We start from the raw sequence: 72089 nt of genomic DNA, 5'->3' as shown, positions 1-72089 counted from the left end.
CCTTTGCTGTGCAAAAGCTTTTAAGTTTAATTAGTCCCATTTGTTTCTTTTTGCTTTTATTTGCATTACTCTAGGAGACGGATCCAAAAAGCTATTGCTGCCATTTATGTCAAAGAGTGTCCAGCCTATGATGTCCTCTAGGAGTTTTATAGTATCTGGTCTTACATGTAGGTCTTTAATCCATTTTGAGTTTATTTTTGTGTATGGTGTTAGAGAATGTTCTAATTTCATTCTCTTACATGTAGGTGTCTAGTTTTCCCAGCACCATTTATTGAAGAGACAGTCTTTTCTGCATTGTATATTCCTGCCTCCTTTGTCATAGATTAGTTAACCATAGGTGCATGGGCCTATTTGTGGGCTTTCTGTACTGTTCCATTAGTCTATAAGTATTTTTGTGCCAATACCATACTGGTTTTGTTTTGTTTTGTTTTTGTTTGTTTTTGTTTTTGCGGTACGTGGGCCTCTCACTGTGGTGGCCTCTCCCGCTGCAGAGCAGAGGCTCCGGACGCAGAGGCTCAGCGGCCATGGCTCACGGGCCCAGCCACTCCGCGGCATGTTGGATCCTCCCGGACTGGGGCATGAACCCGTGTCCCCTGCATCGGTAGGCGTACTCTCAACCACTGCGCCACCAGGGAAGCCCCCATACTGTTTTGATAACTGTAGTTTTGTAGTATAGTCTGAAGTCAGAGAGCCTGATTCCTCCAGCTCCATTTTTCTTTCTCAAGATTGCTTTGGCTACTCAGGGTATTTTGTGTTTCCATACAAATTTTAGAGTTTATTGTTCTAGTTCTGTGAAAAATGACATTGGTAATTTGATAGGGATAGCACTGAATCTGTAGATTGCCTTAGGTAGTATAGTCATTTTGACAATATTGATTCTTCTAGTCCAAGAACATGGTATATCTTTCCATCTGTTTGTGTCATCTTTGATATCTTTCATCAGCATCTTATAGATTTTGGAGTACATGTCTTTTGTCTCCTTAGGTAGATTTATTCCTAAGTATTTTATTCTTTTTGATGCAATGATAAATGGGATTCTTTCTTTAATTTCTCTTTCTGATCTTTCATTGTTAGTGTATAGAAATGAAACAGATTTCTGTGTATTAATTTTGTATCCTGCAATTTTACCAAATTCATTGATGAGCCCTAGTATTTTTCTGGTAGCATCTTTAGAATTTTCTATGCATAGTATTATGTCATCTGCAAACTGACAGTTTTACTTCTTGTCCAATCTGGATTCATTTTATTTCTTTTTCTTCTCTGATTGCTTTGGCTAGAACTTCCAAAACTATGTTGAATAAAACTTATGAGAGTGGACATCCTTATCATTATCCTGATCTTAGAGGAAATGCTTTCAATTTTTCACTATTGAGTATGATGTTAACTGTGGGTTTATCCTACATGGCCATTACTATGTTGAGGTAGGTTCCTTCCATGCCCATTTTCTGAAGAGTGTTTGTCATAAACATGTTGAATTTTATCAAAAGCTTCCTCTGCATCTGTTGAGATGATCATATGTTTTTTATTCTACAGTTTATTAATGTGATGTATCATGCTGATTGATTTGCAGCTATTGAAAAATCCTCACATCCCTGGGATAAACCCACTTCATCATGGTGCATGATCCTTTTAATGTATTGTTGGGTTTGGTTTGGTAGTATTTTGTTGAGGACTTTTGTGTCTATGTTCATCAGTGATATTGGCCTGTAATTTTCTTTTTTTGTGGTGTTTTTGTCTGTTTTTGATTTCAGTGTGATGATGGCCTCATAGAATGAGCTTGGAAGTGTCCCTTCCTCTGCAGTTTTTCAGAATAGTTTCAGTAGGATAGGTGTTAATTCTTCTCTAAGTGTTTGGTAGAAATTTGCCTGTGAAGCCATCTGGTCCTGAACTTTGGTTTATTAGGAATTTTTAAATCACAGTTTCACTTTAAGTACTTGTAGTTGGTTTGTTCATATTTTCTATTTCCCCTTATTCAGTCTTGGGAGACTGTACCTTTCCAAGTTTGTCCATTTCTTCTACATTGCCCAATTTATTGGCATATAAGTTGCCTGTAGTAGTCTCTTATGGTCCTTTGTATTTCTGTGGTGTCAGCTGTAACTTCTCCTTTTTTATTTCTAATTTTATTTATCTGGGCCCTCTCCCTTTTTTTCTTGATGAGTCTTCCTAAGTGATTATCAATTTTGTTTATATTTTCAAAGAACCAGCTTTAAGATTCATCTTTTATATTGCTTTCTTTTTTTAAATTGAATACCTGAACTTTTATTATATTTATTTACTTTTTAAATATTTATTTTTATTTGGTTGTGCCAGGTCTTAGTTGTGGCAGGTGGGCTCCTTAGTTGTGGCTCACAGGCTCCTTTGTTGTGGGATGTGAACTCTTAGCTGTGGCATGGATGTGGGATCTAGTTCCCTGACCAGGGATTTAACCTGGGCCCCCTGCATTGGGATCATGAAGTCTTAACCGCTGTGCCACCAGGGAAGTCCCTCTATTGCTTTCTTAGTCTCTATTTCTTTTATTTCTGCTCTGATCTTTATGATTTCTTTCCTTCTACTAACTTTGGGTTTTGTTTGCTCTTCTTTATCTAGTTGCTTTAGGTGTAAGGTTTAGTTGTTTATTTGAGATTTTTCTTATTTCCTGAGATAAGATTGTATTGCTGTAAACTTCTTCTTAGAAATGCTTTTGCCTCATCCCATACGTTTTGGATCATCATGCTTTTGTTTTCATTTGTCTCCAGGTATTTTTTGATTTCCCCTTTGATTTCTCCAGTGATCCATTGGTCGCTTAGTAACATATTGTTTAGTCTCCATATGTTGTATTCTTTACAGTTTTTTCCCTGTAAATGATATCTGTCACATAGCATTGTGGTCAGCAAAGATGCCTGATATGATTTCAATTTTTAAAAATTTACTGAGGCTTGATTTGTGGCCCAAGATGCAATCTGTCCTGGAGAGTGTTCCATGTACACTTGAGGAGAGAGTATATTCTGCTGTTTTTTGATGGAATGTTCTATAAATATCAATTAAGTACATGTGGTCTAACGTGTCACTTAGGCCTGTGATTCCTTATTGATTCTTTGTCTGGATGACTTGTCCATTGATGAAAGTGAGTGATACGTTTCCCCCACTATTATTGTGTTACTGTCAATTTCTCCTTTTATGGCTGTTAGCATTTGCCTTATATATTGAGGTGCTCCTATGTTGGTTGCATATATATTTACAATTTTTGTATCTTCTTCTTGGATTGATCCCTTGATCATTATGTAGTGTCCTTCCTTGTCTCTTGTAACAGTCTTTATTTTAAAGTCTATTTTGTCTGATGTGAGTATTTCTACTCCAGCTTTCTTTTGATTTCCATTTGCATGGAATACCTTTTTCCCATCCCGTCACTTTCAGCCTGTATGTGTCTCTATATCTGAAGTGGGTCATATATATGGGTCTCATTTTTTTTGTCCATTCAGCCCAGTCTGTCTTTTGGTCAGAGCATTTAATCCATTTACATTTAAGGGAATTATTGATAAGTCTGTTCTTATTGCCATTTTGTTAATTGTTCTGAATTTGTTTTTATACATGTTTTTTCTTCCTTTCCTCTTTTGTTCTCTTCTCTTGTGAATTGATAAGTGTTTTTAGTTATTTATTTTAGTGTTGTGTTTGTATTCCATTTTTTGCATTTTCATATGTCTATCATAGATTTTTGGTTTGAGGTTACCATGAGGTTTTGATGTAGCAGTCTCTACAAATACATGATTGTTTTAAGTTGCTGATCTCTTAATTTCAAATGAATTTTAAATACCCTGCATTTGTACTCTCCTACTCTCACGATTACTGGTTTTGATATCATATTTGTCTGTGGATGATTTCCTACCTTTAATGTGTTTTTGCCTTTACCATTGAGCTTTCCCATTTCATAATTTTCCTACTTCTAGTTTTGGCCTTTTCTTTTCTGCCTAGAGAAGTTCCTTTAGCATTTGTTGTAAAGCTGATTGGGTGGTGCTGAATTCTCTTAGCTTTTGCTTGTCTGTAAAGATTTTGATTTCTCTGTCAACTCTGAATGAGAGCCTTCATGGGGTAGAGTATTCTTGGTTATAGGTTTTTTCCTTTCATCAATTTAAGCATATCATGCCACTCCCTTCTGGCCTGCAGAGTTTTTGCTGAAAAATCAGCTGATAACCTTATGGGAATTCCCTTGTATGTTATTTGTGGCTTTTCCCTTGTTGCTTTTAATATTTTCTCTTTGTCTTTAATTTTTGTCAATTTGATTGTGTCTTGGTATATTTCTCCTTTGTTTTTTCCTATATGGGACTTTCTGGGCTTCCTGGACTTGGGTGACTGTTTCTTTTCCCATATTAGGGAATTTTTCAGATATTATCTCTTCAAATATTTTCTTAGACCCTTTCTCTCTGTCTTCTCCTTCTGGGACCTCAATAATGCAAATGTTGACACATTTAATGCTGTCCCAGAGGCCTCTTAGACTGTCTTCATTTCTTTTCATTCTTTTTTCTTTATTCTTTTCCATGGCAGTGATTTCCCCCATTCTGTCTTCCAACTCACTTATCCATTCTTCCTCTTCATTTATTCTATTGATTCCTTCTAGTTTATTTTTCATTTCAGTTGTTATGTTCTTCAACTCTGTTTGTTCTTTATATTTTCTAATTCTTTGTTAAAAATTTCTTATAATTTCTCACACACTGTGTCCATTCTTTTTCTGAGATCTTGGGTCATCTTTATGATTATTCTTCTGAAGCCTTTCTCTGGTAGATTGCCTGTCTCCACTTCACTTAATTGTTCTCCTGGGATTTTAGCTTGTTCCTTCATCTAGAACATATTCCTCCGCTGTCTCATTTTGTCTAAATTTCTGTGTTTGCAGACTTAGTTCTGTAGGCTGCTGTACTGTGGTATTCTTGCTTCTGGTGTCTGCCCTCTGATGGGTGAGGCTGGTCTAGAAGCTTGTGCAGGCTTCCTGATGGGAGGGACGGTGCCTGCCCACTGGTGTTGGAGGTGGGTCTTGGCCCTCTGGTGGACAGGGCTCTGTCAAGGAGTGTGTCTAGAGGTGCCTGTGGGCTCAGGATGTCATTATGCAGCCTGTCTGCTTATGGGCGGGACTGTGTTCCTGCTCTGTTTGTTGTTTGATCTGAGCCATCTCTGTACTGGAGTCTACAGGCTGTTGGGTGCAGTCAGGCCTTGGTGCTGATGACCCAAGAAAGATGTTTTCCTCCTCAAGAGTTCATATAGCTGAACACTCCCCCAAATCTCCACCACCAGTGTCCACATCCCCAAGGAGAGGCACAGCTACACCCCACCTCCCCAGGAGACCCTCAAAGACAGGTAGGTCCAGCCCAGGCTCCTATGAAGTCATTGCCTTTGCCTTGAGTCCCTGTACACATGAGACCTTGTGTGTGCCCTCCAGAGTGGAGTCTTCACTTCCCCCAGTCCTGTGGAGCTCTTGCAGTCAAGCCCTGCTTGCCATCAAAGCCAAATGCTCTGGTGGGGGGGCGGTTCTCTCCCCAATGTCAGACCCCAAGGCTGGGAACCCTGACATGGGGCTCAGAACTCTCACTCCTGTGGGAGACCTTCTGTGATACAATTATTCTCCAGTTTGTGGATTGCCCAGTCAGGGGATATGAGATTTGATTATATCATGAGTGCATCCTTCCTACCATCTTGTTGTTTCTTCTTTATATCCTTGGATGTAGAATATCATTTTGGAGGGTTTCCAGTCTTTTTTATCGATGGCCGTTCAGCAGTTAGTTGTGTTTTTTGTGTGCTAGTGAAGGGAGGTAAGACCAAGGTCCTTCTACTCCACCATCTCTTTCACCCACCAGACAATTACTGTTCTTGATGTTCATCAGCCAGTGGGAAGCATGGTCATTCCACTTCTGCTTCTTGTCTGACCCTCTTAAGACATAGCTTGCTCCTCTTCTTTAGGTCTCTCAAAGATATCTGCATACCAAATTCAGAAATTCAATTTGCATATTCCCCTGAAAATTAAGTACCCTGTCACAGATCATTATTTCGTTGATGGTATTTTATTTTTTGATGTGACTTTCAAAGGGATTTTTTTTTACTTTATCTTTCTGATATTTCATTGTTAGTGTAAAGAAATGCAACTGGATGTCACCATCCCTTAAAGAGACCACCCAGCTGCAAATGGACACCTTTTCCCATGGAGGTGGCTTGTCCTTAATGGAATTGACAGCTACTGTGGCTATAGGTTTGCCTTCCCTGCCACCCTGCCTGCATTGCCAGTACCAGCCCCATATTCTAAGGACTTAGAATGCCTGATTTATTAATTGTATATATATAATTTAAAATACACATAATCTTCAACTCTGCAATTCTATTAGTAGAAATAGATCCCACAACAACAAATACAGTACAAACATAAGGAGTTATGTGTCAAAATAGTCATGATGGCTTTGTTTTTAGTAGCAAAACAACTAAATTAGGAAAAATTTTATAAGTGTTAATCTATAAAATGAAATTCTGAATAGTTGATAAAAATAATAATGCAGATATAAATGGAATAATATGGAATTATTATAATTATATATCTCTTAGATATAGTGTTAAATGGAAGAAGTTGCTAGGTATGTATAATAGTACTATTGGTATAAAGAAAATGTATGTCCATGTCTAAATTATTACTTATATTTATATACACACATTCTTGTATATGAATGAAAGTAATTGAAACATGACAACAGTTATTCTTTGTAATAGAGAGATTGCTGGTAGAAAATTCAACTCACTCCTCTAAGAGTTAATAATATTTTTATAGAGATAATGTTAATTAGTTAAATACTAATACTGCTTTAATTTGATCTTCAGTAAATATGGTTACATTTATTATATATACTGAAATACAGTTGACCCTTGAACAACGTGGGGGTTAGGGCAGTCTAACCCTCTGTGCAGTCAAAAATTTGCCTTAACTTACATTCAGTCCTCCATATATGCCATCCTATATTTGCGGATTCAGTCAACTGAGGACTGTGCAGTATGTATTTAATGAAATATGTATTTAATATGAAATTGTAATAAGTAATCTGTAATATGTATTTAATGAAAGAAATTCATGTATAAGTGGACCTGTGCTGTTGCAACCCATGTTGTTCAGGGGTCAACAGTATTTACTGTTTCTACCATGTTCAAATCTTGGTTAAAAAGTGAATTTGGTTGTTATTTGAGAGAGAAATATGAGAATACAGGTATACCTATTGAATTAATAGTCTCTTGACTGGCTTCTAGGTAGAAGTAGTTGACTCCTGGTACATGACCCTAGTTATACAGAGACACGGACTGGGAAAAAGGATTTGGAAATTAGAGCTCCATTTTTGGAGAAACGGAATTATGAAACAGTGAGTTAATTTAATATAAATGTATTAATTCTCTCCTATGTGCTTAGTACTGTGACGGATGTTGTAGAAAGAACAATGAACACAGCACTGGGCCTGCCCCATGAAGGTCTGCTTACCTTCTTAGGCTAGATCCCAACAACGTTCCTTCCATTACAATTAAACTGGAGGTTCAGGCTACTAAGAAAAAAAGAAAAGTCAAAATGTCTTAAAGTCCTCTTTCAGTTACAGTGCTAAGCAGGGTTCAAATATTATCAACAACACACTGTGCCCAAGGCTGGTTTATCCAGAACCCCAATATGTGGGGCTCATTAGCTTTGAGGAGACAAGGAGATGTTTGCCACATCCCAAAGCTAGACTGTGGAGGAAACAGGCAACTGTTTTTTCATTACCAACTCTGAGACAAAATTTTCAACTCTTTTTAACATGAAATCACAACTCAATTTCATCATTCAAGGGATGTTGAATGCTGACATTTAGCTCACTTTTTAAAAAAATTTACTTTTTTATTGAAGTACAGTTGATTTACAATGTTATGTAAGTTTCTGGTATATATATATATATATATATATATATATATGTATATTCTTTTTCATATTCTTTTCCGTTATGGTTTATTACAGAATATTGAATATAGTTCCCTACCCCAATTGCCAAGTTTTTCTTTAATTTTTAAAAGAAGAACAGAAAGCAAAGATATGATCTCCATAAAAAGGTTTAAGCAAGAGATTTGGTGAATAACTTTTCTCCTTTTTTGGAGTGTCAATAACACGACATATACGAATCCTTGTATCAGATGTTGCTGACTGCCTATGCATTTATTTAACCCTTCTTTTTGGCTAACTAAACCCCATTTTCAGATAGCCACCCTTAAGAGAAGGACACTTACATTCTTAACTTAGGGATAAATAATCATTTCCATTAGTCTGATGCATGGTTATCAAACATTTTGTTCTCAGTTTTTGTTGATGTGGGTTAATCAACATTTACCGTATTATAAATTAAAACCTGTGAAATTTTAAAATTATTTTTAATTAATTTACTTGAAAATAACCATGTGTATGCCACATCAATATAAATATAACATTTTAACAAAAAATAACTATCTCAAATGAAATTTTTGAGGAATGAAATTGTTTTATACTTTTGCAAATCTCTTAATATTTGTCTTTAATAGACATCTTCATAACTACTTCTGCACTCAATCTATTGTAGTATGTGGTTTTAATTCATGCATATGAAGAAAATCCAGTCTCATAGAGATGTGTAGTTGGAAATAGGAGAGGTATTTTAATCATCTGTGTAGAAAATTGTGGCATTTCTTCTTTGATATTATACCAATATGCATCAAGTGGTATTTTCTTAGAGATTAGTTGTATTGTGGAATCTGAATACTTATCAATGAATATTTCATACCCTATTGCATTAAAATCCATTGGTCTTCTTGCAGTTTGAATAATTCCGTAAAATCAAGTTTTAGCCATTGGAAAATATTTTGATTCACTGAGTCCATAGAACTTGAAAAATATTAGCATACTTTATTATGATAGTTTAAAATTTTACATTCATTAATATAATTTTTAAATATCACCACCAATATCATCAGGAATGTCTTTAAGTATGGGAAATTGTCAAGCTCATGCAGGCAGACACAAATTTTCCAAAATTCTAATTTTCACTTGAAAGTTCAAATTTTATCTTTAGCAACACATACTGTCAGTTTTCTTTGGAGTGACAGGTTAACTTTGTTTTTTGAAAATGTCCATCAAATATCCAAATCTGAATTCCCATGTCTTTTCTGCCATTGTTTCAAGTAAAAATGGGGTTCCAACGAAAATGTACTAGTTCAGCTTATGACGGAATCAACAAGACCTTTTCCTTGAGACAACCATCGTACTTCATTACACAGCAGAAGTGTTTTATGCCTGTTTCCCACTTACATAGAATGTTAAAAAGTTATATACTGAATGGTTAAAGTCGAATAAAATAGTTTTTTTCTGTTTCACCAAGGACAGTCTTGAGTGAAACTGGTTTTGTTTTTTGTTTGTTTTTTTTATCAGCAAGTGCATGGCAGTGAAGAATATGATAACCACTAGTATAGTTTGGAAGCACTGCCTTGATTTGTGCTAAGGTGCTGGTAGTTTTACACACCATTACTTTAGTATGCTAGTAAAAATGGGTTTGACCTAACCTCCGTGAAAAATTCTCTGAGGCTACACTGACCCATGGATTGATTCATTTGGTTGAGGAGTAGCATGTTACCAGTTAAAATCAGTAAGATATGAGGGAGAATATGCTAAAGGGTCTTTAGACTAGTTTCCTACCTCATAAGTAGGCATAATGAAAAACAGCATGTTTTATCCACAAGATATTTTCTTCTCTGGATACTTAAGTGTATGAATTTGAGTCAGAACTAAACCAACCTGAAACCATGTTGGTTGTTAAAGCCAAAGAAAAAGCTGACACTGAAAGAATGGGAAAAACAAAAACAAAAAATAATAATAATAAGGAAAGAATCTGGTTCCTTGATGATGTCATTGAGCTACCATGAATTAACTAATCATAAAGCTGGCTAAACACCAAGTATTGTTATGTGAGACAGTAGGTAGCCTTACTATTGAGATACATAAGAGTTGAGATTTTCTGTTAGTAAGAGGCATCCTGATGATAAGTGCCATTTTCCTTTTACCTAAGAAATGGAAAAACAGTCACTACATGGTTATAAGGGAAATTCTCCCTGGATCACTTATTATACAAGGAGGAAACCTAATCCCACAGGAAAATCTCTATGATTAAAAGTGGGAAATTATGTCAGATTGCTACAAAAACAAGTGTATTTGAAATTGGGATACTCCTCAAATTCCTTAGATTACCTATTACTAGAGTTAAGGTTATTTCTAGGTCATGGGATGGAATTAAATCTCTAGGAAGAAGCTAACAGTTTTCAATTTGTAAAATTATTAGGTATAAAGGTAGGGGAATTAAAAAAATCCACAAAGATCAATTAATGTTACCCACACATTTAGATGTTTAGTAACTTGAAGTGTTCATTTACCAGTTTTTACCTGTATCATAAGAGACTGAGATTACCATAGAACATGCAGGTTGGAAAATAAAATGTCCTGTAAACAAATTAGACAACATTTGTCATAAATTTTCTCTGTGTAATAACATTGATTTCTATTCAAGTAATACTCATTGCACTCACTGTTGCCTGGAGGTAAAGCACCTTAATGAAACTTGTCAAGTGAATTGATGACCAAAATAAGACAAAGGAAAAGTACCTATACTGTGACAGTCCTTTGGTTTGCACAGGGGAAAGTTACCCAAATGCTAACATTTTAGTAAGTGTTGAAATTGTTTTAAATAAGCACATTAAGCACCACTTAAAATAGCAGGAAAAAATACATGTTTTCTCCCTTAAACCATGTATTCAGTGTAAAAATAACATGTTTATGATAAAGAAAATTTAGTAAGTGAAAGAAAGATGGAAAATGTTCATTCATAATCAAACTACCCAATCACAGTTTTCATATATTCTCAGTTTAATATATTTTTTAAAAAATTATCTTTTTACAGTTAAAATCACACCACTATATATATATATATAATTTATATTTTATACCTTCTATATTATACTATTATTCAACTCAGTAAAATGATCACAAAGTAAAACACTGAATGAATTTACACAGGTGACTTAGCTACTTACCTCTTGTTGAATATTCAAATTGTTTCTTAGTATTAACTGTGACATATAATACTGAGGTGAAATCCTTTGGGATAGCTTTTATATCTAATAAACATACAGGGCTACCACTTTATTATGGTTTTCCAAAGCATAATTAACAGATCAAATAATATTAAAAATAACATAGTTATTTATGTATAATCTAAATGCATTTTCAGTATACTGTACCTATTTACACAGTATATTTACAGTGTGAGAATGACTATTAATTCCTTCTCATGATATTATAATTTTAATATTTGATGATAGAAGTTGAAGAGTTAACAGTATGATATTACCAGGTTCTTTAATATTTATACCCATCTAGGCATTTGTGTCTAATATAGAAAATTCCTTGGGCTGTTCAAGAATCTATAAGATTACAAGGTGTATTTTATTATTTCTACTTTCATTTTTGTCCAATATTTAAAATTTTGACAAACATGAAAACTGAAATAATAAAATGATAAGGTCTAACAGGACCTGGTTAGCTAAGGGATTTGAATCACACAAGTATAGTCAATGACTGAACTATGAAATACCCTAGAAGGAATCAGCAGTAGTTTAGATGATACAGAGGAATGGATAAGTAAACTGAAAGACAGAGTAGTGGAAATCACTCATGCTGAACAAAAAAAGGAAAAAAGAATTTAAAAAGATGAGAACAGTTTGAGACCTCTGAGGCAACATCAAGCTTACTTACATTCACATTATAGGGGTCCCAGAAGAAGACAAGAGACTGAAAAGGGGCAGAGAATATATTTGTAGACAAAATAACAGAAAACTTCCCTAACCTAGGAAAGGAAACAAACATCCATATCCAGGAAGCACAGAGAGTCCCAGACAAGATCAAAACAAGGATCACATCAAGACATATTATATTTAAAGTGGCAAAAATTAAAGAGAGAATATGAAAAGCAGCAAGGGAAAAGCAACAAGTTACATACAAGGGAACGCCCATGAGACTGTCAGTGACTTTTCAGCTAAAACTGCATGATATAAGAGAGTGGCACAATATATGTAAAGTGATGAAAGGGAAAAACCTAAAACCAAGAATACTCTATTTGGCAAGGCTTTCATTGAGATTTGAAGAAGAGAGCAAAAGTTTTTACAGACAAACAAAAGCTAAAGGAGTTCAGCACCACCAAACCAACTTTACAAGAAATGTTAAAGGGACTTCTCTAAGTGGAAAGCAAAAGACCACAACAAGAAATATAAAAATTATGAAATGAAAAATCTCGTTGGTAAAGGCAAATATCCAGTAAAGGAAGAAGATCAACCACTTACAAAGCTGGTAGGAAGGTTAAAAGACAAAAGCAGTAAAATCATCTATATGCACAATAAGTAGTTAAGGGATACACAAAACAAAAGGATGTAAAATAAAATATGATGTGAAAAACGGTAAACATGGGGAGAAGGTAGTGAAAACAGGGTTGTTAAAATGCATTCAACCTTAAGAGATCAGCAACTTAAATAATGTGTATTTACATATATATATAGCTATATGTAGATATATATAGCTATATATGTACATGTAGAGAGAGTTATATTTAAGTGATATGGTAAACACCAAAAATCTACAATACACACACACAAAAGAGAAAGGAGTCCAAACATAACACTAAAGGTAGGCATCAAATCACAAGAGCAAAAGAAGAAGAAAGGAACAAAAAAGAACTACAAAAACAACCAGAAAACAAATGAAATGGCAATAAGTACATATCTATAAATAATTACTTTAAGTATAAATGAACTAAATGCTCCAATCAAAAGATACAGAATAGCTGAATCGAAAGAAAGCAAGACCCACATACATATTGTCTACAGAAGACTCACTTCAGATCTAGAGACACAGACTGAAAGTGAGGGGATGGAAAAAGGTATTCCACACAAAGGGAAATAGAAACAAAGCTGAGGAAGCAATACTTATATCAGACAAAATAGACTTTAAAATGAAGACTGTAACAAGAGACAAAGAAGAACATTACATAATTATCAAGGGATCAATCCAGGAAGATATAAGAATTATAAATATTAATCTATGCATCCAACATAAGAGTATCTCAATACATAAAGCAAATATTAACAGGAACAAATTGATAGTAACACAATAATAGTAAGGAGCTTTAACATCCCACTTATATCAAAGGACAGACCATCCAGACAGAAGATCAATAAGGAAATACTACTGCCTAAGTGGCACAGTAGACTAGATGAATTTAATAGACCTATATTATATAGACTATTTCATCCAAGAGCAACAGAATACATTCTTTTCAAGTGTTCATGGAACATTCTCCATGATAGATTACATACTAGGCCACAAAACAGGTCTCAGTAAATTTAACACTAAAATCAAGCATTTTTTCTGAACACTATGCTATGAGACTAGAAATCGATTACAAGAAAAAAAAACACTGCAAAACACACAGGTGGAGGCTAAACAGTGTGCTATTAAACAATTAATGGGTTACTGAAGAAATCAAAGAGGAAATCAAAATATACCTGGAGACAAACGAAAATGAAAACACAATGATCCAAAATTTATGTGAAGCAGCAAAAGCAGTTCTAAGAGTGAAGTTTATGACCATACAAGCCTAGCTCAGGAAACAAGAAAAATCTCAAACAACCTAACCTTACACCTAAACGAACTAGAAAAAGAAAAACAAAACCCAAAGTTAGTAGAAGAAAAGAAATCATAAAGATGAGAGCAGAAATAAATGAAACAGAGACATACAAAACAATAGAAAAGATCAATGAAGATAAGAGCTGGCTCTTTGAAAAAATAAACAAAATTGGTAAACCTTTATCCATAATCATCATGAAAAAAAAGAGAGGGCCCAATCAATAAAATCAGAAATGAAAAAGAAAAGTTAAAATCCACACCAGATATACAAAGATCCTAAGAGATTACTACAGTTATACACCAATAAATTGGACAACCTAGAAGAAACAGACAAATTCATGGAAATGTACTATCTCCTAAGACTGAATCGGGAAGAACAGAAAGTACAAGTAGAAAAATTACTCATAATGAAATGGAATCAGTAATAAATTCTCAAAAAGAAAAGAAGTCCAGGACCAGATGGCATCACAGGTGATTTCTACAAAACATTTACAGAGAGTTAACACGTGTCCTTCTTGGAAGGAATTCTTCTGAACTCATTCTACAAGGCCAGAATTTCTCTAATACTGAAACCAGAGAAAGCTATCACAAAAAAAGAAAATTACAGGCCAATATCACTGATGAACATAGATGCAAAAATCCTCAACAAAATATTAGCATACTGAATTCAACAATACACTGGAAAGATCGTACACCATGACCAAGTGGGATTTATCCCAGGGATACAAGGATGGTTCTATATCTGCAAATCAATGTTATACACCACATTAGCAAATTGAAGAATAAAAATCATATGTTCATTTCAATAGATGCAAAAAAAGCTTTTGACAAAATTTAACATCTATTTATGATAAAAACTCTCTACAGTGTGGTTATAGAGGGAACATACCTCAATATAATAAAGGCCATATATGACAAGCTCAGAGATGACTCATACCCAACAGTGAAAATCTGAAAGCATTTCTTCTAAGTTCAGGAATAAGAAAAAATATGCCCACTCTCACCACTTTTATTCAACATAGTATTGGACGTCCTAACCACAGCAAACAGACAAGAAAAGAAATAAAAGTAATCCAAAACTGGAAAGGAAAAAGTAAAACTGTCACTGTTTGCAGATGACATGATCCTGTACATAGAAAATGTTAAAGATGTGACCAAAAAACTACTAGAACTTATAAATGAATTCAGTAAAGTTGCAGGATACAAAATTAATATGCAGAAATCTGTTTTATTTCTATACACTAACAACAAACTATCAGAAAAATTAAGAAAACAATCCTATTTACAATTTCATCAAAAAGAGTAAAATACCTGGGAATAAATCTAACTAAGGAGGTAAAAGATCTGTACTCAGAGAACTGTAAGATACTGATGAAAGAAATTAAAGATGACACAAACAAATGGGAAGATATACCATGGAGTGGAAGAATTAATATTGTTAAAATGTCCATACTACCTAAGGCAATCTACAGATTCAGTGAAATCCCTATCAAAATATCAAAGGCATTTTTCACAGAACTAAGACAGATAACTCTAAAATTTGTATGGGAACACAAAAAACCCTGAATAGCCAAAACAACCTTAAGAAAGAAGAATAAGGAGAAGAACAAACCTGGTGGTATCACACTCCCTGATTTCAAACAATACTACAAAACTACAGTGACCAAAACAATATGGTACTGGCACAAAAACAGACACATAGATAAATGGAACAGAATAGAGAACACAGAAATAAACCCACACTTACATGGGCAATTAATCTATGATGAAGCAGGCAAGAATACACAATGGGGACAAGACAGCCTCTTCAGTTGGGAAAACTGGACTACTTTATCATACCATATACAAAAATAAACTCAAAATGGATTAAAGATTTAAATGTAACACCTGAAACCATAAAAGTTCTAGAAGAAAACATAGGCAGTACACTGTTTTATATCAGTCTTAGCAATAATTTTTGTATACGTCTCCTCAGGCAATGAAAACAAAAACAAATGTGACTACATCAAACTAAAAATCTTTTACACAGTGAAGGAAACTATTAACAAAACAAAAATGCTGCCTGCTGAATGGGAGAAGATACTTGTAAAATATATAGCCAACAGTGGTTAATATCCAAAATATTTTTTTAAAAAAAACAACTCATACAAGTTGACATAAAAAAAAAATTTAAAAATTGGCAGAGGACCTGAATGTACATTTTCCCTAAGAAGACATACAGATGGTCAACAGGCACAAGAAAAGATTTTCAACAACACTAATTGTCAGGGAAATGCACGTCAAAGCCACAACGAGATATCACCTCACCCCTGTCAGAATGGCTCTTATCAAAAAGACAAGAAATAACTAGTGTTGACAAGGATGTGGAGGAAAGGGAACCCTGGTGCACTGTTGATGGGAATGTAAATTGGTGCAGCCACTATTGTAGATAGTATGGAGACACCTCAAAATATTAAAAATATAGCTGTCATACAATTCAGCTCCTGGGTGTTTCAATTCAACTCCTGGGTATTTATCAGAAGAAAATGAAAACACTAGTTCAAAAAGATATATGCACCCCTATGTTCATTGCAGCATTATTTACAATAGCCAATATATGGAAGTAACCTAAGTGCCCACTGATAGATGAATGGATAAAGAAGATGTGCAATATATATACATATAAATACACACACATACACAGACACACAGAATATTAGCCATAAAAAAGAATGAAATCTTGCCATTTGGGGCAACATAGATGGACCTAGAGGATATTATGCTAAGTGAAACAAGTCAGACAGAGAAAAACAAATACTGTATGATTTCACTTACATGTGGAATCTAAAAAACAACAAATGAACAAACATAACAAAACAGAAACAGAGTCATAGATACAGAGAACAAGCAGGTTGTTGCCAGAGGGCTGGGGGTGAAGAGAAGAGAGAAATAGATGAGGGAGATTAAGAGGTACAAACATTCAGTTACAAAATAAATGTCACAGTATGAAATGTACAGTGGAGAATATAGTTAAATAATTATGTAATATCTTTGGTGACAGATGACAACTAGACTTACCATGGTGATCATTTTGAAATGTATGGAAATATTGAATCATTGTGTTAGTGTAACAGAAACTAACATAGTGCTGTAGGCAATTATATTTTACAAACAAACAAACACAGTTATAGAAAAATAGATTAGATTTGTTTTCTCCAGAGGCAAGGGGGTGGGGGAGGGGAATTGGATGAAGGTGGTCGAAAGATATACAAACTTTTAGTTATAAGTACTAGGGATGTAAGGTACATGATAAATATAATGAACATTTCTGTATGTTACATATGACAGTAGATAAGAGAGTAAATCCTAAGAGTTCTCATCACAAGGAAAAAATATTTTTTTCTATTTCTTTAATGTCATCTCTGTATGAGATAATGGATGTTCACTGAATTTATTTCAATGATCATTTCATGGTGTATGTAAGTCAAATCATGATGCTATACACCTTAAACTTGTACAGTGCTGTATGGCAATTATATCTCAATAAAAATGGAAGAAAAAAATAAGATGTTACCTGGACCTATGGATTTTCAGAAACCCAGTGTCTGCAGCTCAGGAATTGAACTATATATTATGTATCTTTTAAAAAGTAAGGAACTTGGAAAACTGATGTGGAGTATTTGAAAAATAAGTCCCATCAACCACCTTTTTTATTACTTTAATAATAATAATACTTACAATATTGTTTTACTTTTAAGATGTACAACATAGTGATTCCTTATTTTTATACACTACAAAATGATCACCATGATAAGTGTAGTCACCATACAAAGTTATTACAATATTATGGACTATATTCCCTATGCTGTATATTCCTGTGACTTATTTATAACTAAAAGTTTGTACCTCTTAATTACTGTTTCACTTATTTCACTCATCCCCCCCCATCCTCCTCCCCTCTGTCAGCCACCAGTTTGTTCTCTATGAGTCTGTTTCTGTTTTGTTATGTTTGTTCATTTGTTTGGTCTTTTAGATTCCACATATAAGTGAAACCACATCAACCACACTTTTCACAAATGCATAATGGCTTCTGCATATGTTGCAAATTATTCCCAGTCTTCTGTGTTTAGGAGCTTATAATGGAAGAGCCCACAGGTACACAAAAGGACAGACATGTCTTAGGCAAAATACGATGGTCATCTTGTCAGGTGTATAATTCTATTTAACAGTGTTGACTAATGACATCAGACAGCGACTGTTAATTATATCAAGTGATTTTAAGTAGATTGCTTTGAATAATTTGTTTCTTTAAATGATTAACAACAAGATTCAAAGCTCCTTCTGATGGATTTTGCACTTGGTACCTGGAAACTAAAAGAAAGCATAGTCTGTTGATAGACAATGGAACTCTGTATAAGGATCTGTGGGCTACTCTTTTATGCATTTCTGTGAATTTCCCCTTGTGTTTTGAATGGGTGTCAAAATAACTATTTGCATGCTACAACATGGCCACTATGGATTCCATCTTAAATTAAGAAAAATGGTCCACTTAAAAAAAAATAGAAGACATATGAAAAGCAAAACAATTTTAGAAAAAAACATAAAAAATATTTTTTCATGAATTCAACGTGGGGAAGGATTTCATACACAAGCCATAAAAGTGCCAGCCATTAAATAATAAACATGATTGATAAATTATACTATATTTTGTTAAGAATACTGCACATCAAAATACAAGTAAAAAAAAATAAGCTACAACTGGGGGGAAGATCTTTTTCACACATGTAACCCTCAGAGAGTTATATAACTCTCTATAAAAGGGTTTTATATATTGCAGTTTTTATATATTTTATATTTATATAAAAATATATAAAAACTAAAAATCAATTATAAAATGAGCCAGTAGAAAAATGATCAAAACACAATAATAATCGGTATATAAAAGAGAAAATAGGAACAAATAAACATAAGAAATATTTTTTTTATTTCATTAGTATTAGGAAAATGCCAATTATAGCCAGAGTGACATAGCATTTTATACAATCTAGGATGACAAAAATTAACAAGAGCTTCTGAAGCATGTGAATGAAAGAAAACTTGTAGTGATGTTGGCATATAATTGATACAGCTACACTGGAAATCATTTGGGAATTATCTTGTGAAGCTGAATATGGTCATCTGTTAGAGCAATTTCACTTCTAGGACTATTATACAGATACATTCTTGCATAGGTGTACCAGGGATACAAGCAAAAATGTTCACAACTAATAGTAACTTTGTTATAAAAGATAGGAAATGACTCATTGTTTTTGACAGTAGAATGCACACAGTGGGATGTAGAACAATGAAAACTCAATGAACCATTACCTGCAATAATTTAGATGCAATTAAAAAAATATGTCAAGTGAATTTTTTTTCTGAAGGTATCATTAAATAAAACCCTCAACTTAAGCACTATGTTTTTAATGATTAATATATTTTTTAAAAAAATAAAAACTATAAAAATGATTTTCTAAAATGACAAAAATGGTGGTAATTGAGATATATACAAAGGTACTGGGTAGAGTCATTACTGGTAATATTTAATTCTTTGGCTGGGATTTGAGGTTATGGATTTATATTTAATAACTGATGATTATGTTAATTCAATTCTTGTATTTTACAAGTATATTTGAAATTAAGGTCAGTAAACATTAATATATTTAAAAACATTCCATATTTGGATCTAGGACTGATTTGTTTTACCAATAGATATATGAAAAGACTTACACAGTAAATAACTGCTTCTTGAACAAAGATCATAGTCTTCCCTTTATCTGGATTAATTATTTCCTGTGAGAAACTATATTTCATTCTTTAATTATTGGTCAGGACATCTGAAGATTTAATATATGATATTTGTGGTAGTTTTCTATCACATAAATTCATTTTATTTAACCATTTATATTTGGCCCTTTTCACCATATAATTTAAAATATTCCTAGCAGAAAAATATTCCTAAGCAGATTAAGCCTCATTTTAACACTGATTTCAAAGAAATGATAAAAAGCCATCTCACTGCTTTTCTAAGTAAGTAAGTAGTATCATCTGTCATTATTGGGTTCTAAAGGCATGAACCTAATACAGAAATACAGGGGGATGCATTATTTTGTAATGAAATGATGTAAACTTTGCATTTTATTTTTCCCATGATTTTAAATAGTTTGCTGATACAATCCATACTTGCTCAGGTCTATATTTTTGCCTGCCATCCAGCTTATATTTCTAGAATAGTGTTGAGCAAGTGAAAGATTAAAGCATTATCAATATAAATATTTTGCTTTAATCATACTTTAATATTAAAATATTATCACATAATTTTTTATGTAACGAATCATTACATAGTTTCTTATTAAGATACAAATTATACTCTCAAGGAAAGATGTTTCTTCCACTTTTCAAGTATTTCATAGTGAGAGTTTATACTTTTCAAAATGGAAAATATTTTAGCATAGCAAGCAACTAGGAAAAGAATTATTGTAATAAGTTATTATACATAAAACTGGATATCTAAGTCAAAAAAGTCTCCTGTCTGAAAAATTTGGTTAAAACTGGATAACAATGGTGAGGTATAATTTTTATAAATTACATAAATTTTTATAGGATATTATTTTAGTAATTATATTTTTATAAGAGAAAAAATAAACAAGATTTCCAAACTATACATTTTCACTAGTCTCATAACTAAAATAGCCTTTACAATTGGTTAATATAATTTGACATTTCTGCTTTGCATAAAATAGATTTAAACATTAGGATGTATCCAGGTGATAGCAAACTGCCCATTCTCATATTCTTTGTCTTCTGTTTTATGATTTGAACTTAAGCTACTTAAATATTTTTTGAGATGAATATTGCATACAATAAAATGATCCTTCTAGGCTGAACCAACTAGATTAGTTACAGCTCAGGGGAGAAGTTGCAAAATAATATTTCTATTGTTTCCTTGTGCTTTCCTGTTTGCTGTTTTTATTTTTATATCAGTGAAAGCACATTCCACACAAGAGCTTTATAAAAATAAAAATCATGCCTCCTGCAAAAGTACACTCTGTGTACTTTAGCACCAAGCAAAATATTCTACCAATAAAATCTGATGTTTGTGTCTAGCTGTTAAAAGAACTTGATATTCAGAGAGTTCATTAGAAGATACATGAGTCAAACTGAGTGAACCCAGAACTTCATCTAAACTAAATCTATTTCATCTTCACATGTTAATATTTATTGAATTAATATGTCAAACTTAAATGAATTTAATCAATGTTGGTATGCTACTCCAATATTTGTTATATTTTAAATACCTACATATTCACTACCTTATTAGGGTATAATTACCTGAATATATTAATTAAAAATACAATTCAATTGCTGTTATGTTAAACTTACAGTTACATACTTTGTTTTACATATCTCAAGTCTAAAACTCATAAAAAAGAATCCAAATATCAATTAACTTAGTAAGTTGTAACTTTATTTGAAATAGTATTAACCCAGGAGAGTTTCTTCCTAAAGATATCATCTGTAGTTACTACCTGTATACTATTTGCCATTCTATTTCATTAATAATTTTTTCACAACACCCTTGTCTGTCAGGCATAGTTATCTGCAATGTACCAATTAAAACTGTTGGTCAAAGAGACTGAGAAATTTATCTGTGGATTTAAGTAAAATAAAATTCCAAAGTAAAAGGATCTGCTTTTTAACAAGTTTTGTGGACTTTTTAATATGACTTTTGTTTGACTTATAAATTTAACAATCACTTACAAGAAATGAATTAAATATGTAATATTATTTTGAAAGTTTAATGCTTGCTACATTTTTTTGTGATACAATAACATGCCACTCATTTGGCAAATACAGTGGTGGAAGGTTGCTCTCTGTGTTAGTCTGCTAGGTCTGCCATAACAGAGTACCATAGACTGGGTGGCTTACACAACCAACATTTATTTCCTTATAGTTCTGGAGGCTAGCAGTCCAAGATCAAGGTGTCAACAGGATTGGTTTCATCTGAAGGCTTCTTTATGGGCCTTGTAGATGGCCATCTTCTCCATATGGCTTTACATGATTTTTCCCCTAAGCAAATCTGTATCCTAATCTTTTATAAGAACACCAGTCCTACTGGATTAGGGCCCATCCTAATGACCTCATTTAGCCTTAATTACCTCTTTTTCTTAAAAAAAATTCTTATTTTTTTTAAATTGAGGTATAGTTGATGTACAATATTATTTGTTACAGGTGTACAATATAGTGATTCACAATTTTTAAAGGTTATACTCATTTTATAGTTATTATAAAATGTTAACTATATTCCCTGTGTTGTACAATATATCCTTGTAGCTTACTTTATACAAAATAGTTTTTCTAAAATATGTTAACTCCAAATGTAGTCACATTGTGAGATACTGAGGGTTAGGACTTCAACACATGAATTTTGTGGGTATACAATTCTTAACAATATTAAGGGCTCTGGCTTTTGCTTTCTACATTGTATTTGCTCTACTGTGTGGATTATGTATAATGAAAACACATTACATTGCAATCTGAAAAAGTATTTTTAAAGGAATTGAGATACATTGAGTGGCCAAATAATGTCACCACGTTCATGTTAAAATATGTAAACTTTATGTACAAACAAAACCACTTAAATCCTTCTCTCACAGGAAGTTTGTTCACCTTTAAACACACATTTAAACATGTTTGGTTACGTGTTTTTCTAGCTTACTGCAAATTGCAAAACCAGCAAATTGTAAAGACAAAGAAGTATACCAATTAGAGGCTGGAAAATTGATAGCAATTTTAATTTGTGGAACTCTAAGAGGAGGGAGATGTTAACACACACTCACAAGCACATATGCATGTAGAAGTTTTCGGTTATTTAATATAAAGGCAAACATTTAGACACCTCAAATTTTTCTATAATATTACTATTTTTAGAAGGTATTAACATAATAATAATGGTAAACATCAGTCAATAAGAAAAATGTGAAAAAATGATCCATTGGTAAAGAACACAGATAATAAGACTACATTTATTGAAAGAACGTTAGGTTTAATGTGCATATAGATTCTTTTTATGTTTATAAATATATAAAACATTTTGTCTACAAGAAGTCTACTAATTTAATCATAATGTGTTATTTTTTTCAAGTTGCTAGATTGGTTTGCTAATATTTGGGAAGTTTTAGCATCTGTGTACATAAGTGAGATTGATGTGTATGTCTCCCTTTCCACAGTCCTTTTATGGTTCCATAATCTCACAGCCACTATATCATAGAATGGTTTGGAGAATGTTTCCTCATTTTGTAGGCTCTGTAAGACTGGAGTGATTTCTTTCTTGAAAGATTAGAACTTGCCTTTAAAATTCTGAGCCTGGAATTTTCTTTGTGTGAAAAATAATATTAAAGTTTCTTTAGGAGAATAATTATTCTTCTCATATCAGTTTTTCTAAATTATATTATTCTAGGAATTTTACCATTTCATCTTTTAAATTTCATGGCATGATTTTTGAAAAATAATTTCCTTTCATTTACTGAATTTTTAGTCCACTTAAGATACTAGAAGTTTAGAACACCTTAATGTACAGGATCTTATGATTTCCATGCTATTGTTTAGTGTTTTATTTCTGTCATATTTTAATATGAATGTACTCATTAGCTACTATGAATGACTAATCACCCTAAAACCTAGTGGCTAAAAACAAACATTTATTTAGCTCACAGTTCATGGTTTTGAAATTGATTCTGGTCTCAGCTGGATATCCCCAAGTGTGCACAATCAGTGGACTCAGCTAGGTGTCTCTGTACCTGGGGTTGGCTGGCTATTGGCAGAGGGGTGTAGGTTCTCGTTTACGTGGGCTCTCGTCTTCCAGCAAGCCAGACTTGACCTGTTCACATGGAGTTGGTAGAATTCTAAGAGAGAGAACAAAAGCACACACAATCTTTTGTGGCCTAGGCTTGGAACTGGCCCATCACTTCTGCTATATTCTATTGACTAAAGCCACCACAAAAGATTTGATTCACGGAGTTAGAGAATACTCTCCATCTTTTAATAGGAGTAACTTGAAAATCACATTGCAAAGGGCAAAGATACAGAGAGGGGTAAAGAATTCAACATTTTAGTCTAGCATTATTTTTAGTATTGAAAACATTTGTTTATATTTATCTGCATTTTTTAAAAGAATTCCTCTTCTTTCTTCCATCTCAAATCATACTTTAAGATAATTATCTTTATTATTTTATTTTTAAAATTTATTTATTTATTTTTGGCTGTGTTGGGTCTTCATTGCTGCGTGGGCTTTCTCTGGTTGCGGTGAGCGGGGTTACTCTTTGTTGTGGTGTGCAGGGTGGTGCGTGGGTGTCTCATTGCGGTGGCCTCTCTTGTTGCGGAGCACAGGCTCTAGGCACGCAGTCTTCAGTAGTGTGGCACGTGGGCTTCAGTAGTTGTGGCTCGCGGGCTCTAGAGCACAGGCTCAGTAGTTGTGGCGCACAGGCTTAGTTGCTCTGCGGCATGTGGGATCTTCCCAGACCAGGGATCGAACCCCTGTCCCCTGCATTGGCAGGTGGATTCTTAACCACTGTGCCACCAGGGAAGCCCCTAGGATAATTATCTTTAGTTCTCAAATACAGCAATTAGAATTTCCTTTAGTGAAATTTTCGTTTTGTTTTGTGAACTTTGAAGGTTTTATCTGAAATTTTGCAGCCATTTTGAAAAGAGAGATTTTTCTGGGAACTCCATTCCATGTTGTCATCTCGCCATTTCTAAGAAAAATTTCAGTGTTACCTGGATTTCATTATTGAGATGTCTAATTGTCATTCTTTTGTAAGTCTTTTCTCTGGGGCTTCTTTAAAATCTTTTAGTTGCTTTTGTACTTCGTAGCTTCAGTGGAATATACGGAAATGTATTTCTTTTTAATTTATCCTGTTTGTACTTTATGTATCTGTGGATTTTCAATTTCATTAGTCCTAGGCAATTTCCAGCCCTTGCTTCTTCATTCTAGTCACCTATTTCTATGTACTGAATTGACATCTCATTGCCAATTAGATATATGTTATACTTTCTCATTTCATTCTCTGAATCTTTTAATTTCTTCATATTTTTCATTTCCTTGCTCAATATATTGCATTCTAGATAACCCCTTAAATTTATCTTCAGATTTCTTCTTTTTCTCTAATCAGCTCTTTAAACCATCCATTCAGTTTTTAATTTCAACACTTTTATATTTTATTCCTGAAAGTCCTTTCTCATATTTTCCTGAACGTTTTTGGCAGTCTCTTGCTCTGATATCAATGTTTATTTAGTTTTTTACTTTTTAAAAGCATTTTATACTACGTTATATACATTATGTAGAAAAATGTGTAGTTCTTTCAGTTGACTGTCACTCATGATTTTACTAGCTGTTTAGTAGTTATTGTAAGCTTATATTTTTTGAAATTCTATCCCTGGAAATCTTGAGGAGCTTTTAACTTTCTCCATAGAGGATTTGTATGTTAGATTCCATCGGAAGCCAGGAGTCATTATAGTCTAAGAGCCATGTTGTCCTACCTTCAGGACCTTGGCATGATGTGGGATTCTCAGGTCAGTTTCTTAACTCACAAGTTCCAGGGCTTAGAACCCTGATCACTGCAGAGCTAATATTGGCACTTACCTTTGGAGACACCCCATCTTATTGATCCCTGCTCAATTGCTTGCTTACTGCTCCCTCCCTTGTCTCAACTGTTATATTTGTGTATCTGCATATGTATAAGAGTTTGACCCTAGAGATTTAGATTATTTTCTAGTAAACTCAATAATGCAATAAGTTATATTTTTTTATTTCACCAAAGATACAGTTATACTTTACCAGAAGGGCTCTTCAAGTATCTGCTCTACCATCCTGTCATGCAAATTATCATCCAGAATTCTTACATGCAAAGAATAATTTAAATAACATGTAATTATCAGTAAATTTAATTTATATAAGATAAATATATGATATATATGAAAAAAGTAATGTTTAATAATTTGGTATTATTATTTCCAATAATTATATCTGTGTTCTGAATGGGATACCGAATTTTTGGACATTACTGGGGGTGTGATTAAATCAACAGTGTATGTAATAGTCTTGAGATCAATGTGGGGAAGCAGTGGAGCATAATAAAATGCACAAAAGTCAGACAGATGACTTAGAAACCAAATCCTTTGAGCTAATTAGTTGAATTCTCTAAACTTCAAATAACTCCTTATGTAATGGTGATAATAATATTTTAAGTACTGTTTAAAAGATTGAAATGCTAAACCAAATCTGAAATATGGCACATCTCAAATATTCAGTACATAACATAGTGATTTGATAAAAGCTTACTTACTGAACACCTATGTGCTAGGCATTACTTTGCTGTTTCTTTGGAGGCAGAGTATGACTTTGGAGGATTACAGATTCTTTCAGTTTTTGAAATCTTATTGTACAGACAGTATAAAACCAAATAAAATTAATTCAAGGAAAATAAATTAGTGAATACTCAGTTTTTAAAACTGTACCAAAGATGAGGTATGCTGATAATAAAGTAGGAGAATGAGGTAAAGAAAAGAAAGATTCAAGACGACCTTTTGTTAGGTAAGATGTGAAGACAGCATTCAGATTCTGATTTAAAAAGAAAACAAGGGCTTCCCTGGTGGCGCAGTGGTTGAGAGTCCGCCTGCTGATGCAGGGGACACGGGTTCGTGCCCCGGTCCGGGAAGATCCCACATGCCGCAGAGTGGCTGGGCCCGTGAGCCATGGCCGCTGAGCCTGCGCGTCTGGAGCCTGTGCTCCACGGCGGGAGAGGCCATGACAGTGAGAGGCCCGTGTACTGCAAAAAAAAAAAAATTAATTAATTAAAAAAAAAAAAAAGAAAAGACATCAATGTTGCCTTTCACTGCTCTAGACACACAACAATATTTTTTATGATTCTATATTCAAAGATTGAAAGATTGACACATGAATTTTAAAATTCAACTGTTTGCTAATTAATCATATATTTGCTATTAAAAGAATTGTGAAAGTGTATTATCCTTAGAAACTCTGTAAATTATATTCTTCATGGAAGAGATAATAGCAATAGTAATTTACTAAATATTCTGTTTGTCTCATAAATATAGCTGTGGATGAAATATGTTAATTTAGTAAATCACAAGTATGTCATCATAGGAATTTTCTAAATTTGTGATCCCAACAAACGTCGTTTTAATTTCATTAAAAAATGATATAAGCAGATGAGCTCTGTTCAACTTTATTTATTTATTGCCAAAAATTGCTTTGGGCAAAATTTTCCAGTGCAAAGTAAGAAATGAGATGGAAAGCATTAATGAGCCAAAACAAAACTTAAAAATAAAAGAAAGCCTGTGGGGTTTCTTTCATTTCTTTTATAAACTATAAATATATTCCATCAGGTGAACTGTAGCAGAATTATAAGGCAGAAAAATGAGATGCTCCCTGGAGCCTTGTGGGGGGGTATTAATTTGAATTTTAATTGGAGTAAGAAGAATTTCAATTTCTACATTGCACATATTGTCCCCTGCCTTTCAGTTTGAGGGTTTTGCATTACCTCAGGAGAGAGGAATGTAGTTCGATTTCATGTGCTCTCCTAAGTCTATTAGCTTCGTACTACCTCAGGTTTTTTTCTCCGTTTTTAAAAGATGCATAAAAAATATTTTATGTAAGCATCCAGGGACTTCCCTGGTGGTCCAGTTGTTAAGATTCTGTGCTCCCCATGCAGGAGGCCTGGGTTTGATCCCTGCTTGGGGAAATAGATCCCGCATGCTGCAACTAAAGATCCCACATGCAGCAAAGAAGATCCTGCATGCTGCAACTAAGACCCAGCACAGTCAAAATAAATAAATAAATATTAAAATTTAAAAAGGAAGTATCTGATAACTAATGAGCATACTCCCTTGAAAGTCACTGGTAAGTGCATGCATGCTGGTGGCAGTGCTGGTGGTGATGGGATGGTAGTACAGAGGACTAGAACAAAACAATCTCTTGGAAAGAAGGGAATTCTCTTATGTAGTTACCTTGGCATTATCTCTTGTACTTGATTGATATCTTTTGTGGTGATTTTGGCCTACATGACACTTTTTCAGAGCACCAGTGCCAAAAGTCATTAAAATAAATTGATTTTTCTATCTGTACTGTCATTCAGTGGGAACAAAGATGTGCTAAGAAAAGCAAGAGGTCAGGGGCAAATATACATAAGGAGGGAGGGAAAGGAATTTTATAATGTATCAAGAGAGGAATAGCAGTATTTCACTTTTTAATCAGCATTCTTGAGATATAATTTACATATTATAAATTCACCAGTTTAAGTGTACAATTTAATGTTTATTAGTGTATTTCTCAGAGTTGTGCAACCATCATCATATCCTAATTTTCATCTTCAAAAGAAATCTCATATTCCCTAGAAATCACTTTTTGCGGTACGCGGGCCTCCCACTGTTGTGGCCTCTCCCGTTGCGGAGCACAGGCTCCGGACGCGCAGGCTCAGCGGCCATGGCTCACGCGCCCAGCCGCTCCGCGACATGTGGGATCTTCCCTGACCGGGGCACGAACCCGCGTCCCCTGCATCGGCAGGCGGACTCTCAACCACTGCGCTACGAGGGAAGCCCTAGAAATCATTTCTTATTCCTCTTCCCCCTAGCACTAACCCCTGATCCACTTTTTGTCTCTAGGATTTGCTTATTCTAGAGTTCTTTTATAAATTGAATCATTCAATAATATGTGATCTTTTGTGACTGGCTTCTTATCATAATGATTTTGAGGACCATCCATGTTACATATAGCATGTATCACTATTTCATCTTATTGCTGAGTATTATTCCATTGTATGGATATACCACATTTTGTTTATTCATTCATCAGTTGATGAATATTTAGGTTGCTTCCATTTTCTGGCTGTTACTAATAAAACTGCTATGAATATTTACATACTAATCTGTGTGTATAAATATGTTTTCATTTCACTTGCGTAGATAACCAGGAGTGGAATTTCTAGGTCTATGTTTAACATTTCTTAGAAATTGCCAAACCGTTTACCAATTCAGTTGAGTCATTTTATATTCCTATCAGAAATGTATGAAAATTCACGGGGCTTCCCTGGTGGCACAGTGGTTGAGAATCTGCCTGCTAATGCAGGGGACACAGGTTCAAGCCCTGGTCTGGGAAGATCCCCCATGCCGCGGAGCAACTAGGCCCGTGAGCCACAACTACTGAGCCTGCGCGTCTGGAGCCTGTGTTCCGCAACAAGAGACGCAGCGACAGTGAGAGGCCCATGCACAGCGATGAAGAGTGGCCCCCGCTCTGCGCAACTAGAGAAAGACCTCACACAGAAACAAAGACCCAACACAGCCAAAAATTAATTAATTAATTAATTTTAAAAAATAAATGTATGAAAATTCAAATATCTCCACATGCTTCTTTTTTTTTTATAATAGCCATCCTAGTGAGTATGAAATGTTATCTCATTGTGGTTCTGATTTGCATTTTACTAATACCTAATAATTTTGAGCATGTTTCATGTACTTATTGAGCATATTCATGTACTTATTGACTTACATAAGTCAAATGACTTATTCATGTAATTTGCATGTCTTCTTTGGAGAAATATTTATTCAAAACCTTTGCCTATTTTTAATTGGGTTGTCTTTTTGTCATTGAATTTCTTATCATTTAATATCATTGAGTTCTTTATATATTCTGGATATAAATCTTTTATGAAGTATTTTCTCCCATTCCATGGGTTATCTTTTCATTTTCTTGATGGTGTTATTTGAAGTTTAAAAGATTCTAATTTTATGAAGTGTAGTTTATAATTATTTTTGTTTTATCACTGTACTTTTGATGTCTTACCTAAGAAATGATTGCCTAACCCAAGGTCATGAAGATTTAATCCTTTTTTTCCTAAGAGTTTTATAGTTTTGGCTCTGATGTTTAGCTCTGTGATTCATTTTGAGCTAAATTTTGTGTATGGTATGAAGTATGAGTCCAACTTTATTCTTTTGGATATGGATATTTAGTTGTCCCACACCTTATTTTGCAAAGAGACTTCATTGCAACTTGAATCTGCTAAAATACCAATTGTTTACTTTTGAAGCCTCTGTGAGCCTTACTGCTCTTATGAAGAAACAAACACATGCATCTTATAAACGTCTACATTTTTTTGCTATATGAAATACCTGGGATATTTACTATAGGAAAGTGGGCTTTATTCTTACTCCCTACACAAAAATATAATTCTTTGCAGTACTGTAGAATAACTTTATAGTATGGTGTTAAAATAACTAAAATATTTTGTAACATGTAAGTATTTGATAAAAGAAGAACCTAACTTGATCCACAGTCTAGTTTTGAACTATCAGCAGGAGGGTGAATGATTTTCTGTTTTTCCCTTCTTCTAACAGAGAACAGAAGAGGGAATCCTATCTAAAAGAAGTTATGTTAGAAAGAAAATTTCAAGGCTTCTGAATGTATTTTGTAAAGAACAGAGACTGAGTAGATGATTCTCTTGTTTAAGAGCAAACTTTAATGATTTTTCCTGCTTATAAGGATGTAAATGTTAGTGCCTTTTCTGGGAAGCTAAACTGCTCAACGAAAATGTTATAAAAGATTATCCACACTGTGAGCAGGTGTAACCTTTCCAGATTATGTTCTTTTGCCTTTAGAAAGAAATTCATTTTTCTTATTATGGTTTTATATTCTTTTATTTCAGAAAATCTGTGTGTGTATGTGTGTGTGTCTTATGCTAAGGTTACATAGTAGAGACCAAAACATGGTAGAAATAGGGAGGATCTTATTTTATCTTCATAATGTACCAAAGGTCCATACTCAGTTGATTTGCTGAAGCACCTTCATGGTGATACTCTTCTAGAGAGAATAGCTTTAACTCTGATTAACATATTGTTGAATATTCACATACTATGCATATACAGGTTGGGAGGAAGTTGCTTTAAGAAAAGGTTGTTAATTGGTATGAGTGAAGTTTCACTAACAAGGAAAGTGGAGGATTGAAAAGGGGGTGCAGAACTCCAAGGAGGAAAAAAGAAAGGAAAACAGAACTCATCAGAGGAAGCCAGTCTAGGAACTGGAGAGGGGCTGCAAAGGGTTTAACATTATTCCAAAATTTTCCTTGGCCTTTGTTGACTGGCTATTTATAATGTAGTTGCAAGGATACTTTTTCATCACTGCATTTTGAGATATTCTCAAATTTCTAATTAAAAAAAATTTATGGTGTTAAGAAATATTCAGAAACTATTATAAGCAAGGCATTAAACTCAGCTCCAGGCTGTGTGGAACCAGCAATATCATTTTGGGTAGAAGTCATGCTTTATTTGGGGAGCAGGTGACTGTGTGGACTTAGTGGTGTATTTGATATGTAACTGAGACCCTCCCAATCTCTTCCCCTCACATGTACTTGAAGACGCTCATTCTGGAAAGGGAGGGATGTACACTTTGTTTGTTCATATAATGAAACATTAAGGGTGTAGGCTTCTTGACATCAAGTAATTACTAGGTAGTCTGTTTTTAAATATCAGATTACCTCAATCAAATTTTCCTGTTTCCAATGTCACATCGTTTAAATTGTTCTCCCTAGGGAGGGGAGAGCAACAAAGTGATCTCTCTCCAAAAGCATTTTTAATAATCTCATTTCCTAACTTAAAAATTCTTCAATAACTAATAGTGACTTGCAGGATAAAATCCGAACTATTTTGTAGGATATCCAGGGCTTTCCAGCATCCCACCCCTTCCTTCTTTCTCATTTCCACATCTTCTCCTTCAGGAAAAGCTTCCTTTAGTTCATTTCCTACCGGTCTTGATAGGTCTGGTGTATCCTCTCTTAGGATATCGTATTTCACCATAGCAGCATCTGCATTTTATTGCCTTTACTTGTTTTTCTCCTTCACTAGTCTGTGAACTCCACAAGAGCAGGAATTATATCTTCCATCTCTATATTCTCTATGGTTGGTTCCTTGGCTAACATGCAGTAATTGACAAGGAATATTTTTGAATGAATTGGCTTTGTGGTCCTGATATCTTTCCCTCTTATACCTTCTTCAGTGTTAAGCTGTGCCCTTAGCCATCCAGGTCCAGGTGATATTGTCAGTCTGCTTTTTAGCTAGGTAGGGGCATATGAAGACATTCCAAACAATGGGAAGTGGGTGGAAATGTTGGATACAATTATAGTGTGAGATTAAATTTCTGAAAATGAAAACTCTTCATTTTCTCTTTCTCCTTGCTGCAGGCTAGAAAGCAGATATGCTGATGAGCCAGATTTAACTTTCATGAAGGGGCATCATTCTAGAAAAGGTAGAACATGTAGAAGGAAACTTGGAAAACTTTATGGAGTAATTCCCCGTATTCTTCTTGGACTGCTAACATACCTTTGGACATGAGGAAGAAATCTTTTTACTTCAGCTTAGCCTGTACTCTGGCATATCTGGGAGTGCACTGGAGACTTTGTCTATCTGTGTTGCTTCTTTTGTGGGACTGAGCAGAGGTTCATTCTATTTGCAGATATTACTCATCTGCAAGAACCACCCTGCATCCTTCTCATCAAGGCAACTTCCCCAGGACTGATCTTTAAAACAGTCATGTACTTAATTTTGGAGATAGGTAGAAAAATATTTACTCTCAGGAGTTTTTGCCATAGTTCTTGCTTATCTAACATTAAATAGAAAAAAAACGTCCTTCAGCTAGCAACTCTGCAAGTGACTAGGACTGAATTGTCCTCTAGCACTTCTAAGTTACACCATATACCCAAGATTTTATGGGATCTTTACTCATTTTTTTTTTTTTTATTTTAAACAAACTGTCCTCACAGAGTGATTACAGTGAAGATCTAGTATAACTAACCTCCACCTAACAGGCTTGTTGAATTAATGGACATTCTGTTTTCTTTGCAAGCATGATGACTAAGGTTTATTGTATGCTGAATTTTTAATGATGCTGATGTACCACCATTTGGGCTGCAATCTTAACAAGAGTCACTTATACCTGTTTCTAAACCTGCCTATGCCAGTTAGAAGCTGCATAATACACTGGTGTAAAGCACCTACTCTGGACTAGACAATTCGTGTTCAAGTCCTGGCCTGCTATGTGCCAGCTGTATGGTCTCGGGAAAGTTACTTCTGTTATGTAGTACTTCCTCATTTATTAAATGGGGATAATAATAGTAACTATGTCATCGGGGTCGTGTGAGGACTGTTTGTGTAAATATATATAAAGAGAATTATGAAAAATTGGCAATAAGTAAAAACACTTAAGTGTTAACTAATTGTACTCATGTAATTGACTATTGTATAAACTGATGAAATTTAATTATGCAAAGAAGTTGTTACATCTATAGAAATTAAGTCAAATCCTTTGGAATCATTCCAAAGAGATAAATATCACACACACACACACACACACACACATATATATCAGAGTCTAGTCAGGGAATTGTAACAGTTTGGGGAAAAAATTCATGATATTCCATAGGTGTTCTTTATTCAAACTGCTTTGCAACTAATATTAGATAAACTAAGAGGAATTAGAATAAGTGTTTTTTGTACAAGAAAGGCAATGCAAAGTCCCACTCTAGGGAGTCATAACCAAAGAAAAGGCCTTGATCCCACTGCAAAGAATCAATGAATGAATGCTCATTAATATGTTTTAGGTTATAGTAAAATTTTTAGGTATGTATATAGTTCTTTTTAAAAATTTTATCCTATTAACCAAATAGTTATCAGTCAACTGAGTAGTAGTGTTTCTGTGTTGCTCTTCTCTTAAAAGGACCCAGTCTTGTTCTCGTTATTCAACCAGTTCCTATTACCTTACCCCAGGTCATTTTTGTTGCTTTACCTAGATATAAAAGGGAAGAGTCCTCTCCCAAAATTTTGTTTAAAAAGTCACATTTTTTTCCTTTTTCATTAGATAGGTTGTAATTTGAAGATGGTTGTTCCAGAGATTAAATAATAAGATAATTAATAAGACAACAACAACAATGGAGTAGATAAAATCTGAATTTATTCAGGCATATAAATGGCCTACTGACCACCCCAAATCTCTTCTACTTAAATATTAAAATTCAAAATTAATCTCTACTGTTATAAGAAGGACAGAAAATATATTTTCAGAAAATTCAAACCAGATTTTAGTCTTTATGGCAATTGTAAGAATTCATACTAATTATATTAAACCAATTTTGTCCATTTCTTTAATGTATTAATATTTGAAAAGGAATTCTTTTAAATTTAATATCAGAAAACTATGTTAAAGTATGTGGGACTTGAGATTTAAAAATATTAAAAAGTTCCTTCTAATTTTAAATATTAGTTAGTACAACTAAGTGTAAAATAAACCCTCCCATCTCTAAGGCATTCTTTCTCTTGCTCATTCTGTTAGTACAATTTCTAGCTCCATGCCTGGTACATATTAGACGTTTATTAAATACTTGTATATATAAATGAATGATTGAATCAATCAATAAATAAATGGATATGTGGCCACTGCTCTTACAGAGGTTACCATTTAGGAAAAAACACATATAAATACAGATAAGAAGACTATTAAAAAAACAATTTTAGGTCATAAATGCTAAGTAAGTAAAAAATGCTAGGGAATATTCAGTCATCATTGAAATATTTTGGAATAAATAACTAAGGGAGACTAGAGCTTTCCTCTCTGGTATACTATAAAACTGAATTTAATGCATGTGCACCTGTTTTCATTTTTTAAAAATTTCACATCAGATCAGATATCTAAATATTCAGATATCTAAATAATTAAAACATACTTACCTAATAGGTTAAAGGAAGTTTAGGTTTAAAGTTTTTAGTGTTTCAGATTGCCTATCTACCTTTCATTGAAGTTATTTGATTATGCAAATTCATAAGCTTTATCAAAAGAATTTCCTTTAGAATCAAATTTTGCAGTGGTCTTTTGGTCTTCTATTTGTTTTGGATGATTTTCAGAGTAACTACTGGAAAACTGGTTTTAGACTCTATAATGCTGATGCACACATCAGCAATATTCATTTCCCATGTGTTTCATATGATAAAGGCAACCAAACAGGCAATTAGTTTCTAATAAGGATAGGTTTGTTTGACATCTGCTCTTGCCTTTTTTTTTTGCTTGTCTAGAGTCACTTAGAAACTATAGTTAGAAACTCTCTAAGCATAGAATAGATGCACTTTTAATAAGCCAGTACTTCATGCTTCACTAAATAGAACAAACTGTCTTTTATTATAGTTTACAGTTTTTTGAACTTTGGTGAAAGGCAGTAGATTGTATACTTTGGTTTTTACTTTAGTTCTTTTCTTATAGATAATAATGCTGTTTTTAAAAGGTTATAGTTACAATGCAATTTGTAAAATGACAGACCTCGTAGTTCTTAGTTTTCAAAGAAAAATGTTCATTTATACTATTTATAAGATCAAAACTGACTTTCAAATTTAAATTTTACATTACATGTTTTTCTAAGTTTTGATATGTAAGTTATTCATAGAAGGTGACAGTTATAGAGCTATAACATCATATCAGAATTTACTTAGAAATCTTGTGCTTGATGATAATTCCAGGCATGGGACTAGTGAACTGCAGAAGCATTACCTTTTTTGAATCATTGGTGAGTATGTGAGAGTGTGATGGTCAAAATTTATCCAATATTTGACAAAACCAAAATATCAAAGACAAAACAATTGTGCTAAATATTTCTGTAAGGATAAAGGGAAGTTTTTGACGATGGCCTTTTTAAAATTATTTTAAGATTTTGAGAGTAGTTGTATATTTTAAAGCAAGCTTTTCAGCCAGAACTAAAGAAAACAGATGTTAAGCATGCACAAGCATAATGATTGTGCTTTTCCACCTTTACTCTGCTAGGCTTTAAAGTCTTAATACAGTGAGTTTGAAAGTGGTGGCCAGAAGGTTTTTTTATTACGTTTCTTACTGGGGCTCTACAGGGTTTATTGCCACTACCTGAAACAGTGTATTTTCTGGTGATAAGAGGAAGTTTTAAAAACTTACTTATTTTTCTTCAGAATAGGTAAAGAAGAGCAATTCTCAAGGTCTACTGATAATTTTAATACCAAGCATTTGAATATGTCTCTATCACAGATTCTAATCTCATAATATACTCAAATAAAAAGGCTATTGTCTGATTCATGTAATAAATGCTCTACTTGCAATGATAGCTGGGTTGTGTCAAGACACTTTGATGAGATTCCCAAGGCTGTTGAGCTCAAAGAATTAATTTTAGAATCTCTACCTAAGACATATCAAAGGCAATTCAGGAAAGAATAATTGATAGAGAAACTGCATGATGAGTTCAAGACCTTTATTATTTATCAGTACCAGTTATTTTCCCAAAGAGGATATTTTGGAACAACTGTAATGTATGTTATATAAGAATATGGTATTACCTTGTTTTGGAGAATCTTCAAGTAACCATCATGTCCAAATGATAATGCTCATAATTAGCTTCTATTCCTCCTTTCTCATTATCTATAACCAAATAATCCTATTACTTTTACTTCATATTTTTTCTTTATTTAAACTCCCTCTCTTAATTTCCAGTGTCTTTGTTTCTACCTCAATTCAAGCCTACTGCATAGTCTTGCAGAGGTTATTTTTCCAATAGCTTCCTATCATTTCCTTTTTTCAAATATGTCAGTCTATTCCATGCTTTGTTACCAGAGTAATCAAAAAATAAGTTATCATGTGACTGTCATAGTCAAAAATTTTGAGAGTTCTACAGTAATGTTTCATATCATGGTTTTGGAGAAAAATATAATAAATTTAATGGTAATTTTGTGGGTATTTAAACTCCCTAAGCTGGAGACTTCTGGTTTCAACTCCAACATGTAAAGAGCTTATTACAACAAGAAAATAGCTGAATTAGACAAAAGTTAACACTTTTCTTGGACTCATCACAAAACTGAGATCACAGGGCAAACCACTAGCAGGAAATATGGAGAGACAGGCAAATCCAGAAGGTCGTGGCTGAGATATGCTTTCCTGGATGGAGCAGAAATCCCTGGAAAAATAAACTGATAGTGACACTTAAAAGGTAATTGAGACAAATGGCCAGAGGCTGAGTGTGGACTAGCAGGAGAGTAAGAAACACTTAGGGACCACAGCCTTAGGAGAGTCTATAATTTTGTGTGTTTTAATTCCAAGAACCCTACAAGGTTCTCATTGTGAAGATCTGATTAAGGTTCCCTAATGACTCTGGGAGGGAGAGGGGAAGAGTAACCTAGGGAACTATGCCTAGAGCAGTCTCTATAACAAAGGCTTGCTGTCAGGGCTACCAGACACCTGTTCCACCTGAGGGAAAGGTATTTTCCTGATTCCATCCCTCTCTAGTTTTCCTGTCTTACCAAGGTGGGGAGAAGTTATGCAACACTTGTGAAGGACACGGCCCGTGGATACAGGTCCCCTGAAAAGACTGATTTTAATTATAAGACCATAGGAAGCTTTCCTTCTTCCACATCTTACCACTGCATCAGCAGGGCTCCAGTATAATAACTTTGGATTACAGATGAAAAAACCGACAAATACAGACTATCTAAAGAGGAGTTCTTACAGGAACCTAAAGGCAACAGGAGAAACAAAAACAAGGAAACTAGAGGAATTTCAAGCCAATGGCACCTACAGTAACATCAAACAGAGCCCAACTCCTAGCCAGATTAACAGAAATCCTCAAACTAAAGGGCTATTTACCTCAGTTCCTATTATCCAATACTTCATGTCCATCATTCAACAAAAAATTACAAGTCATGCTAAGAGGAAAGAAAACACATGGTCTGAAGAGACAAAGCAATCCTCAGAACCAGAATCAGATATGACACAGATATTAGAATTATTAGATGGTAAAAAATTTTTAATAACTATGATTAATATGTTATAAGTTTCCATGGAAAATGTAGACAACAAAAATAGATAAGTAATGTGAACAGAGAAATGGAAACTCTAAGCATGAAGTTTTAAATGCTAGAAATAAAAAATACAGTAATTGAAATTAAGAATACCTTTGATGAGTTTATCAGCAGACTGGACACAAATGAGGAAAGAATCAATGAGCCTGAAGATAGATCCATAAGAAGTCACCAAACTGAAATGCAAAGAGAAAAAAAAGAAAAACTCCCCCGAACATTCAAGAGCTGTGAGTCAATTTAAAAGAACATCTTGAAAAAAGCCAGAGGAAAAAAGATCATTTTACCTATGGAGAAACAAATTTAACAGCAAATTTCTCAACAGAAACTATGTGAGCAAGAAGAGAGAGGAGTAAAATATTTAAAATGTTGAAAGGAAAAAACTCAGCAATCCAGGAGTCTAATTTAGTGACATTATTCTTCAAAATTGCAGGAGATTAAAGACTTTCTGAGACAAAAACAACAGGGTGTTTATTGCCACTGAACCTGCCCTGCAAGAAATGTTAAAGTTGGGGCTTCCCTGGTGGCGCAGTGGTTGAGAGTCTGCCTGCTGATGCAGGGGACGTGAGTTTGTGCCCCGGTCTGGGAAGATCGCACATGCCACGGAGCGGCTAGGCCCGTGAGCCATGGCCGCTGAGCCTGTGCGTCCGGAGCCTGTGCTCTGCAACGGGAGAGGCCACAACAGTGAGAGGCCCGCGTACCCCAAAAAAAAAAAAAGAAAAAGAAATGTTAAAGTTGTTCACAGAAAATAAAGATGACCCACGTCAGTAAAATGTATATTTTCTAAATATATTAGAAAATATATTAGATTGTCAGAGTGGAAAAAAAACACAACAAATATGTTATCTACAGGAAACTCACTTTAAATATAAAGACGCAGGTTAGAAGTAAAGGGATGGGGGTGCGATATACTAAAGTGAAAGGGAGCTGGAGAAGCTATGTTCTTTTCAGACGAAACAGGCTTCAGAACAGGAAATGTATTAGGGATAAAGAAGGGCATTTCATAATGATAACAGAGTTAATTCTCCAAGAAGACATAACCACCCTTAATAGTGTGCACCAAAACTTCCCAAGCCTGTTCCTGCATATGTAAAGCAGGAAACACCCATTAAAGAATTTTGTAATATTAGAAAATATGTAAAGTGACTACTCAGTGGTCAATGTATCTTATTGTTTCTTAGTGTAGTATACTTGCCATCGACAGTCTGCCCCCACTTTCATTTCCACTCTCAATTACTGCTACTCTTCCCTAAGCTTCCTTCCTGCAGCCACGCGGATTGCCAGTGGTTTCATGAATAAACCCACATTCTTGCTTAGGTATTCGCTTTTCACCTGTGCAGGTGTCCTTCAGCATTCACAGGGGATTGGTTTCTGGAGCCACACTGTATACCGAAATCCATGCATGCTCAAGTCCTTTATATAAAATGGCCATAGTGCAATGAATACAGTTGACCCTCCATATCTGCTGGTTTGGCATACGTGGATATTGAGGTCCAACTGTATATTTAATGAAAAAAAGTCATGCATAGTGGACCTGTTCAGTTCAAACCCATGCTGTTCAAGGGTCAACTAATTTCTTCTGAATGGAGTGATCTTCCCTGACACCAGACTCAACCTGTTCACCTTACAAAATCTTCACAAACTTGCAAGAAATTGATATGGTATTAATTGCTATGTTCTCACTATTTTCATAAAAATTGTAGTTAACTTTAATAGAATTTATTTCATTGAATTATGTTTCATTCCCCTCATATCTTTTCCTCCCTTCGTAATGGGAGTTCCTGATATAAAAGGACTGCATGGTATTTTTTACCCTTTGCACTTAGCAAAACAACTTGCACAGGACAGTGCTTAATAAGGAAAGGACACTAGATTACTCATCATTCCTAGAACAAACGATGAATATACATTTTTCATATCTTTGCATGGATTATTTTTCTCTAATTTGGGTCTTTGTTTCCTCACTATGGCTGATAAACTCTTATTCATAATTCATGATTCTGCTCAACTATAACTCTCTTCTGATTTCTTTTACATGTTTTGTAATTGTAGATTCCATGTTTAGGTTTTTGATCCATCTCAAATCAGTTTTTGTGCCTGATGTGTGAAGGGGTGAATACTTACTTTGTCCCCTATTCTTTATTCCATTGCTTAAATACACCACTTGCTGAAAAGGTTTTTCTTTCTCCGGTGAATTACTTTGTTGCCTGTCAAAAAGTTTTTGATTGTAATTATGTAGAGCTATTTCTGGAATCTCTTTTGTTCAATTGATCTCTTTGTCTGTTTTATTATGCCCACACCATAGACTTGATTACAGTAGCTTTATGGTAAATCTTGAAGTCAAGAAGTATAAATCCTCAAATTTTCTGTTTCAATAATGTTTGACTCTTCTATATAGATCCTTTGCATTTCCATATATATTTTAGTACTAGTTTGTCAGTAATCACAGGAAAGCCTGTTAGGATATTGATTGAAATTGTATTCTGTCTTTGATTAATTTGGAGAAAATTGATATCTTTACAATATTTATTTGGGCTCTCTCAAATTTCTCTCAAATTTTTGTAGTTTTCAGAGTAGAGGTCTTGCTCGGCTTTCATTACATATATCCCTAGGTGTTTTATTTCTTATGATATTGTGAATGGAATTGATTTTTAAATTTTATTTTCCAATTGTTTGTTGCCACTTTGTAGAATATAATTGATTTTTATATTGATCCTGAATCCCAAGACGTTGCTGAATTCACCTATTGCATCTAGGATGTTTTACTGTCTATGAAAAAAGAAGTTACTTTTTTCTTTCTCCCTCCTTCTCTCTCACTCCCTTTTTCCTTAGATGTACTAAGACTGCCACTCCAAAATACAGTGTTGAGTAAAAATGGTGAAAAATTCAGAGCCTTTCCTTCTCCCCAATCTTAGTGGTGGTGAGGCATGTTTAATATTTCATCAATAAATCTGATGTTAGCTGGAAGTTTTCCACAGATTTTTTTCTTTTTCAGATTGAGGGCATTTTCTTCTATTTCTAGATACTGAGAAGTTTTTTAATCATTAATGAGTGTTAGATTTTATCTAATACTTTTTTTTTTTGGCCTGTTAAGATAACCATATGACTTATCTCCTTTATTCTTTTTAATGAATTACAGTCATTGATTTTTGAACGTTACTATAACCTTGAATTCCTGCATAAACTCTACTTAGCCACTATATATTTTCTAATTACACATATTTTAGATTGCCTGAAATCTTCCCACAGGTAACTATCATTCTGATCAGTTGTTTTTACATATTTCTTCCTCTCTAATTCCTTTGGCATAAACTTTATCAACCTGTCTTCCTTCTGCAATGAATTTAATTCTAGTGTTTGAATGTTAGGCCCATTTTGTATTGCAGATTCTAGAATTCTATACTTTAGTAGTTTTCTTTTCTCTGCTGAGATCTGTTAATCCATACTTTACATCTGTCCTGTAAATCTTTGTACTTATGAAGGATAGTTATTTTATTTTTTAATTTGTTTTATTGAAGTGTAGTTGATTTATAATGTGTTAATTTCTACTGTACAGCGAAGTGATTCAGTTTATATATGTATACATAGTTTTTCATATTCTTTTCCATTATGGTTTATCACAGAATATTGAATATAGTTCCCTGTGCTACACAGTAGGACCTTGTTGTTTACCCATTCTATATATAATAGTTTGCATCTGCTAATCCCAAACTCCATGCCCATCCCTCCCCCACCCTCCCTCCTCTTTGGCAGCCACAATTCTATGTCTGTGAGTCTGTTTCTGTTTCATAGATAAGTTCATTTGTGTCATATTTTCTGACTTACTTCACTTAGTATGATAGTTTCTAGGTCCATCCATGCTGCTGCAAATGGCATTATTTCATTCTTTTTTATGGCTGAGTAGTATGTCATTCTATATATGCACCACATCTTCTTTAAGGTATAGTGATTTTATTTCTTTTATTTTTTAAATGAGCAGTATAAATAGTAACTTACTTATATTTTCCAGAAATTTCATACATATAAAATGTTTCTATAAACCCATTTATGCTCGTTTCAGCAGGATTACTGATGGTACTGTTGAAATAGAATGTGACAAAATAATAGTTAGGTCTGGGTAACTGCATACAAACCAAGTATTTCTCTGTTCCTTTATATTTTTTGCTCCTCTCTAGAACAGATTTGTGTTTGCTAATTTTGTAATCAGGAGAGATAAATTTAAAAGACACAAGGAAAAAAAGGAGTTTTTTTTTTTTAATCCCTAGTACTTATTTAAGGGGATAGTTATTTTAAAGTTCATGTTTACTATTACAATATCTACGTTATCTGTAAATTGGATTCTTTTAAGCTTTTTTCTTGATTGTAGGGTCCAGCTTTTTTCTTCATATCATTCTTTTGTTGCATGCCAGCCACTTCATGTAGAAGAGCCAGGGATATTGGGATACACTATTGTTTTGTTTTCTCAGAGAATGCAAGCTTTTCTGTGTCTGGTAGCTAAACTGAGAAAGTGATCATTCAAATTTTACCAATTGTTGAATAACTTATATTAACTGAGTTATAGCTTTATGATTAAGCTCATTTCTATTTAGCCCAACCCCAAACATCCAATCTGTGGCTGCTGCCACTGACATTAATGTGGAGAAGCTGCTTTCTTTGTTTTATCAGAATTCAAATGAGGAATCAGGAGAGAGTTAGATAGAAGTATCCCCTTTGTATTTACTGGCTCCAGCTACTATTAGAATGGCTGATAGAGCTTTTCAAATAAGTTACTTCTGAAACTGTAAGTTATTTCTGTTTTTCACTCTTGACTGCACTGCCTTTATCTCAGCGAAATTGGGAAAGAGTGAGATCAGGAAGATTATTATACCAATAAAATTTTTCTTGTATTTGGGGTTTCTCAGGCTCCAGTCATTTCTGCTTGCTCAACAGTTACCAGTATCTTGCCAGACTTCTTCCCCCATGGGTAGAGTCACTGGATCTCTGGTAGGTCTGTCTAAACCCAGACCTAGTGTTTTCCCAGAAGCTGTTGAAGGAAGCTGCTGATGGAGACCTCTATGGAGATCAGTTTATCAAGACTTGCTTGCATCTACCACTCTTTGATAATCCTACAGATGAGTATGGTTTTCATGTTTTCTAAATTTTTCTTGGTGTTACCACAGAGATAAAGTTCTTCTTCACCCCTTTATATCCAGAAACAGAATTCTGCAGTATGTACGTCTGGGTTATCCTGATGTTGATTTTTCAGCTGTGACCTCTGTAGAGTCACCAGATCCTCAGTATAAAGGAATAAATGTTCCTCTAGACCCACCTTACTCAACAATACCTTGTGGAAAATACACTGGAGCAACTTTTTTAAATATATTTTTTAATAGCCTTATATTACATAGTGTGGATCTATCATAATTTACTTAGCCATTCTCTTAAGTGAAGTGAAATCACTTTGTTTCTATGTATTTACAACTACAAACAATTCTGTGATAAATATTCTTCTGTGTATATTTTTAGATACACAGTTCTATGGTATAGAATACTAAGAGCACGATTGATAATTATGTATGAAGTGATTTTAATAGATGTTGCTAGATTTATTTTTTACTGGTAATGATGTATATTTTCACTCATAAAGTGGAGTGTCTTACATCCAAGCCAACAATTATCATTCTTATATAACTTTCATTATTTTGGTGGGTGTAAAATGGCTGCTCATAACTATTTTATTGTGTACTTTCCTGACTACTAGAAAATTTTGAGCATTTTTAAATTTATCTGTTATCATTTGGTGTATTTTTTCTTTGAATTACCAATTCATAGCATTTTATACTTTTTCTGCAGTTGTCAATTATTAGGAGTTCTTTGTATATTATAGGTAAGAGTTCTTAATTTATTATCTAAATTGCAAATCAGTTTGTACATTTGTACACCTGAGTTTGTGGCCTGTAAAACTAAAAAATCCCCAAACCCACTACATATATAAATAGGTAGGACATATGAGTGTGTCTAGGACTGTCTCAATTTGCTCCTGTCTTCCCAATGTACTGGCTGGTTAATGTCCCCTTTCACTCTCAAAAGTTTCCTCATATAGTAAGTTATATGGTTACCACATATGTGAGGAATATTTGAAGGAACTAGAAATGTTCAGACTAGAGGAAAGGAAATTCTTGCTTACATATATTACCTGTGTATGTGTGTGTGTGTGTGTGTGTGTGTGTGTGTGTGTGTATGCACATGTGTGCAGTCTTTTCCCATTATAGACACTAAGATTAAAAATAAACCACTGTGTGGGAAACACAGGATGATAGATTTTAGTTTACTCTAAGGGAAAAAATATACAGATTTCTCAAAGTTGGATTAGGCCACTTTGGGAAATGTTGAGCTCATCATTGCAGGCCATAAATTTTACACTGAATAACTATTTAGTGAAACTAATATTATGAGATTAAGTTCTCCAGAAATCTGCTATGTCTCCCAAGTCTATATATTATGATTCCACATAACTGTTATAATGGAAGTAACTTTGAAAATGGTTAAAATGTATATGGATATTCCATAGACGAAATGATAGGGAATATAGGCTTTGGAAGATAGAAGAGATCTAATTATGGCTAGGCCACTTGCTTTCTACCTGGTCTTGATAACATGACTAGAAAACTCTGATCCTTGATTTCCTACTCTTATAAAGTGATAATAGTAATAATAACTTCACATGGCAATTTTAAACAAAGCTGTGAACATTAGTAGGTAGCCTAATGTTTGGTATGTAGTAACCACTGAATTCATGGGGATTACTCAGTAATATTCTTAGCCAGGGTGTACTGTGCTGCACTGAACAAGAGGGTTCTCTATGGATTACTTTTGACATACTGACCTTTGAATTCTTACAGAATTCTTATAGAAGCTTGCTTATTGTGGAGTCATAGACTAAGGTTAGTAAAAAAAGTACTATATAAAATACTATATTACTTAAAGTTTTCTTAGGTATGGAAGCAGGTAATAAAACTAAACACAAATGCTGAAATATGGACAACTTGGTTTAGTGCTTTTATAGATCATACTAAACTGTGTTTGAGGCCATTCCTGAATAACATGACCTTACAGATACAGGGTTTTATAACATCTCTTTTTTTTAGAAACAAGCAAGCAAAAATGCACAAGAAAAAGAAATGCAAGCTCTATATTTGATTAAACTAAGGACATCTGTATCCTTAACAGTCATATCCAAAAGGGCTGTTACAGGTGTAGGAAAAATGCTGACAGGTGTTTTAAAAAAAATTTATTGGAGTATACTTGATTTACAATCTTATGTTAGTTTCAGGTGTACAGCAAAGTGAATCAGTAATACATACATATATTTATTCTGTTTCAGATTCTTTTCCCATATAGGTTATTACAGAATATTGAGTTCCCTGTGCTATACAGTAGGTCCTTGTTGGTTATCTATTTTATATATAGTAGTGTGTGTATGTTAATCCCAAGCTCCCAATGTATCCCTCCCCATGATGTATCCCCTTTGGTAACCATAAGTTTGTTTTCAATATCTGTGAGGTTGTTTCTGTTTTGTAAATAAGTTCGTTTGTATCATTTAAAAAAATCAGATTCCACATGAGTGATATCATATGATATTTGACTTTATCTGACTCACTTCACTTAGTATAATAATCTCTAGGTCCATCCATGTTACTGCAAGTGTCATTATTTCATTCTTTTATATATCTGAGTAATATTCCGTTGTATATATTACCACATCTTCTTTATCCATTCCTCTGTTGATGGACATGTAGGTTGCTTCCATGTCCTAGCTATTGTAAATAGTGCTGCAATGAACATTGGGGTGCATGTATCTTTTCAAAGTATGATTTTCTCTGGATATATGCCCAGGGGTGGGATTGCTGCATCATATGGGAGTTCTATTTTTAGTTTTTTGAGGAACATCCATTCTGTTCTCCATAGTGGTTGTACCGATTTACATTCCCACCAATGGTGTAAGAGGGTTCCCTTTTCTCCACACACTCTCCAGCATTTACTGTTTGTAGGTTTTGTTGATGATGGCCATTCTGACTGGTGTGAGGTGATACTTCATGTAGTTTTGACTTGCATTTCTCTGATAATTAGTTATGTTGAGCATTTTTTCATGTGCTTTTTGTCCATCTGTATGTCTTCTCTGGAGAAATGTCTATTTAGAGCTTCTGCCCATTTTTTGATTGGGTTATCGTTTTTGACATAGAGTTGCCTGAGCTGTTTGTATATTTTGGAAATTCCTTGTCAGTTGCTTCATTTGCAAATTTTTCTCTCATTCTGTGGGTTATGTTTTCATATTGTTAATGGTTTCCTTTGCTATGCAAAAGCTTGTAAGTTTAATTAGGTCCCATTTGTTTATTTTTGGTTTTACTTTCATTAATGTAGGAGGTGGATCAAAAAACATCTTGCTGTGATTTACATCAAAGAGAGTTCTGCCTATGTTTTCCTCTAAGAGTTTTATAGTGTATGAATTTACATTTAGATCGTTGATCCATTTTGAGTTTATTTTTGTGTTTGGTGTTAGGGAGTGTTCTAATTTCATTCTTTTACAGGTAGCTGTCCAGTTTTCCCAGCATGACTTATTGAAAAGACTGTCTTTCTCTGTACAGTCTCACCTCCTTTGCCATAGATTAATTGACCATAGGTGCATGGGTTTATTTCTGGGTTTTCTATCCTGTTCCATTGATCTATATTTCTGTTTTTGTGCCAGTACCATACTGCTTTAGTATGACTGTAGCTTTGTAGTACAGTCTGAAATCAGGGAGTGTGGTTCCTCCAGCTCTGTTCATCTTTCTCAGGATTGCTTTGGCTATTTGCGGTACTTTGTGTTTTCATACAAATTGTAAAATTGTTCAACTTCTGTGAAAAATGCAATTGGTAATTTCAAAGGGATTGCATTAATCTGCAGATTGCTTTGGGTAGTATAGTCCTTTTCACAATATTGATTTGTCCAATCCAAGAACGTAGTATCTCTCTCCATCTGTTTGTGTCATCTTTTATTTCTTTCATCAGTATCTTATAACTTTCTGACTACAGGTCTTTTGCCTCCTTAGGTAGATTTATTACTAGGTATTTTATTCTTTTTGTTGCAATGATAAGTGGGATTGTTTCCTTAATTTCTCTTTCTGACTTTTTGTTGTTATTGTACTGGAATGCAAGAGATTTCTGTGTATTAATTATGTATCCTGAAACTTTACCGAATTCATTGATCAATCCTAGTAGTTTTCTTGTAACATCTTTAGGATTCTCTATTATAGTATCATGTCATCTGCAAACAGTGACAGTTTTACTTCCTCTTTTCCAGTTTGGATTCTTTTCCTTTCTTTTTGTTCTCTGATTGCGTTGGCTAGGACTTCCAAAGCTATGTTTTGTTCTGTTTTTTTTTAAACTATGTTGAATAACAGTGGTGAGAGTGGACATCCTTGTCTTACTCTTGATCTTAGAGGAAATGCTTTCAGTTTTTCACCATTGAGAATGATGTTTGCTGTGGGTTTGTCATATATGGCCTGAGGTATGCTCCCTCTATGCCCACTTTCTGGAGAGTTTGTTTCATAATGTTGAATTTTGTAAAAAGCTTTCTCTGCATCTGTTGAGAGGATCATAAGCATTTTATTCCTCAATTTGCTGATGTGGTGTATCACACTGATTGATTTGCCGATATTAAAAAATCCTTGCATCCCTGGGATAAATCCCACTTGATCATGGTGTATGATTCTTTTAATGTGTTGTTGGATTCAGTTTGGTAGTATTTTGTTTAGGACATTTGCATCTATGTTCATCAATGATATTGACCTGTAATTTTCTTTTTTGTGTTATTTTTGTCTGGTTTTGATATCAGGGTGACAGTGGTCTCATAGAATGAATTTGGAAGTGTTCCTCCCTCTGTAATTTTTTGAAATAGTTTCAGAAGGATAGGTGTTAACTCTTCTCTAAATGTTTGCTGGAATTCGCCTGTGAAGCCATGACTTCACAGCCAGGACTGTGAAGTCCTGGACTTTCATTTGTTGGAATTTTTTTTAAATGACTCTTTGAATTTCAGTGCTTGTGATTGGCCTGTTCGTATTTGCTATTTCGTCCTGTTTCAGTCTTGGAAGGGTGTACCTTTAAAAGAATTTGTCCATTTCATCTAGGTTGTCCAGTTTACTGGTGTATAGTTGCTTGTAGTACTCTCTTATGGTCCTTTGTATTTCTGTAGTGTCAGTTGTAACTTCTCCTTCTTCATTTTTCATTTTGATTTGAGTCCTCTTCCTTTTTTTCTTGATGAGTCTAACTAAAGTTTTATCAATTTTGTTTACCTTTTCAAAGAACAGCTTTTAGTTTCATTGATTTTTTTCTATTGTTTTCTTCATTTCTATTTCATTTATTTCTGCTCTGATTTTTATGATTTCTTTCCTTCTACTAACTTTGGGTTTTGTTTTTTCTTCTTTCTCTAGTTGCTTTAGGTGTAAGGTTAGGTTGTTTATTTGAGATTTTTCTTGTTTCCTGAGGTAAGATTGTATTGCTATAAATTTCCCTCTTACAACTGTTTTTGCTGCAGCACATTGGTTTTGGATCGTCATGTTTTCATTGTCATTCGTCTCTAGGTATTTTTTGGTTTCCCCTTTGATTTCTTCAGTGATCCATTGGTTGCTTAGTAACATATTGTTTGTCTCCATGTGTTTGTGTTTTTTACGTTTTTTTTTTTTTCACCTATAAATGATTTCTAATCACATAGCATTGTGGTCAGCAAAGATGCCTGATATTATTTCAATTTTTAAAAATTTACTAAGGCTTGATTTGTGGCCCAAGATGTGATCTATCCTGGGGAATTTTCCATGTACACTTGGGAAGAAAGTGTATTCTGCTGCTTTTGGATGGAATGTTTTATAAATATCAATTAAGTCCATCTGGTCTAATGTATCTTTTAGGCCTGTGATTCCTTATTGGTTTTCTTTCTGGATGATCTGTCCATTGATGAAAGTGAGATGTTGAAGTCCCCCACTATTATTGTGTTACTGTCGATTTCTCCTTTTATGGCTGTTAGTATTTGCCTTATTTGTTGAGGTGTTCCTATGTTGGGTGCATACATATTTAAAATTGTTATATCTTCTTCTTGGATTGATCTCTTGATCATTATGTAGTGTCCTTCCTTGTCTCTTGTAATAGTCTTTATTTTAAAGTCTATTTTGTCTGATGTGAGTATTGCTACTCCAGCTTTCTTTTGATTTCTCTTTGCACGGCATATCTTTTTCCATCCCCTCACTTTCAGTCTGTATATGTCCCTATATCTGATGTGGGTCTCTTGTAGACAGCATATATATAGGTCTTGTTTTTGTATCCATTCAGCCAGTCTGCGTCTTTTGATTGGAGCATTTAATCTGTTTATACTTAAAGTAATTATCAATATGTCTGTTCTTATTGCCATTTTGTTAATTGTTTTGAATTTGTTTTTGTAGATCTTATGTCTTTCCTTGATCTTTTGTTCCCTTCTCTTGTGATTTGATGACCATCTTTAGTGTTGTGTTTGGATTCCTTTTTTTGTGTGTGTATCTATTGCAGATTTTTAGTTTGTGGTTCCCATGAGGTTTTGATATAGAAGTCTATATGTATATATATATGATTGTTTTAACTTGCTGGTCTCTTAATTTCCAGTGTGTTTCCAATATCCTGCACTTGTACTCTCCTGTTCTCACAGTTGCTGGTTTTGATATATTTGTGTGTTGATGATTTACTACCTTACTTTATGTTTGCCTTTACCACTGAGCTTTCTCATTCAGAATTTTCTTGAATCTAATTGTAGCCTTTTCTTTTCTGCCTGGAGAAGCTCCTTTAGGATTTGTTGTAAAGCTGGTTTGGTGGTGCTGAATTCTTTTAGCTTTTCCTTGTCTGTAAAGCTTTTGATTTCTCCATCAACTCTGAATGAGAGCCTTGCTGGGTAGAGTATTCTTGGTTGTAGGTTTCTTTGTTTCATCAATTTAAACATATCATGCCACTCCCTTCTGGCCTGCAGAGTTTCTGCTGAAAAATCAGCTGATAACTTTATGGGGATTCCCTTGTATGTTATTTTTTGATTTTAATATTTTTTCTCTGGCTTTAATTTTTGTCAGTTTGATTAATATGTGTATTGGCATGTTCTTGTGTGGGTTTATCTTGTAGGGGACTCTCTGTGCTTCCTGGACTTGAGTGAGTGTTTTCTTTCTCATGTTTGGGAAGTTTTTGGCTATAATCTCTTCAAATATTTTCTCAGGCCCTTTCTCTCTTCTCCTTCCGGGATCCCTATAATGGAAATGTTGGTACGTTTAATGTTGTCCCAGAAGTTTGAGATTGTCCTTATTTTTTTTCATTCCTTTTTCTTTATTCTGTTCCATGGCAGTGATTTCTACCACTGTGTTATAGTTCATTTATTCATTTTTCTGTCTCGTTTATTCTGCTATTGATTCCTTCTTGTGTATTTTTCATTTCAGTTATTGTATTCATTTCTGTGTGTTTGTTCTTTAAATCTTCTAGCCCTTTTTTAAACATTTCTTGTATCTTCTTGGTGTATGCCTCCATTTTTTTTTTTGAGTTCTTGGATCACCTTTACCATCATTACTCTAATTTCTTTTTCAGGTAGATTGCCTATCTCAACTTCACTTAGTTGTTCTTGTGAATTTTTATATTTTTCCTTCGTCTGGAACATATTTCTCTGCCATCTCATTTTGTCTAACTTTCTGTGTTTCTGGTTTCCTTTCTCCAGGCTACAGGATCATAACTCCTCTCACTTCTGGTATCTGCCCCTGGTGGATAAGGTTGGTTCTGGGGCTTGGGCAGGCTTCCTTTTTAGAGGGACTGGTGCCTGCCCACTGGTGGGTAGAGCTAGGTCTTGTCCCTCTGGTGGGCAAGGCTGTGTCAGGGGTGTGTTTGTGAGCTCAGAATGGCTTTAGGCAGATTGTCTGCTGATGGGTGGGTCTCTGTTCATATCCTGCTGGTTGTTTGGCCTGAGGTGTTCCAGCACAGGCGCCTGTAGGCTGTTGGGTAGGACCAGGTCTTGATGCCAAAACGGCAACCTCAAGGAAAGCTCACTCTGATCAGCATTCCCTGGGGCCTCTTCCACCAGTGTGCACCTCCAGTGAGCCACAGCCAACCCCTGCCTCCCCAGAGGACCCTCCAAAACTCACAGGCAGGTCCAGCCTAACTGCCTATGTAGTCACTGCTCTGCTCTGGGTCCCAGTGTACATGAAACCCTGTGTGCACCCTCCAAGAGTGGAGTCTCTGTTTCTCCCAGTCCTTTGGAGCTCCTGCACTCAAGCCCTGCTGGGCTTCATAGCCAAATGCTCTGGGGGTTCCTCCTCCTGAAGCCAGACCCTCATCCTGGGGAGCATGATGTGGGGCTCAGGACGCTCACTCTTGTGGGAGCACCCCTGTGATATAATTATTTTTCAGATTGTTGGTTGCCTACCTGGCAGGTGTGGGATTTGATTATGTTGCAAAAGTGCCCCTCCTTCCGTCTTTTTGTGGCTTCTTCTTTGTCTTTGAATGTAAAATGTCTTTTTTGGTAAGTTCCAGTCTTTTTTGTCAATGGTTATTCAGCAGTTGGTTAGTTGTGATTTTGGTGTTTTTGCGATAGGTGAGCTCAAGTCCTTCTACTCTGCCATCTTGTGCAGAATCAAGGGGCTGCTTTTAGTTTGGATGCCTGCTGCTTCTTTCCTCAGTGTGTGCTGTTCGTTATTCCCTTGATATGGAGTGTGCAGGTGAGGCGTCCCTTGTGTGCTCCTGGGATGGTGGGGGCAGAGTTTGGTGCTTGCTTGCAGGTCTCATAGCAGTGGGGGCCTGTGCCTGCCTCTGGAGCCCACAATGGTGGCAGTGACTGCACCCACCTCTGGAGCTCCTGTAGGCAGTGTCCTGTTGCCTAGGAGTGCTCACAGGGAAGGAAGCTCTTATGGTGTTCCCACAGCTCTCTTCATGCATCCCCCCCAATAATGGCACCTTTCCTCTCTGTGGGCTCAGGCTTCTTCTGAGTACACCCTCAGTTGCCACAGTGCAGCCTCTTCAGGTTGTCTCTGTGCAGGCAACCCTGGTCCTCTCCCTGGGTCTGACCTCTGAAGTCTAAGCTTCAGCACCCAACCCCCACCTGCACCAATGGACAAGCATCTCAGGCTGCAGAGTGCAGGACAGTTATGCTGACCTTCTGTGTAGGTTACTCTTCATTTCACCTTCTGCAAATTGGTTGCTGCGCTCTCCTCCTAGACTCCAAAGCTCCCCCTCCATCCAGGCTGATCTCCCTGCTGGTGAGGGGACTTCCCAGGGTGCAGGGACTTTTCCTCCTTTACAGTACCCTCCCTGGAGTGCAGGCCCCATCCCAATTCCTCTCTTTTTCTTTTTCCTTTTGTCCTACCTGCTTACATGGAGGTTTTCTTGCCCTTTCAGAAGTCTCAGGTCTTTTGCTGGTGCTCAGTAGATGTTCTGTGTGAATCATTCCACTTGTAGATAGATGTACTTTTAATGTTTCTGTGAGAGGATGTGAGCTCCTTTGTCCTCCTTGGCCATCTTGGTCCTCCTGCCCCTAAAAGTGGCCTTCAATCAAGCTGACTGAGCGAAGTTCTTACCCTGTGGAGTAAAACAAGAATCTTTGTTTTGTGAAATGGGCATGGGTTACACAGACAGGATGTTTCATCCCCCTGACTCCATGAAGTAACAGGGAAAAATAACTGCGTTGGAAATGTGGCATAGCAAGATGTTATATGTAGCACTGTAGCTGGAGATCTCTTTTTAATGGGAAGGAATAAAGTTAAAACAACCTGGACATGAAGACAATGTATGTCATATCCCAGGGAAAATTCTTGCTAGTTTGTAAGCCTACTCTAGTGTCAATCTAATAAGTACTCTAGAAATAATGATAGAGAAACATTTCTTTTCATTTGAAGACAATAAAGGTAATAAAAAAGGTTAAAAAAAGTCAATGTAAATATATTACATGGAAAAAGAAGAAAAGGGCAAGATGGATAAAGAAAACTCACCCCCAAAACTTGTCAATGATCAGATAAACTGATTTAAAACACCAGCATGAATGAGCACAACTTAATAAAACAAGCATGAACTCATGGCTGAGAAATAAATGCTCAAGAGTATAGGGTGAGACCACAGATGCAGAAGTAGCATGAAAAACGGAAGCCAGGGAATACTTAGAAGATAAAAAAATTACAGAAATAAAGTTACCACTGGCAGTTGCATATACAAAGACAAATATTTGTGGAAAATACAATAAAAGTCATGAAGGACAGGATGTTTTAAAAAGTGAGCAAAAGAATGAAAATGAAGAAGTAATTTTTTTAACATCTTTATTGGAGTATAATTGCTTTACAATGGTGTCTTAGTTTCTGCTTTATAACAAAGTGAATCAGCTGTACATATATACATATTTCCACATATTTCCTCCCACTAGCATCTCCCTCCCACCCTCCCTATCCCACCCCTCTAGGTGGTCACAAAGCACCAAGTTGATCTCCCTGTGCTATGTGGCTGCTTCCCACTAGCTAGCTATTTTATATTTGGTAGTGTATAGACGTCCATGCCACTTTCTCACTTTGTCACAGCTTACACTTCCCCCCCACCGTGTCCTCAAGTGCATTCTCTATATCTGCACCTTTATTCCTGTCCTGACCCTAGGTTCTTCAGAACCATATTTTTACTTTTATATATTTTTTAGATTCCATATATATGTGTTAGCATACGGTATTTTTCTCTTTTTCACTTCAGTCTGTATGACAGACTCTAGGTCCATCCACCTCACTACAAATAACTATATTTTGTGTCTTTTTATGGCTGAGTAATATTCCATTGTATATATGTGCCACATCTTTATCCATTCATCTGTTGATGGGCACTTATGTTGCTTCCACATCCTGGCTACTGTAAATAGAGCTGCAATGAATATTTTGGTACATGACTCTTTTTGAATTATGATTTTCTCAGGGTATATGCCCAGTAGTGGGATTGCTGGGTCATATGGTAGTTCTATTTTCAGTTTTTTAAGGAACCTCCATACTGTTCTCCATAGTGGCTGTATCAATTTACATTCCCACCAACACAGCAAGAGGGTTCCCTTTTGTCCACACCCTTTCCAGCATTTATTGTTTGTAGATTTTTTGATGATGGCCATTCTGACTGGTGTGAGGTGATACCTCATTGTAGTTTTGATTTGCATTTCTCTAAAATTTAGTCATGTTGAGCATCCTTTCATGTGTTTGTTGGCAATCTGTATATCTTCTTTGGAGAAATGTCTATTTAGGGCTTCTGCCCATTTTTGGATTGGGTGGGTTTTTTTGATATTAAGCTGCATGAGCTGCTTGTAAATTTTGGAGATTAATCCATTGTCAGTTGCTTCATTTGCAAATATTTTCTCCCATTCTGGTGGTTGTCTTTTCATCTTGTTTATGTTTTCCTTTGTTGTGCAAAAGCTTTTAAGTTTCATTAGGTCCCATTTGTTTATTTTTGTTTTTATTTCCATTTCCCTAGGAGGTGAGTCAAAAAGGATCTTGCTATGATTTATGTCATAGAGTGTTCTGCTATGTTTTCCTCTAAGAATTTTATAGTGTCTGGCCTAACATTTAGGTCTTTAATCCACTTTGAATTTATTTATGTGTATGGTGTTAGGGAGTGTTCTAATTTCATTCTTTTACATGTAGCTGTCCAGTTTTCCCAGCACCACTTATTGAACAGGCTGTCTTTTCTCCATTTTATATTCTTGCCTCCTTTATCAAAAATAAGGTGACCGTATGTGTGTGGGTTTATCTCTGGGCTTTCTATTCTATTCCATTCATCTATATTTCTGTTTTTGTGCCAGTACCATACTATCTTGATTACTGGAGCTTTGTAGTATAGTCTGAAGTTGGGGAGCCTGATTCCTCCAGCTCCGTTTTTTTTCCCTCAGGACTGTTTTGGCTGTTTGGAGTCTTTTGTGTCTCCACACAAATTTTAAGATTTGTTTGTTCTACTTCTGTAAAAAATACCATTGGTAATTTGATAGGGATTGCACTGAATCTGTAGATTGCTTTGGGTAGTATAGTCATTTTCACAGTGTTGATTCTTCCAATCAAAGAACATGGTATATCTCTCCATTTGTGTGTATCATCTTTAATTTCTCTCATTAGTGTCTTATAGTGTTCTGCATACAGGTCTTTTTTCTCCTTAGGTAGGTTTATTCCTAGGTATTTTATTCTTTTTGTTGCCATGGTAAGTGGTAGTGTTTTCTTAATTTCACTTTCTGATTTTTCATCATTAGTGTATAGGAATGCAACAGATTTCTGTGCATTAATTTTGTATCTGCAACTTTACCAAATTCATTGATTAGCTCTAGTAGTTTTCTGGTAGCATCTTTAGGATTCTCTATGTATAGTATCATGTCATCTGCAAAGAGTGAAAGCTTTACTTCTTCTCTTCTGATTCAGATTGCTTTTATTTCTTTTTCTTTTCTGATTGCTGTGGCCAAAACTTCCAAAATTATGTTGAATAATAGTGGTGAGAGTGCACAGCCTTGTCTTGTTCCTGATCTTGGAGGAAATGGTTTCAGTTTTTTACCATAGATAACGATGTTGGCTGTGGTTCTGTCATATATGGCTTTTATTATGTTGAGGTAAGTTCCCTCTATGCCTACTTTTTGGAGAGTTTTTATCATAAATGGGTGTTGAGTTTTCTTGAAATCTTTTTCTGCATCTGTTGAGATGATCATATGGTTTTTCTCCTTCAATTTGTTAATATGGTGTATCACATTGATTGATTTGCATATACTGAAGAATCCTTGCATTCCTGGGGTAAACCCCACTTGATCATGGTGTATGATCCTTTTAATGTGCTGTTGGATTCTGTTTGCTAGTATTTTGTTGAGGATTTTTGCATGTATGTTCATCATGTTACTGGGCTGTAGTTTTCTTTCTTTGTGACATCTTTGTCTGGTTTTCGTATCAGGGTGATGGTGGCCTCATAGAATGAGTTTGGGAGTGTTCCTCCCTCTGCTGTAGTTTGGAAGCATTTGAGAAGGGTAAGTGTTAGATCTTCTCTAAATGTTTGATAGAGTTCGCCTGTGAAGCCATCTGGTCCTGAGCTTTTATTTGTTGGAAGATTGTTAATCACAGTCTCAATTTCAGTGCTTGTGATTGGTCTGTTTATATATTCTATTTTTCCTGGTTCAGTCGGAAGGTTGTGCATTTCTAAGAATTTGTCCATTTCTTCCAGGTTGTCCATTTTATTGGCATATAGTTGCTTGTAGTAATCTCTCATGATCCTTTGTATTTCTGCAGTGTCAGTGGTTACTTCTCCTTTTTCATTTCTAATTCTATTGATTTGAGTCTTCTCCCTTTTTTTCTTGATGAGTCTGGCTAATGGTTTATCAATTTTATCTTTTCAAAGAACCAGCTTTTAGTTTTATTGATCTTTGCTATCATTTCCTTCATTTCTTTTTCATTTATTTCTGATCTGATCTTCATGATTTCTTTCCTTCTGCTATCTTTGGGGTTATTTTGTTCTTCTTTCTCTAATTGCTTTAGGTGTAAGGTTAGGTTGTTTATTTGAGATGTTTCTTGTTTCTTAAGGTAGGATTGTATTGCTATAAACTGCACTCTTAGAACTGCTTTTCCTGCATCCCATAGGTTTTAGGTCATCCTGTTTTCATTGTCATTTTTATCTAGGTATTTATTTTTTGCTTTCCTCTGTGATTTCTTCAGTGATCTCTTGGTTATTTAGTAGTGTATTGTTTAGCTTCCATGTGTTTGTATTTTTTACAGTTTTTTCCTTTAATTGATATCTAGTCTCATAGCACTGTGGTCAGAAAAGATACTTGATACAATTTCAATTTTCTTAAATTTACCAGGGCTTGATTTGTGACCCAAGATATGATCTATCCTGGAGAACATTCCATGAGCACTTGAGAAGAAAGTGTAATCTGCTGTTGGATGGAATGTTCTATAAATATCAATTAAGTCCATCTTGTTTAATGTATCATTTAAAGCTAGTGTTTCCTTATTTATTTTCACTTTGGACAATCTGTCCGTTGGTGAAAGTGGGGTGTTATAGTCCCCTACTATGATTGTGTTACTGTTGATTTCCCCTCAAGTAATTTTAAGGTTTAGAAGTAAACCAGTGTTGCTGATATAACAAGATCCTACATTAAGCATAATTGGTGTCCCTGATGAAGAAATGAAAAACTAGCAGAGAAAATAAATATTTAATAATAATATTTCCAGTGGAATTTCCACAAATAAAAGAAGATGAATTTTGTAGTTTGAAATGAATACTGTGTCCTGTGGAAAAATTCACGCAGAATGAGTAATAGTAAGACAAAGCCTGGTGATGATTTTTTTTAAATATATATAAAAAAATTCTTTTTAGTATCTGAGCAAAGTGATCAAGATACCAATAGGGAAGTGGGAGGTAGAAACTACTGGTTCTAAGATAGGTTCAAGGATGTATTGTACAACATGGGGAATATAGCCAATATTTTACCATAACTGTAAAAATAAAATAGCCTTTAAAATTTGTAAAAATTTTTTTTTAAATTTGAAATTTACAGTAGTTTTTAAAAATAAAAATGCAAGCTGATCTTTTTAGAAACTTATTCCACACAGGATGTGGACCAATGCCCATAAATTACTCAGCAAAACATGACCTAGAAATCTGATGCACAGCTAAATCATCATTTAACTCTAGATGATATATGTATATAATTTTCACATGTGCAGGAATTAAATGACAGTTGTCATTGACACTATTTGAAGAAACTGTTCCTCAGTCAAAGGAGAGAAAAATGAATAAACAATAATGAAATACTGGTGCTCAATCTTGAACCCATTTCCTGAAAGGGAAGGGATGGAAACAATTGTAGGTTTTTTCATAAAATTGGAAATAAATTTATATTGTGTACAGATGATTTGATTGCATGCTAGGAAATTCAGGGAAATCAAACAAAAGTATCAGAGAATTTGGTAGTTACCAAGTTATGAAATTAATTCAATGGTCTTTCCCTATAAAAATATTTAAAATAATGGGCCATGTGGAAATATTTGCAAGAGCAAAGGAAATGATGAAGTAGCTAGGAATAAAATTAAATATAAGTGTGTAAGATGTATGTGAAGAAAACCTGAATTATTTACTCACAGACATAGAAGTAGTAGTAGGCAGGCATACCTGTTAAGGATAGAAAGATTCAATGGTAAAATGATGTAAATTATTCCTACACTAATCCATAAAAGATACAAATAGAAACTTTTAAAAACCAGGAAAGGCTCAGTATAATATTTGAATGGGAAAACAGACAATATTTTATAAAGAAAAATAAAAAGCAAAACAAGCACTCCTAAAGAAATGAAAACCATATGGTACTCATAAGTGACAAGTTCATCAAAGGAGAAGAATAGAGGGTCTGTAAATAGACTAAAGCCATACAGATACTTACTTTATTATAAAGTCAGTCACGTTAGATATCACCTGAGGCATTAATTTGATCCTTTTCTCACCATTTATGAAAATAAGAATTTCCAGATAAATCTAAAACCCTAAAATTTCTAGGTAATATGATGGGCAATTTTCTCCCATAATTTTAGAGTAGAATGCAGAATTTTTAAATTATTGAATATTTAACTGTTTAATATAAAAGAGGAAAAATTCTGCATGTCAAAATTCTACTTATATTCAAAATATATGACAAAAGGATAACTTCATTTCTAGATGAGTTGTTAAATTAGTTAGAAAAAAAAGTAAGAAATTGGAGAAAACACATAGTTCAAAGTAAAAAGCAAATACAAGCACAGGCAACCATCTTTAAAGTCCTTGAAAAAGAGATCTGAAAATTAAAATTATATGAAAATTTTCAATTTTCACTCCAACATACTATATATATATGTAAGTGACTACTTTACGCTATGTCAGTGAAAATCATGGTTTTCTCTTTCTATAGTGATGAATTGGATTTTTCTGAATCCAACTTCAACTTTTCAGATACTTGGTGTGATGCTCAGGTTTATGTATCAACTTGGCTAGACTACACTCTTCAGTTCTTTAATCAAACACTAATCTAGGTGTCATGAAGATATTTTGCAGATGTGATTGAAGTCCATAACTGGTTAACTTTAAGTAGGAAAGATTATCCTAGATAAACTGGGTGGGCCTGATTCAGCCAGTGGAAAGGCCTTAAGAGCAAAGCTGAAGCAAAAGAAATTCCTGCCCGTAGATTGAAGTTTCTCCCTGTGCTGGGGAGTTCCAGCCTGCCCTTCCTGACAGGCTGTCCTAAGGATTTTGTACTAGCCTAGGCAGCCCCACAATTACATAACCCAATTCCTTGCAATAAATCTATTATTAACAATATATATCTCCTACTGGTTCTGTTTCACTGGTTGAACCCTGACTAATAGACTTGTATGTAATTGGCATAGTTGATTTTTTTCACAGGCAACAAGATTCCTTCACATAACAGAAGATTAAGTTCCTGAGCCCTGTTCCAGGTGGGTCTATACTTTAGTTTCTAAGTGTGGAAGGGAGCTTAAATGATGTACCATGAATGATCCTAATTTTGCCTTGGGACATTGATATCAACAGCATGATATTTTAGGTTAAGTATAGAGTACCTAGGAAAACTGAAGTAAATGAAACTCAAAGTGAGATGAGTCCAATTTATCATTCTATATTTATCCACTCTACTGTTGATGGACTTCTGTTTTTCAGATTTTTTTCCCTTATTTTTCTTATAATAAAATAGAAATGTTGCAAGGAGAATTCCTGCTCACAGCTTCCAGTACACATGTATAAGAGTTTCTTAACAGCAATGGTTCTCAACCCTGGCTGTATACAGAAGAAGCCTAAAGAGCCTTTTAAAAAAGTAGTGATTTCTGGGTTCTGTCCTCAGAGATTCTGAATTAATTGGTTTAGTGCCTAGGAAAATAGGACTTAAAATCCTTCCCAGATCAGTCTAATGTGACAAAAAGGCTGACAGCCTCCCATAACTTGTAGTGAAATTATCTGATTATAAGATGTGAATATGTTTATTTTTAGTAGGTAAAGACAAATCGTTTTCCAAAGTAGTTATCTTTTTTTCTTACCATCCGTGTAAAGGACTTCCCTTTGTTTTCTTAGTCATCTTTGTCTTACTTCTTACCTTTTGCCAGTAAGGTGTTTATAAAGATAACACATTATGATTTATATTTCCCTGATTACACTTGATTTTATTTATATTTTAATATTTTAGAAGGTTTATAAACATTTCAAGCTATCCTTTCTTCTAAATACCAGTTCCTATATTTTGCCTGCTGTTCTTTTGGGTAATTTATATTTTTTATGAATTCACAGGAATTATTAGATATTGTGAATTCTAATTCACTGTCATTTATGCAGATACCTTCCCCAAGTTTGCAGAGTTTTTTTGTAGTAAAGAGGAAAACTCCTGTTTTGATGTTTTAACCCTAAACAGCTTTCAAGCCATCCCCACGCTCCTGCCTTACATCCAAGCAAGCAAATAAGGAAACCCAAACCTTCCCCTGGTGCTTGTGTGAAGTTGAGACAAGTCCCTGCAACCTTCATCTGGCCCCATTTTCTAGCCACAGTACAATCTAAATCACCAGGTTGCTCTTGCTATCACCTCAGATCAGCCTGTCTCTGCCTTGCTCTCCCTAGGAAGTCCAGTTGTGTAAGTAACAAATCATTTCATATCCTTCTGGTGTTTGCAACAGGTTAAAATTATTAACTATAATTATTAAAAATTATGTTTTTTGTTATAACTGTGTTTAACAAGCCTGAGTTTTTGGTTCAACTGGATAGCTGCATTGCATCCACTGGTTTCCTTACATATTTTAGATTCTTGGTAGTCTGCTCATATTTATTAAGGAGGACCAAGAAGGAAAAGAATTGACAGCTGTAGTAGATATCACCAGCATAAATAAAGTTTCTCCCTACAGTAATGTATGCAGATTATGATCATAGATATCTTCAGTCTGATGACTGGGCAGGAAAAGGTTTGTATGCGACTTTCTGATTGTCAGTTTTCTTTAGAATGTTAAGGCAGTTTGCTTTCTGGGTGTGGAGCCAGACATACTCCACTGTGTCCAGAATTTATCTGACCTACTGCTTGATTTTATCTCCAACAAATTGTTTACTAGTGTTTCAAATTGCATCTTTACTGACCAAGAGCAAAAGCTATTGGCAGCAATGCTGAGATCTGATATAACCAGTATGTAGTTCTTTCGTTAGTAACCTAATGACAAAATACAAATTCTACTTTTATTTTTGTAACCTGATTACGGTAAGTAAGTCCCCTACATACGAACCTTCAAGTTGCAAACTTTCAACGAAGCGAATGTGCGTTTACATGTCCAATCACATAAGTTAGTTCATGTGTCTGGCGTACACTGTCACGTGCATGCATCCTCTACAAGTGGTTGTGCTTTTGTGTACTTTACTGTACAGTGCTGTATAGAGTTCAGTAGTACAGTATCTTTTTTTAAATTTCAAGCCCAGGATGTCTGGAAGCAAGCATAAAAGCAGTGGTGATGTAGCTGGTACAGTACTAACCAGACATCACTGGATCATTTTTTCAAAAGGGTAGATAGAATTGAATCCAGCAAGGAACCAGAACTTGTGCCATCAATGTGAGGCATGAATGAAACTGCAGATTGCCCTCTGTCTCCTATTGCTGATGATCCTTCAGCTCTACCACTTCCCACTTCCTCTTCCTTCTCCAGTCAGTAATTCTTGCCCGTTCACTCGATGCCAGCCCCTGTATGCCAGCTGTTGTACTGTACTACTGTACTTTTCAAGGTACTTTACTATAAGACTAAAAATGTTTTATTTTTTGTGTTTGTTTTTTAGGTATTATTTGTGCGAAAAGTATTATAAACCTATTACAGTACAATACTATATAGCCGATTGTGTTAGTTGGGTACCTAGGCTAACTTTGTTGGACTTATGAACAAATTGGACTTACGAACGTGCTCTCGGAATGGAACTTGTTTGTATGTAGGGGACTTACTGTACTGTTCCTGGGGTTATTCTAAGGTTTTTCTTTGATACCTTACTTGTTATGATGTCTTTTTGAACACTAAGTAGTTTTGAGTTCCTAATTTCTCATGAGTTTCTTTTAATATTCTTATATCCAACTTATTTTTCTAGAAATTCTTCAGCGTTATACCTGCTAGTGACTCTCACCTCAGTTCTCTACCATGGCTATGGATGCATTTGTATTTTCATAGTCCTTCTGTCATTCCAGTGAAATTTTAAACTGGAGAGATAATTGTCTATCAGATACCTCGAATTGCCCTTTTACCATGAGTCTTACCTTTCTCCTTTTACTTGCTTTAGGTATTGGTTCTGTCCTTTAAGTTTGCCTACTTCTAATCTCATGATAATATTTCTGGCTTGCATTTCCTAAGTAGGCTCAATCTCTTCAAGACATATTTCTGCTCACTAGATCTTATGGAACTGTGCTTTATGAAAATATGCATCATAATAACAGTCACAGACCCTATTAATTTCTGCCTACCACTGAATGTGTAGAGATTCAAGACCATCACTGCCATCTCTACCCTTGTACCCCCAAATGAAAACAGTAAAGTTCTAGGAACCTAAGCTACTTTTTTCAGATATCTTTTATGTAATTAGGCTATGGCATCTAGAGTTAAGTTCTTCTTCGGCTTGTTTTAATAATGTCTCATTATTCTGATGAAAGTGACAGTATGCCCTTTGAAGCCTAATAAAAGGGCTGTCCTTCTAATGCCTACCAAAAGCATCGTTGACACAGCCTACATACTATCTGCTCTTATCTCTATTGAGTTTCCTGATCTCCCCATTTGTGAGAACTGATTTCTATTCTGTGGCTCCTTTACTTCTTGATTTTAACTACCTCTCTCTTTGATTTTTGTCCTGTTTGATCTCAAGTGCCCCTGATTTAGAAGCTTGTCTGACTCTTGTAGGGCTGACCTTGACAACACTTCACTCCTGCTTCCTTTCCTCATAATAACCTAGACCACTAACCTGGCTCTTTAATATGTGAAATGGGAGGAAAACATGTTGAATTATAATGGAGAAGTTAATTGTGTAAATGTTAAGTAATTGATAAGAGTTTTTGGAGTATAATGATATAATTCACTGTGGCCAGGGCTATGATTTGCTTGTTTTGCTGCAGTGTTTGTTTCAAGTTGAAAACACATTCATTCTCAAAATCTGAGCTTTGTATGTTTAAATACTGCAAGACTAAGATTAAATTGATTCAATAATAAGCATCCCTATCTCAACTGGGAGAAAAGACAAAGTTATTCAATACTTGGACACTGAAGGCATGATATGGCTGATATAGTTTTCCTAATCTATAAAGGTTCAGTAATGCCATTTGCAGCAACATGGATGGACCTGGAAAATATCATACTAAGTGAAGCAAGACAGACACAGAAAGACAAGTATCGTATCAAATCACTTATATGTGGAATAGAAAAAAAATGATACAAATGAACTTAATTACAAAACAGACTCACAGACTTAGAGAACAAACTTATGGTTACTGGGGGGAAGTGTGGGATTGACATGTGTACACTGCTATGTATAAAATAGATAACCAACAAGGACCTGCTGTATAGCACAGGGAACTCTGCTAAATACTCTGTAATAACTTAAATGGGAAAAAAATTTGAAAAAGAATAGATACATGTATATGTATAACTGAATCATTTTGCTGTACACCTGAAACTAGCAAAACATTGTTAATCAACTCTACTCCAATATAAAATTATAAAAAGAACTATCAAAAGAAAGAAAAAATAAGAACATTATAGCTGAACTCAGAGAACCCACACTCCAAAATATGCCTTACCTGTTGCCCTCAAAACATGATCTCCCATTTAAATATTCTCTCCCTTTCTCTTTAAATGTATGATGCTGAGTTTGCTAAGGGATTATATAGATATTGACAGACAATTATTCATCATTTACAAAATAGAATATGCAGTATAAGGGGAAATAGCAATTATAAAATAAGTAGTCAGTTACAGTGAAATTTATAAAGGTTAAAGTAGAATAAATCCTTTGGAAATATGACATTTAAAAAATGTATTTTAATGAAACACACATCTCTTAAGTGATTAATGGAAGGAAAAATCCATTACATTAAATCTTCAGACTGCTGAGAGTAAAGATGGCAGAGTAAAAGCACATGGAGATTGCCTTCACCTACAAACAAACACATCAAAAATACATCTACATGTAGAACAGTTCTGACAAAAAGAACTGAAAGATGGCAGATGATCGTTTTTACAACCAAAGCTGAAATAAAGATCCCCACATAAGTGGGTAGAACAAAAGAAAAGAAAAAGGAATCAAGATGGAACCTGCACCCCTGGGAGGGAGTCATGAAAGAAGAAAAGTTCCCTTGCCCTGGGGACCCCCTTCATGGCTAGGAGGCCCACAGGGGCAGATAGGGAGCTGGAGTGGCCTGGCCATTGCTCAAAAGGAGTATGCAGATGCTGGCTTGCTAACAATCAGGGCAGAGAGAGGCTGGCATCGAAGGCCATGTCACCTTAATTCCTAGCCCCAGACACACTCCAACTAGTATGTGCAGTGGCTAGGTACTGAAAATCAGGGTTCAGCAGACAGACCCAAGGAGAGGACTTGGTTTGGCTGTGCTGGGACAGCCCAAAGGTCCTGGAGTGAGGTACCCACTACTGTTGTCACACACAGGACAGGGCAGGGGTCCACAACAGACGCCTCATTGGTGCATGCTGGGTGGGGCATGGGTCCACCATAAGACCCCCGCTATGAGTGTGCTTAGGGTGGGGAATGGCTCTGGTGGCACAGACATGCCAGGGGCAGGACTGACAGCCCACCCAATCGTCATCGATTCCACAGTGGGGACAGGGCTGGGGGGCTGGGCCAGTAGCAGTGGAATTTGTGAATGTACACAACAGGTGGCAGCCAGCATCACAGGACTGCACATCTCTGGGTGGACAGCACCTGGGGAGGAATATGCAGTGGCTCCCTTCACAGGGGGAGCACACCCGTCCCACCTACCTCACACTGCAGCCTAGAACCAGATCTGGGGGCTTCTACTCCAACAACTAGGGAGCAGACCCTGCCCCTGACAGGGCTATGAATAGCTACGGAGCAAAATGGAGGCCCCACCCAACATCCAGTACAGGGTCTAGTCACTACAACACCAACACACCCCTATCAAGGGGACAATAGCCAGCAAACTCAAGGAACGATGTGGTAGGCATACATAACAAAAACAGACCTCCTACCAAAAACACTGGATTCATACAGTTTTCACAAGGACACTCCCACTTTAAAAAAGTCCTTCAAGGCCACAGTAGATAACTGTTTCTCCTAAATTTGTAGATTCAGAGAAGTTCAAGTAAAATAAAAAGCTACTCCCAATTAAAAGAACAAGAGAAATCCCCTGAAAGAACAATGAAACAGACCTCTACTATTTACCAGGCCCCAAGTTCAAAAAGGAAGTAATAAAAATGCTAAAGGAATTAAGAAAAATTATTGATAGAAGTGCAGATGACTGTAACAAGGAACTAAAACTATAAAGGCAAACCAATCAAAATGAGACAATTGCTGAGATAAAAATCAAGCTAAAGGCAATGAATAGCATACTAAATAATGCAGAAGAATGAGTAAGTGATCTGCAAGATAGAATAATAGAAAATCACCCAATCAGAACAGCAGAGAGACAAATGAAAAAAAAAAAAAAGCAACATACATGATCTATGAGATAATATAAAGCATGCCAACCTGTGCATAAAATGGATTCCAAAAGGAGAAGAAAGAGAAAAGGGGATCAAAAATGTATTTGAAGAAATTATGGTTGAACATTTCCCACACCTAAAGAAGGACACAGATATCCAGGTAGAAGAAGCACGGAGGGACCCCAAAAAGATGAAAACAAACAGACCCACAACAAGACAAAGCATGATTAAAATGGCAAAATTTAAAGATAAAGAGAGGACTCTAAAGGCATCAAGAGAAAAACAAAGTGAGTTACAAGGGAACCTCTGTAAGGCTATCAGCTGATTTCTCTACAAAAACTTTGCAGGCCAGAAAGGAATGGCCTCATATTTTCAAAGTCCTGAAAGAGAAAAACCTGCAACCTAGGAAAATCTACCCAGCAATATTATAATTTAGAATAGAAGGAGAAACTAAGAATTTCTCAAAGAAAAACTAAAAAAATACAGCAATATTAAACCTAACCTAAAAGAAATACTGAAAGGTCTTCTCTAAATAGAAAATAAGCAAAAATCTATAGGAAAGGGAAAATCACGACAGGAAAATATATAAAAGGACTGAAGATCAATTAAATAAGTCAGTACATAAACTAAAAAACAATCCAAAAAATTTGTAAAAGTGATAACTACAATGAAAAGCAAAAGGATAAACATAAAGATGTACAACAGGACATAAAAATCACAAAATGTGGGGGAGGAAAGTAAAAAATGTAGATCTTACGGAATGTATTTGAACTTATATGACTATCAGTCTAAAGCAAGTAGATATAGTTATGGGTTAACATACTTGAAAACCAGGGTAACCACAATTCAAAAACATATATTAGAATCACAAATACGAAAAGAAAGGAACTCAAGCAAAATATGAAAGAAAACTATCAAACCACAAAAGGAAAAACAAAAGAAAAAGAAAGGAACTACAAAAACAACTGGAAAATAAGGTTTAAAATGGCAATAAATACATACTTATCAACAATTACTTTAAATGTCAATGGACTAAAGGCTCTGGTCAAAAGACACATATTGGCAGATTGGATAACAAAACAGGAACCAACATTAAGCTACCCACAAGAGACTTGCTTTATGGAGAAAGACACACATAGATTAAAAGTGAGAGGATTGAATAGGGTTATTCATGCGAATGGAAATAATGAGAAAGTGAGGGTAGCAGTACTCACTTCAGATAAAATACACTTTAAAACAAAGTCCAGAAAGAAAGACAAGAAGGACACTATATAATGACAAGGGGATCATTACAAGTAGAGGATACTGCATTTGTTAACATATATGCACCCAATATAAGAGTACCTAAATACATTTAAAAATATTAACAAATACAGAAGGAGAAACTGACAGGAATATGACAATAATAGGAGACTTTAACATCTCACTGACATCAGTGGGCAGATCTTCCAGACAGAAAGTCAATAAGGCAACAGAGATACTAAATGACACAATAGAACAGTTTGATTTAATTGATATCTACAGGACCATACATCCAAACAAACCAGAATACATTCTTTTCAAGTATTCATGGAACATTCTATAGGATAGAACACATACTGGGACACAAAACACACCTCAATATATTTAAGAGGACAGAAATGCTATCAAGCATCTTTTCTGACCACAATGACATGAAACTGGAAATTGATCACAGAAAGAAAAATGAGAAAAAACTGATTACATAGAGACTAAACAACATGGTACTAAAAAACCAATGGGTCAAGGATGAAATCAAAGAGGAAATCAGAAAATACCTCTACACGAATGACAGTGGAAACACAACCTTACAAAACTATGGGATACAACGAAAGCAGTTCTAAGAGGGAAGTTCATAGTGATACAGGCCTTCCTCAAGAAATAAGAAAAATCTTAAATAAAAAACCTAACCTACAATCTAAAAGAACTAGAAAAAGAAGAATCAAAACCCAAAGTCAGTAGAAGGAAGATAATAATAAACCTCAGAGAGAAAATAAAATATAGATTTAAAAATAGAAAAGATCAATAAAACCAAGAACTGGTGTTTTGAAAGGGCAAAATCAAGAAACATTTAGCCAGGCTCACCAAAAAGAAAAGAGAGAGGAAAATAAACAAAATAAGAAATGAAAGAGAAGAAATAACAACTGATATGGTAGAAATACAAAAAAATTGTAAGAAAATACTATGAACAGTTTTATGCCAACAAACTGGACAACCTAAAAGAAATGGACAAGTTTCTAGAAACATACAGTCCACCAAAACTGAATCAAGAAGAAATAGATGATTTTAACAGAGTGATCACTAGAAGTTAAATAGACTCTCTAATTAAAAACAAACAAATCTTCCTGTGACAAAAATCCAGGACCAAATGGCTTCACTGAGGAATTCTACCAAACAGACAAAGAAGAACTTATACTGATCCTTCTCAAACTTCCAAAAGAATGAAGAGGAGGGAACATTCCCAAAAGCATTCTATGAAGCAAGCCACCATCACCCTGATACAAAAACCAGACAAAGAGACAATCAAAAAATAAAGATTAGAGGCCAATATCTTTGATGAATATACATGCAAAAGTCCTCAACAAATTATTAGCAAACTGAAACCAGCAACACATAAAAAGGATCATACGCCATGATAATGTTGGATTAATTCCAGGGTCACAAAGATGGTTCAACATATAAGAAATCAATGTGATACACTACATGATCATCTCAATAGATACAGAAAAAGCATTTGATAAAATTCAACATCCATTCATGATAAAAACAAAGTGGGTATAGAAGTAACATATCACAACATAATAAAAGCTATTTATGATAAACCCACAGCCAATATACTACTCAATGGTGAAAAGATGAAAGCCTTCCCACTACATTTTTCAAGACAAGGATGCCCATTCTCACCACTTCTATTCAACATAGTATTGGAAGCCCTACCCACAGCAATCAGACAAGACAAAGAAATTAAAGGTATCCAAACTGTAAAGGGAAGAGTTGAAATTGCCATTACATGCAGATGACATGATACACTATATGGAAAACTGTAAAGACTCAGTAAAGAACTATTTGAACTAATAAATGAAGTCAGTAAGGTAGGATAAAAGTTTAACATAGAGAAATCCATTACTTATCATAATTATAATTGAAGGTTATTTATATAATTAATTGTCAGGAATCTGTTTCCCTACGAGATCTCAAGTTTATTAGGCAAGATTCAAGTGTGGTTTGTTCACTGCTATATAATTCAACAACTTAACATGTTGTCTGGCAGATGTTAAGTCTTTGATAAATTTGTATTAAGTAAATGTTGAACAAAATTGTGCCTCACTTAGCAGTGTTTTATCAAAACAAAGTGAATCATGGATATGATGGCAAAAGAAAAAAGAGTAGCCTAGGAAAATGTATTGAAACGAGAGATATTTTTGCTGGATTTTCAATGTATTTAAGGATAATATGAAAGCTTAGGATCATCATTTTAAAGAATTGTTTGAAAATCAGATAACATTTTGTATTAAAATTATAGTCATAAATCTAGATGCAAGAGGAATTGCACATTATCTTGACATTGTCTATCCTCCCCAAAATAAAGCAATAAAATTAGAAAATATATTTTACATCTCCTATCAGTGTACCTGTGTTTTAGGATAAACAATTTAGAAAACTTTAACCAATAAAGTCCTGACATGCCAAAATTCATATCACAAATGTGACAATTTAGGGATGGTAAATGTTTTATAAAATAGAAAGTAAGGTGGCATATTAGTTAAGATATGCTAACTTCTTTTTTAAAAACTAACCTAAAATCTCAGTGGATTGAGACAATAAAAGTGTATGCCTCATTCATGCGAATTATAGAATGGATATTGCTGGCTGACTGGCTCTCCTACTAGCAGTATTTCGGTAATCAAGGGTCCTTACGGTTTATGTTGCTATAGTACCCTAGGGCTATAGAGTCCTATGCTGAATCTTCTTCATCCAGCTGGGACACAAGAGGAAAAAGAATGTAGAAAATCTCGTGGGAGATCTAGGACTACAAATGGTGTTCACCACTTCTACCAATATTCTATTAGCCATAATCAGTCATATTCTCACCTTGCAACTGCAAGGAAGGCTGGGAAGAGGAAATGGCTATGGTGACCACATGGCCAGTGTTTGCCACAAAGGGATGGTAAAATTTGGGAATAGATAAAGGGTTATTTCAAAATCCTAAAAAAAAAATGTTATGGTGAAGACAAAATGCATGGTTTATAAAGGGCACATATTACAGATAAACCAATAAGCATGGCTGTGAGCTAACTCTTTCTATTTTAAAGTTTTCTATCCAAACATTCCTTTAAAGCATAGCATTATTTCAAGATGATTTTATAGTTTTTGATTCAACAAATAGCCTCTTATTAGATAATTTAAATCTGTATTCAAATGAAAAAAAGCAGCAGAGTAACAATGTCATTTTCTAAATATGCAGCTTACCAACAAATTTAAGTGGATTCATTTTAGGATCAAAATACTTTGATCCCAAAATGTTATACAAACATAATTGCCAAGCACCCTGAGACTCTGAATCCATTACGTTTTGGGTCACCAATCCATATACCAAGGTCATAGCCATCACTTCCAATTCCCATGGTAATGAAATAGCATAAGCATTTTGAGTTATTAATGCTTCAAGGATTGATTGTTGAGCAGCAGATCAATGATGACATGACTTTGCCTTAAAGTTCATCTTAGGAATTTTCTTGCTGTGTGAAAATCATCTAATAAATGCAGCATATTAACAGAGAGTAAATTTCTAGGAAGTATTCCTTCTAGACTTTGTGGGTAAATGGAAAAAGTAATTCATTTTCAATTATTTAACAGAAGCAAAGTTTAAAAATTTATCTGGCAATTAGAGTTACAGAAGTTATAGTAAAATATAATCCCATGCGATTATTTAAGAAAAACAAGGGAGACTTACATTTAAAAGCTAATATATCATGGCCTTAAAAGTTTATATGATATACAGAAGTTAAGAAGTGATCAAAATATAGCCAAATCATTTCATAATAATGAAAATCTGATTTGCAGCCTGTCCTGAAAGTCTTCAATTATTTTACGATGTTTCAAAACAATGAGAAAAGAATGAGAAGTTTGAAGTTTATTACAGCAGATAGTCTGTGCAAATATTATCTGTTTTTTCTAATTAAGTATTATAAAAAGTTATGGTATAAAATTATAAATTAAAGCTGAAAATAGATAATTTATTCCTTGAAAGAAAACATAAATACTATATCAATTACACAGTACAATTGGAAGAATTCACAAGACTTTATAGATTACATTATCTTTTACCTTTGTAAAAGGTAAAAGATTTGGCACATCAACAGAAAGAAAGCACAGTCAAGACTGGGGAGCCCAAGAGACTTCCAGGCACAGCTCCCTGAGATCCATTCTTATTAGCACAGGATGCGCTGCATGTTATAATTGTGAATCACCAAGATATGTGGGAGGAATCTTGGTTTCAGGAGAGTTTGGACATGTTTTCAGCAGGGTCTTCTAACAAAGCCAGGGTATGCGACCTATTAAACCTGGGGTACGCCATTCATCAATACATCCCTAAAAAAAATGTAAACAAACTAGCTCTGGGTATCTCCAGGAGAGTTTTGAAATTCACTAGCTACCTGCCTCCTCCTTATCTTAGACAAGGGTCTGTATTAGTCATCCATGCTTTCCTGGAGATAAGCATAGAGCTACCTGTCTTAGCTGAGTGGAAAGACAACTCTATCTTGCACAAGCAGAAAGTAGATGCTTATACAACACACTGGCTTCTTGATACGCCACACTTAGACTGTGAAGTAAATAAATTTGAAGAAACATGTAAAGTTTAAACCAGAATTATTAATGTTTGGAAATGTAATAAACTCTGTTAAGCAATAAAGAAGTTTAAAGAAATAGTTCTTTAGATTACTAATTTGTAGGAGATAATCAAAACCCTCATATACATCAAATCACAAGTAGCCTGCATTTGTCAGTCAATGATGAGGTGGTTGTTACACCCCTTGTTCCTGCTCACCCAAATATTATAAGCTTTTACTGGACTTCCTAGACAAAGATAGTAAAGTAATATAGTTGAGGGGAAGGGGAAGACAATGTTTCAGATCTCCTTTTCACCCCTTTATTTTTATTCATTCATTTAGTAAATATTTATTACATGTACTTAATCAGGTTCTTGAGATATATTAGTGAAAAATATGTAAATATTTGTACCCTTACAGCACATATATTCCAGCAGGAAGACAGAAAATAAAATAACTAAAACAATGAATAAGTCAACTGTATAATATATTACAGTGTTTAGGTGCTATAAAAATGACAAAGAATAGCAGAGTAAAGAGAATGAAGATATACCTACATAAAAAGAACAGCTGCAGTATTAAACAGGGTAGGAGAGAAAGTGGCCTCATTGTGGAGGTGAAATCAGAGCTATCACTTGAAAACTGTTAGGGAGTTAGCCATGTGGCTATGTGGAGAAGACAGACGCTACAGTACAAAAGCAATACAATGGGTGCTTTCCAATAATGTTCAAAATATGGCAAGGAGACCAATGTGACTAAAGTGTAAACAAACAAAAAAGAGAAGAAGAAAACCAACTGGGGAAGAGATCAGAAACATGACTTGGCTAGGTAGGGGGAAGCAGAGAGAAGAGATAAGGATTCGCAGGTAATTTTAAGGACTTTGAATAAAATGATAATGATTTGAGT

The sequence above is a fragment of the Monodon monoceros genome, unplaced genomic scaffold (assembly GCF_005190385.1).
Source record: "Monodon monoceros isolate NGI ecotype Baffin Bay Population unplaced genomic scaffold, NGI_Narwhal_1 Super_Scaffold_21, whole genome shotgun sequence".
Classification (NCBI taxonomy): Eukaryota; Metazoa; Chordata; class Mammalia; order Artiodactyla; family Monodontidae; genus Monodon; species Monodon monoceros.
The sequence above is the reverse complement of the archived record's forward strand: the minus strand, read 5'-3'. Positions refer to the sequence as shown.